This window comes from Malaclemys terrapin, chromosome 1, assembly GCF_027887155.1.
Source record: "Malaclemys terrapin pileata isolate rMalTer1 chromosome 1, rMalTer1.hap1, whole genome shotgun sequence".
Lineage (NCBI taxonomy): Eukaryota > Metazoa > Chordata > Testudines > Emydidae > Malaclemys > Malaclemys terrapin.
In genome coordinates, this window is record NC_071505.1 from 15,562,728 (window position 1) to 15,634,816 (window position 72,089).

Below are 72,089 nucleotides of genomic sequence, written 5' to 3' on the forward strand. Positions count from 1 at the left end.
GCCAATTGCGAGTTCATCATTTAGCAGCAAGGTATTCGCTGGGAAATATCCCACCCTCTGACTTCACCACCTCAACCAAGCTTCACAATCATCATCGCTGTGTACCAGTATTAAATTGTTTGTTTAAAACTTATACTGTGTGTGTGTGTATATAATATTGTCTTTTGTCTGGTGAAAAAAATGTCCCTGGAACCTAACCCCACACTATTTACATTAATTCTTATGAGGAAATTGGATTCACTTAACATCGTTTCGCTTAAAGTCACATTTTTCAGGAACATAACTACAATGTTAAGCACAGGGCAGTTCAGCAAAGTTACGAATGTGTGTGTGATTTGTTCCATCAAGCTAGATGAGCAATAATGGTAGGAGGTATGAAATACATTTGGCTCGGAAACCAATTTAATTACTTGGAAGACCGAAGTGAACACAGTTGAACAATTTTAAAAAAGATATTCTACAATTAAAAGTCACTTAACTGATTCAAGCTCTGTACAGGCATGCAAGATTTCAGAAGCTCAATGCAACCTCTGAGATCTATAATGGAATGACCATCAGGCGTTTTACTATACAATTCCTCACAGGTGCGACTATATAAAATAGACAAAGTATGGCTGGCTGCTCATTCATTTCAATAGGCTGTTGTAATTGATTGATTATTACTAAGGAACATGTTTTCACAGGAAATATTTTCTAAGGCTAAACAATGTTTGATGAGGTGTGATACAGTAGAACCTCAGAGTTACAAACACCTCGGGAATGGAGGTTGTTCGTAACTCTGAACATTTGTTCTTTCAAAAGTTTACAACTGACCATTGACTTAATACAGCTTTGAAATGTCTACACAGAAGAAAAATGCTGCTTTTAACCATCTTAATTTAAATGAAACAAGATAGAAACAGTTTCCTTACCTTGTCAAAAATTTGTTTTAAACTTTCCCTTTATTTTTTACAAGTTTACATTTAACATGGTACTGTTCTTTACAGTATTTACTTTTTGAGGGGGTGGGGGGGGGGAGCGGGGTCTCTGCTGCCTGATTGCATACTTTCAGTTCCAAATGAGGTGTGTGGTTGACCAGTCAGTTCATAACTCTGGTGTTCTACTGTAATAAGTTATGAAAACATGTTGTAGCAGCTACTTTTGCATTACAAATACTGGTTTCTCTTTCCTATGTGTTGTTTCCATAGAAGCGGAGCTTAACCTTTTAAGTGAAGATTATAAAGACACCTAATTCAATTAAAATTAGACTTCAAGTATATCAGCACTTAATTCTTATGAGATTTCATATAGCCATTTTTCTGATTGGCAGTCAAAATAGTTCAAAATTCAGATAGTTGGGGAAATCTTATTGCTATGGTTTTTTTCATAAGCTTCCCCGCAAATGCCATTTTTTTTATACAAGGCTGTTAAAATGTTAATAAAAATCTTTGAATTACCAGGCACCCCCTTCTGAAATATGGGCATCTAGTACATAACACAGAAGACACATGTTCAATTAAAGTAATTTATTGTGGGTTTTTCTTTTCTGAACTGACAAAGAGGGTTTTCCCAGAGATTGGTAACACAACACAACGTTATACACCATTTCACAACTAGCCCCTTGTTGTTTTATTAAGAACATAGTAATTTAAAAATATCTAAATATTTACATATTAATAAAACATATATACATAAGATTGAGATGCTTTACCTAAACATGGAATGATTTTTCTAATAAACCCTATAAAAAGATTGCTGAAGAAAGTCTGAACAGTAGTCACAGTAAGTAAACACAAAATGCAATTTTTTAAAATTTACAAAATGTTGATTCCATCAGTTAAGGGTTGTGACATGTACCTGGCAGATTTGCTGCACAGGCTGTAGATTGCCACAGCCCTGCTCAGAAATCCAGACCATGGGGGAAGCAGTCACATCAGCCTTTGAAGGAAATGCTCTTTAAGGTCTGCAGTGCACATTCGATATAGTCCACAGTTTTAAAGAGAACATCACCACCTTTCATAGTACATGTTTTTTTAAACAGGAGGGGAAAGATAAAAAGCCTGATTTTCAACAGTGCTGAGACTCAGGGGCTCCTGTTGGCTTCAGTGTTATTTGCGGGCAGTTCAGCAGTTGTGACAATCAGGCCGCCGGTCTTTATGCTAGTTAATGATCGTGACAAATATTTGTAAAAAGCAGCAAAAAACTTTAAATATTTTGAAAACAGGCCCACTCTCTGTAATAGCACTTCTGTTAAAACACTCGATAAAAAAGACCAAATAGTTTCAAGGAGAAAGCATCGTGATGGGCTGAAAATATACAAAGGAAAACGAAACACGATGGCAAAGGCTACTGCACTCTGTAGCGTTCCAGGAAACACACACTATTAGTTAACTGGCTGGTGATCAATATAGCTGTGGGATAAGATACTTTCTATATTTTTTCTCTCTATTTTTTTTTAAAGTGAATTTAGTGCTGGTGAAGGTGCAGAGTTAAAGGTGCAGAGGGCAGCAGGAGATGTCGCATAAGAAGCAGCAGTGCAACTTTCCCCACCCTGCCACATCAGTAAGCCTCAGTCCTGACCTGAAGGGACCACTTATAGGGTGAGAGGGTAATTCAATCTCTTGGTCAATTCACTCATCCTAACTGCTGAGACTCTCAATAGAGTGCTAGTAATGATGGTGGTTTGTATAGGTGGACCTATGTCCATAGGTCCATATATGTCCACAAGGGCAGTGGTTTTCAAACCGTGGTGTGTGGACCAGCAGAGGTCCATGAACCCTTTCCCTGATGGTCTACAAAATAAAATGTTTTGAGAACCAGGCAGTGGGGGATTCTGAGAGGCTGCGGAGGAGGTGGGGCAGGATGATTTTATGAAGTGAAAATGCTGGAGAACCACTGCACCAGAACTCCAACTCATTTCACAAATACATTCTGTATACCATCCACTAGGAAACAGACATTATCAGCATGTACCCTGCTTTATGGCCAAATACAGTGTGTGTCATGTTATTTAGACAGTGTAGGACAGGCAGTTTGTACCATCTCTCTTCAAACATAGTCAAATAGTGAGCAAAAAGGAAAAGTGAGTCTTCTGAACAAAAGAGGACTAACCAATCCCCCTAACCAAACATTCTTATTAGCTTCCTGGGCCCATGAAAGGGGGAGATTCCATCCCCACTCCCTGAACTGTTTATTTTACTTCTGTGTAATTGAAGATGAAATACAGTTAGCATGCATACAGTCACGTGGGAAAATACAATCAGGAAGAAAAACAAAGGCAAGGGAATTTATTCAGTTGCAGTGGATACCACACTAATTAGACAATGTACTGGATATTGAAAAAAAACCATCTCTAATTATGATGGAAAATCTTGAAACAATTTGGTGGCTTTATTATCCCATGTTTCATTAAAATAGGTGAAACAACTCAAACTTGAAGGGAAAACTGCACGGAACATCCCCCACCTTGAAGTATGCTGAAATGCTTACACAGATCTTGCAGGAATGTCATTCAAACTGAAGGATGTTTATATCTGCTAATGAAACACTGACGCAGAAAGTAAAATTTAAGCAGAAAAATCTGGTTTTGAGTCGACCAGCTTATCTGTTGTGATCTCAAGAATGCTACCTGAAGAAAGAGAGGATTTAAATAAATTAGAAAAAATAAATTATACCAGTTCAGTCATTTCCTAAAATTGTGTTCCAAATTAACCTACACGAGTTAAATATTTAGAGACTCAAATGTAATACTTGTGAGGTTGCTGAATTATGTGTGTTTAGATGGCCAGTGTTGGGTATCAGTTTAGTTGTCTAAAAAAAGATCCTATTATATATTGAATTTGTGAATAGAGGTTTTGATAGCAAAATGCAGAACACATGAAGTGAGGTGTAAAGTGTTAGAATATCGTACAAACCACACTACAGTGCTTATATCTTTGAAGTTATATGGCTTTAAAGAGGTGAACAAAGCACCGCATGAATTTTAAGCCTACAGCATATACTTTGGGTTATTCTTTGGAAAACTTGAAAAATCATGATACTGTAAATGCATATGGCAGAATAAAAACCAGAGATAAGTTGCATGATTATATCACATCTTTTTTAAAACCACATTAAAATATATTTCTAAACAGAACAATGGAAGACGGACAGAAGAATTACAACTATAGAAGTAAGAACACAGAGCATATAGGAGACAGACATCAATCAGTGTAAGAGGCAAATACAACAAGATGAAAAGGGAGGACTTGTAGAATCATGCACTGAAAGGATAAAGATTTATATTACAATAAAGCATTTATATTTAAGGTTTTGAAGAGGTTTCTAAGGTATCATTTTCTTCCCATTGTATTCCAAGAGAAAAGGAGGCAGGCCATACAGGATTGGCTCCTAGTTATTTTCTTATCAACTGTTTCTTTAGCAAGAGATCTTTTCACAAAGCTGTATCTCCCTGGGATCCAAAGACTGCCATTTGTACTCCTATTAGTGGTCTCAAATTCTTTCACAACTTGAAATTCACTCCAGTGCAGAGGGACTATGCAAACCCTTCAGCACTGCTTAAATTTCTCGCTTGGGGCTTAAAGAGGACCTTGTAGCATCCCTGGACATACACACCCTTAGTGTGTAATGTTTCGGCTAAAGATACATAACCACCAGTGCTGAGGTTGGATTAGATTTGTTCCCGTTTGATATTTTAGGAAAGTGAGTCAGACTGGCGTTAATCCTCACTAATTCCAAATACGCAGTGTAAATCACATGCCAGGATCCGAACTCTTTTGTTATAGCCATCATTCCTTAAGTAGGAAAGTTGAAGATCCTAATGGGGTGCCATATATTCACTCTGCTAAATGTTTATCCAACATCTACCTTGGTCTCCACACCACCAATCAGGGTAACTGGCTGCCTGGTCTCCCTCAAGACAGGTCCCTACAGTTTGGATTTTGGCAGGTCCTAGGCAGTCTTTTGCCTACACTGAAGTGAATATGGGATTGTAACTCTACCAATACTTTCTAAGGGACCCTAATCAAAGTTTGAAACAAAACCCAAGTTTTTAATAAGTTAAAATTTAACAGCCATAATTCTTCCAGTTCACTTTAAAGGTCTCCCAATTCACTGAATCCTTTAAGCAGAAGGAATAATTAGCATCAAAGATACTTTTTAACCACGACACGATTTGTGCTCCTAAACACAGAAATATGGCTAGGCAAAAAATCCTTCCTTGGTTTTAGAATTTAAAAATAATGAAAAATAATGAAACCTTTGGATGTCATATGATTTCCTGTGTTAAGCTAAGTAGTCCAGGATTTCCTTAACTGTAAACACAAAGGCTGAGGGATCTAAACCCCTTTGTATACTGGGATTCCTCAGCCTGTATCCCCAGTGTTCAGATTTAATTTTTTCCGCAGGGAAAAAGGAAGGGGTAAATGGGCACCTCTGAGTCAACCCTCTATGCAGCTTAAAAGATTTTTTCATGTTTATCCAAACTTTATTCAATTCACTTGCTCTGGACTCTCTTGCTTCTCAATTTTGTCCAGTTCTTGGATACCCAGATAATAAGTGTTTTAAATATACACACCATAAATCGATTCAGCATCCCATTCTTGCTCCCAGTCCCACTTCCTGCTGTACTCCCTTCAAGTAATCCCATTCAAACTCTGTGTCAAAGGCTGTCTCTACATCATGGAAGACTAACATAATCCGTTTGCCCTTGACCATTACTGATTTATTATTTATCGTATGGTACTGCCTGAGGGCCCTCTCACCCCCAGAGATCAAGGCCCCATTGTGCAGGGCACTGAACACACACACACAATACAGGAGTGCCCCTTCCCCAGAGAGCTTGCAATTTAAACACACAAGCCAGCTGAATAGATCACATCTGAAACTCTCCTTAAATGATCCACCAGTGACATCCCTGCAAAAACCAGCTATTGGTACAAGGGAATCTAATCTACAGGTGAGGATCGCTATAAAGGTTATATCTACCTCCTTTACCAGCCTCCTTGATGGAAGGCGTCTATTTTGGCTCCTTACGTCAGTAACCTTTATTATAATTACCATAATTATATTGTCTGTAGATCACTTAAAATGATTTAGTCCCAAGAATGGTAGAATATTAACTATTGATACATTCTATAAAGAGTCACTTGTACATATAGAATAATGTGTGTAATTCAAATGCTTGGCTGAAAGCCTTTGGAGTTCACCTTTTTTCCACACACACAATCTGAAAAAGAAAATGACTATTGCACTGTCAATTTAGGCATCCTCCCACAGATTCCAGGGAGATCTATATACTGCAAGACAAATATTAAGCCTTAGAATTGTGCACACATGCATATTCAAGGGTTTATGGGCACACATTCAAAAATACACGCTGGAAATCTTGCAGAAAAGAGAACAGGATTCCCAGGATGGAAATCTTGTCTCTACTAATGTGGCTGTCTCAATGCATCACATTCATTTTCACCAATAATGTAAGATGTGAAATACTAAAGAAACTACATTAGGCTCCAATAAAATAATTCTGGTACTGAATAAAATTACGAGAGCAATGAAAAGATAACACTGCATAATAACGTAACATTTATTAGGGTTCTCCTTTACTAGAATTGCTTCCATCCCTGATAACAGACACAAACAGGATGTCACTTGAAAGAGACCTTTAAAACCAGAGCTTCCTGCATCTGTTATCAAATTAGTACCATGAAATGCTCAATGGGTAGCTAAGAAAGCAGCACTGCAGCTCCTATCAGTTAGCATGTGCTCCCAGCCCCCCCTGAACAAGATTATAGCTGCTTCACTGGTCCTACTCCTGAGTAACTCCACATAGTCTGACAACAGGATTTCAACCACCAGTGCCTCACTGCTAGCAGCTCATGCTCCAACCCATAGCACCTCAGCACTGAGTATGTCTGAAGACCCATCACAAGCCTTATGTAAGAGTAACTGGGAAGATAGTCTGCTGGGACACATGTTGCAATACTGCTCTCATGACCACCACAGAGCGTTTGTAGGGTACATTACAGCACTGTGGGGAGCTGCTGTCAAAGTACTACCCTGGATATAGCAATCTGCTAGCAGTAAACAGCCTACACTTATTCTTTACAGATGTTGCGTGACTAATTTCCAAGGAATCTTTTTCATTAGTATTCATTATATTGTATTGATCTGAGAGAGAAACTGTAAACCCAACGTCCTGATCATTCAAGATTTTTATCACATTTTTCTCGGGTCTAGAGATATTAAACTGCAACTTGGTGACATTTTAAATGCAGGTAATTACCATCTATATAGTCAAGATTTTCAAAAGTGATTAGTTATTCCGGATGCTGAACTTGGAACACATGATTTTCAGAGGTTATGTGCTCAGCACTTTCTAATAATCAGGTCCTGGTAGGGTATCTCAAGTTCAGCACTCAAAAAAAAAAAAAAAAAAAAATCTTAGCCTACCTACTTAAATTCCAACTAGAAGTTTCAATTGCCCATGGAAATATTCATCAGTTCCTGCCCTAGACTGTTGCACAGTACTAAAGTTTGCTGTTAAACAACTGCCATGTTTGACTCGAGGGTGGGTGCATTTTGAGGGAACGGGGGTGGGGGGAAGAGAGGGGTTAAAAGTGATCTTCCATATCAGATAAAGAGCTTTGCAATCCCTTTGTAAACCCAATATATTATTGCTAGTAGTATACCAATGCAGAACTGAAACACACTATGATACAAATTACTGTGCCAGTCCTTGGAAGTGATGTGGTGTCAAGAATTTTGAAAGTACCCAGAAATATCATGAATGAGCACAAGTTGCCATCTTGAGTCATGACGATCACTTACTGGTTTGTGTCATTTAGCCATTACTGTCAAACTGGAGGTTTTATGAATAGGAAATCAAGGGGAAAATAGTGAAATTCTGATGCACGTTCTCTCTCTCTCTTTTTTTTTTTTTTAAACACAAGGCATTCAAAACTTAGACATCTGGGCCTTGTGTGCAGATTATCCAAACTGTATATGCCAGGAATCGGCAACCTTTGGCACGCGGCCCACCAGGGAAAGCCCCTGGTGGGCCGGGCTGGTTTGTTTACCTGTAGCGTCCGCAGGGTCGTTCGATCGCAGCACCCACTGGCCGCGGTTCACCGTTCCAGGTCAATGGGGGCTGCGGGAAGCGGCGCGGGCCGAGGGATGTGCTGGCTGCTGCTTCCTGCAGCCCCCATTGGCCTGGGATGGCGGATCACGGCCAGTGGGAGCTGCGATCAGCCGAACCTGCGGACGCAGCAGGTAAACAAATCGGCTTTCCCTGGCAGGCTGCATGCCAAAGGTTGCCGATCCCTGGTATATGACATACCTAGAATACTGAAATCTGCTTTATGCTAAATAAATAAAGAATTGGTACTTGATAAAAAACTTAATGCATTTTACCTGTTTGCAGTAGAGAAATGTCCAGTTTCTCATCGCAGTCAGTCGTCTCTGCTGATTACAAATATAAACAAGAAATCTCATTACTTTTACTGAATACAGGAATAGGATTAAAAAGCTACATACTGTAGAGTGCTTTTGCCATTCTCTATCTACTCTTCTCAGCTGCAATTTGCTAGCATCCAGTTAAACAGTCACTGCTTGTGCGAAAACGTCATATAATAAAAATACAAACTTAGGAAAGGTAGTCTGGGTATTAATCCGTGGTTATGCTGGGCATTGGATTGGAGTAATACACTACTCCCTTGAAGAACTCAAACTCCTGCTGATATAGGACGCTTACAATAATTTTGTAACTTTTACTTAACAACTGCCATCCCAGATCAGACCAGTGGTAACACTGAGGCTGGTATTCAGTCTCCAATGGTGGCCAGTATCAGATGCTTCACAGGAAGGTGCAAGAATCCCAAAATGTGACCATTATGTAACAGCCTGCCCAAAAGGGATTTTTCCCCCTAATCCTACTCAGTTTGGGCCAGATTTACAGAAGGATTTAGGCACCTAAAAATGCAGACTGGAACCTAGCTGGGTAGATTAGGCATCTAATTCATATTGAAAGTCAATTGGAGTTAGGTGTCAAATTCACTTGTGCACTTTTGTAAAACCCAGTAGGTCCTTATCAGCATCTTTAGGCACCTAAATCCCTTTGTAAATCTGGCCCTTAGTTGCTGGCTTATGTCCTGAAGAATGAGAATTTACAAGACTGATCAAAAGCCCACTGAAGCCAAAGAGAGTCTTCTCAGTGACTTCAGTGGGCTAAGGATCAGGCTCTATACCCCCATCTAATGTAACTTCAGATGTTCTCATTACACACACAAATTTCTACATCTTTTTTTGAACACTGCTAAGATTTTGATCTCTAGTGGCAAGAAGAGTAAACAGGAGTACCAATACACCATCTCTGTACTACTATTTCATGCATCACTCCTTATATATTGACATTTATATTTTTTTCAAAGAGGATCATGGTCATAAAGCAATGGGTACATTCCCACTGTAATGTGCCCCCGTCTTCGCAGATGTCAAAAACCGGCCAAAGTAATACAGATATATTGTACAACCAAATTCAGTGCACGTCCTTAACTGGGTTGTTTGTGCTGATTACCCTTAACAGTGTTGTCAAACAGCACCAAACTCATTGAAAACAAGGATTAGTTTATTTTTTAAATAGCTGAAGGTCTTAAAGCACTATGACCTGCTCAGAGCCAACATTAAACAGCCTTTTTCAGAGCCCTCATCCAGTGAGCTCCCTTGGCTCCCAACAGAAGATGTTTCAGATGATTATTGGGGAAGCAGGTCAAGCTAAGTTCAAGTTCACAAATAAGCAATAAACACCTTGACCCTCCAAATGCTGAGGCAGATCACCCTTCCACATTCCATTCTAAACAGGAAAATGTGGTTTGCTTTCAAACACCACGCCCATCAGCCATGAGCCAAATCGTACTTGTCTCGACTTCAATGGGCCTACCTGCATGACAGGGCAAGCAAGATTGGAATTTTGAAACTCTCTTGTATTCTTTGTTTAGAAAGAGTTTGGTAACTGTGGTAAACACTCCTGTAGCCACGTCCTTCAGACCTTTTTCCAAAATCATTTTGCTGCTGCGGAATGTGCCTGTCTGGCAAATGTGCACCTGCTATTTTGCTGCTTGCACAGAAGCATGTACGTGCAGGAATGAAGAGGTTAATAGAGAGGTTGCCCTTATTAGTTTTGCTGTCGTTATTCTCCTGAATCTAGATAAAATACTGGCCAGGAAAGCATAATGTTACTCCTGTGATTCCCATCCAACATAATATCTGCCCTTGTGTCTGCTGCTAAACATAAATCAGCACTAGCAAGAATCTGCTATCTCACAAGACACATATGCCTTGTGTATTAATTACATCACGAAGAGAGGACCAGAGAAAGCTGAGGACTGAGAGGAGGGGCAAAGACACAAACAGAGGGGAAAAGAATACCACAAGAGACATAGGAAGATGTGGTAATGATGGAGTGGAGGTCTCAACACATGGGTGAGACAGCACAGTCCAGCAAGGATTTAATATAAGTTTTTCTCCTCTCGCCCCCAGCATTTTCCATTGTAATCAGGCAGTGTTTAAAATAAACAATAGTACAATGATGCAACTACTATCATCATGTCAGGTGACTACTTCACACCAATCAGACCTGAAAAGACTGAGCACATTTCATAGTGCTGCTTCATTTTCCTTTATTATGTATGGTATTTAAAGGCTTTTGAGTTACACACAGTAAAATCATATTGCATGAAGAATTCTTACTCACTCTGTGCTTTAGGAGCATTTAGTCATACTGTACCAGCATTCCTGTCTATATGGAGGCTTTTAGCAACATACTGCCATTAAAGAATAATGGCTCATATCCTTTTCAAGACTTGAAAAGGATGAGAGGACTTATCACAAGAAATGTGTGGCTCATGCCCCATTTTTTATTATTGGAGACAGAGTGGAATAGCCAGAAGGTTTGGATACTAGTTTTGGATGCAGAGATGATGACAACAGCAGGGCTGTTTCCTGCTGAGACTAGCCCATTCATGGCCCTCCTTAAATCACTGTGCCAACGGCTGTGTCTCTGGATGTGTCGTCGCTGGCTGGTCCACTGGCCACCTACCCATATTCCCCTTTTGTAGCATGGCAAGACTACACAATGGGAGCTACTGCTAGTCAGGGCAGCTGTAAATCACAATGCAATTTGCATTGTAATTTATCCTGTTCTAAAAAGGGAAATGTATACATCTGATTTTTCCTCAACTTCATGTCCCTGGCCATACTCCCTCCCTCCCCAGCAGTTGCAGGGAGCTGAGCCTAGACGTTGTGGAAGGGATAGAATTGGCAGTATGATCCGGTGCTCCAGAATGCATACAAACATGTGGATTTTTTTTGGCTGTGCCAATTGCATGAAGTGGGACCAACAGTCAAAGGTGAAGAATATTCTCATGCTAGTTTATTTTAATTATAACATCTATTTGTAGCGTTAACCTCACAGTCTTTTTTCCTCCCTTGTGACAGCCAACTTGTGAAATTTTGAAAAGACTGAACAAGGCCAATAAAAATTTAATGGCAATGACAGCTTTATTCTCAGATCTAGTAAATTAAAAGAAAAAACCCAAGTCTCAGATCTAAGGCAATAATCTAATGGAACGGAGAAAAATCCAAAGCAAAATAAGACTATTTCCAGTTATGAAAAAATGTTATTGCTGATGCTAACCTTAAATTAATTTCTATTTGTATTAGGATAACAACCTTTCAAACCCTACCCAGGGGAAGTTTTTTCTAGAGAGCGAGCAGGGTTTTTTTAAAAGCAGTTTGTTGATTAGCCTTCCCAGTCAGAGACTATTCTGTACCTAATTCTAGGAAATGAGACAAATATGATAAATAAGGTTGAAGCTGGACAACATCTAGGATCCTGTGATCAGAATATCATTTAATTTGAAAATACTCAAGAGGGTAAATACTAAAGAAAGCAGCACTAAAGGCAGATCCTCCCCATTCATTTGCTGGAGTTCTCAAGCTATTACTGCCACAGATGGCTAGGGGAATACACTGGCGTTTACACCATTAGCTTATCAAATTATCAAACCACAGGATTCAGCACGGAAGATTACTCATGAACATAATTTGTCATCATTTGGACATGCAAATAGCTACTTGGCCTAAATAGAAAACCCAGTCAGAGGGTGGACTGAATGCATCAGAGGACTGGTAATGGAATAGAGAGCCTTTCCCTTCCAAGTCAGCAGTTCAAATTCAGCCCAACTCAGTAGGGGCTAAACAGCTTTTGGTGGCATTTGTGAAAAACAACAGTAGTCTCAAGCCTGTCCACACACAGTTTGTGCACCAGCTTAGCTAGAAATTGAATTAGTGAAATTCGTGCAACCCACCAGTGTGGACACACATATCAGTTTAACAAAGTCTTAAACCAGTTTAGCTTAACTCAATTGCAAATAAGATCTTTAGGTACCTTGAAACTTAGGGTACGTCTCCATGGGGAGTTATTCCAGAATCAGAGCACCCATACATGGAGTTAATCAGGAACAGCTGTTCTTTAATTACACACACTACCTTAATTTGAATCAATTTTTCTATGTAGACAACCCCTCAGGCCTGATCTACACTGTTTCTGCACTGATCTTACTATTTCAGTAAAGGGTGTGATTTTGTATGGAAACAGTTACATGGGTGGGCACAGTTATACCAATAAAAAAGGTGCCTTACAATTTGTTCCTATACATGTATACAGCTATAACTATAGGGTTGCACTAGTGTAACTAAATCTGTTTCTATACCAATATAGTTAAAGTACTACAAAAATTGTGTAGACCAGAGCTTAAACTGCAAACTAGAAGTTGCATAAATCAATTTAAAAAATCAGGTGGGTGAGGTAATATCTTTTATTGGACCAATTTCTGTTGGTGAAAGAACACATGTTGCAAGAAACCAGGGTTTCCTGAACTCCCATTTCTGGCCTTCAAACAACACCCGTAGCCACATTAAGCTTACCACCCACAGTCATATCTCCACTGCTGTGATGATCAATACTTCCCACAACATGCCTTTCAAGATCCATGGTCTGACACATGACTATCACAAGGTGGTGTACTTCAGCCAGTGCATCAAATGCACAAACAACAACTACGTGGGTGAATCTAGATAATCACTACACTCTTGAATGAGCTCACAGAGAAAAATGATAAAAGACAAAAACACCCTATCCCTGCAGGGGTGAACACTTCGTACAAAATGATCGCTCTATATCTGACCTCTCAGTCCTCGTCCTCGAAGGAAAGCTGCACAACACCTTCAAAAGACAAGCCTGGGAGCTTAAATTCATAACTCTCCTAGACACCAAAAATCATGGACTCAACAGAGACACTGTCTCATGACAACAGTTTGTAACCCACTCTCTCTCCTTTGTCCTATGCTGCAAAGATCTTAATTGCCAACTTCATTTTGAATGGTTTCTTGCAACTTGTGTAAACTCCTTATGTTTAACAATCGGTTCCACCTTATATTTAACTGTGACACTCCGATTACCTTGCCCAGTACTGAAGAATAGCTCTGTGGAACTCGAAAGCTTGTCTCTTTCACCAACGGAAGTTGGTCCAATAAAAGATATTACCTCATTCACCTTGTCATTCTAATATCCTGGGGCCAACATGGCTACACCACCATAGTAAATTTAAAAATCACACATTTAAGTAAACTGGTGCAACTGAGGCACACTGAAGTCAATGGGAACTAGTCACCTAAATACCTTTCTGGCTATGGGCCTGAGAATTCAGACCAGACTCCAGTTTGGGTTCTACTTTCAAAGCAGCCCCACGCAAGTCATTGCCTTTGTTACTAGGTTAGCAGTCTATATTCTTACTCCTGGAGAGTCTAGACTGCTAACCTTGGTCTCTCCAAGGTAGGTGGAGCGTGCGGGAAGCTTGCATGGCCAGCACCAGCCGCGTATCTGTGCTCTCTAATAATGAATTTCAGTCTCTGGGTCTGACAAATAGACCAGCACCTTTCCCAGGCACTACATTCATTATGCAAAGTTTTAAAGTAAGAATAAAGAGAACTGGTTTGAAAACATGAAGCAGCATTTTGGAAGCTAGAAAGAAATTAGCCCCAAGGTGCTACAGCTCTGCTCTGAGAACTCTTTTGTTAGCGTGTTCTGCTAGGAAAATTATTACATGGTTCTGTGATGATGTCAAAACTGAGGACGAAGTAAATAATGAAGGAAAAAAAGCAACCACATACAGAAGGTGAAATCCTGGCTTCACTGAAGTCAATGGGAGTTTTGCCATTAACTTGAAAGGGACCGAATTTCACCTCCCGGCCTAGCTCTCCTCTCACTTACTCCACTTCTACTCCATTGACGTCAGTGGAATTATTCCTGATTTACAAGTGTAAAGATCTATACTCAGATTTTAGTTTTAGTACCAGTATATGTCAATTACGGGTGTAATTAAAAAAAAAAAAAAGTTTTACCAGCACAACTCCTAGTAGGGACGCAGTTATACCAGTATATATTATTCCCCTCTCCATATGGGAATAGCTAAACTTGTATAAAGCTTTGTTATACCAATATAACTGTATCCACACTGGGGAGATAGTGCCACTTCAACTATACTGGTACAACTTGTGTATAGACAACGCCTAAGTGAGAGGACAACCAGATCCAGAGAGATTGGGATGTAGGTGAAGGGCCAGTAGAAAAAACATACATTCAAATATAAGAAACAATATAAAATAGAGTCTTTACAACAATTCAGCTTCTATATACTAATTGGAAAATGGGACTATGGGTTACTGTATTTCTTTTCATTGTCCACCCACGCACTGGGTTGATCAGTTCTTGTCTCTGGACAGGCATAGTTAGTACCCCACCTAGTTTAGTATACTAGGCTCAGTTTCACTCATCTTTTCATAGGAAGCCTCTTACTGCTAAGGCTGAGATGCAGCATTCTCCAGTTCGGCTCCCCAATATTGGGTAAAGAGCATAGGTGGGAGTGGTTCCTGGTAGCCCCTCTTTAAAAGAAAACCCATAAAGTCATTGTTAACTCCCACAGTAGAGCTGCAGCGCTAGCTAACATCCTGGAGAGGCACACCACAAAAAGCAAACAAGAATGTTGGAAAAATATTCAAAACAAACTAAATCAAATTAGGTCAATGGAAAAAGTGACAAAGCGTCCTGTGGCACCTTATAGACTAACACAAGTATTGGAGCATGAGCTTTCGTGGGGCTTATGCTCCAATACTTCTGTTAGTCTATAAGGTGCCACAGGACTCTTTGTCGCTTTTTACAGATCCAGACTAACACGGCTACCCCTCTGATAGGTCAATGGAGTTCTCCACAAAAGTTCTTCTGCATCTCTGCAGATACCCCAAGGACCCCCAGTCTCTCTCCCTGCTTGCCTCCTCCACTGCACATATGAATCTTCATGTCATTGATGACCTGCACCATAGTGCCATTCTTCCAGTCAAGGAGGACTAGGTAGCCTTCTGAAGCCTTCATCAATGGCAGAAAAGGATGCTGCTGTGCGATGACAAGCAATCCGATGATTCTCACTAGCAAGCTCACCTCATAACCTCATATTCAAGGGCAGAGTTGGCTTGATAGTCTAGGGGATTTGGTAAACTCACTTTTTTTTTTTTTTTTTTTTTTTTTTTTTTAAGAGGGGGATTATTGCTAGCAAACAATCTGCCCTTCTTTCCCCCTTTTTGTTTCTATATCTCCCCCTCCTTTCTTTTACTCTCTTACACTTTTCTGTGCATTTCCCATTAGTGTTGACAGAACTGTGCAATAGAAGAATGCCTCAGCTTTTGCACAGTTACCTCAGATACTTGTCTAACCGAATGCTACAGACAAAGCTCAGGACTGAAAATGTTGGCTCTTTGGTGCATGGATCCAGCAAACGGCAACAGTTCATTCATCTGCCATGGTCTATCTCATACTCTTTGGCCAGCTGAATATTCAGCCTTTGGAATTCACAATGGATTATTTTTTTTAAAAAGGCTATACATAAACACACACAAGTTCAATAGGTTAGAATAACTCCAGTTGGCCCAGAAGCCTAGAGCTTTACATTGTCAGATTGGACACCTGGATTCAGTGCTTCATCTAGCTCTTTTTTCCTTAAACCAACAGAAACAATGCGCTTATTTGCAGTGCGGAGCAGTAAGAAAAAATAAAGGAAGCAAGCTAAGAAAAGTGGCTGTAAGGAAGGGTTATTGGTGTGATGCAAATGATGTGCCTCACACAATGGGGGTCAGGTGCTACTGGGGAGAGGACGGTTGGAGGACTGGGAATACTTGCATATGGAGACTGAAGAAAATGCTGGGGAGAGAAGTAAGAGAGAACCAACATAAGAAGAGAGTCCCCAGCAGGAAAGGGGGCACCGCACTTAGAAAGGAGACTGGTAAAAGTGTATAAAATAATTACACATACATCACTATAATGGGGAGAAACTGTTTTCAGCTTTCTAGGAATTCTACCATGGATTCTGAAACTATAAATTCTTATTTCAACTGGAATTGACAGCACATGGGCAGTGCGTTGCACCGACATGCCATTAATTATAAGATCAGAGCCTAAGTATGTCGTCACTGCAGAGTTAAGTCAGGTAATCGTCAACTGAGTGAGCCTAACCTGTGTGTGGGCAGCCACTCGGCAAAGCCAAAACTACTGTGTCCCCACTAGTGCTGCACTTACCCACGTGTGTCGCTAGGACTTCCGGGGACATATCCTATGCAGTGGCGGATTAGCCACTGGGCCAATGAGGCCCGTGCCCACGAGCCCTGGCCAATTGGGCGCCCCCGTGCCCTGACCCGCTCTGCCAGGCACTTCTGCTGGCGAGCAGGGTAGTGGCATGGAGGCTTGCCCCACTCCGTCCACCCGGACCTCCTGCCAGGGAGTGGGGAAAGCTCGCGCTCTCCGACCCCGCTTCCCGGCAGAAGCGCCGGGCAGGCAGAGGGGGGCAAGCCCCCGTGCCCCAAATCCCAGTGCTGGGTGGGAGGCGGGGCAAGCCCCACACCCCACCCCCATTTTCCCGGCAGGAGCGCCGGTGGGATGGGGGACTGCAGGTGGAAAGGGTGGGGAAGGGCCCCCACTTGCTCTGACCTACGGCCCCACAAAACAGTAATCCGCCTCTGATCCTATGATTCTTTGGGCTCCAGTAAACTGAGCTCTATGATTCTCTCTCAGTGAATTGTGGAAGAACTTGTCTGCCCCTTTGGGCGCATGGGGGGAAATTGTGGGAAGGCACTGGAGGATTCTCAGCATTTGAGTAATTTAGCCTGTGTCCTCACTGAGGAGTGGGCAGGTTACCAGCCCAAGTGAAAGCAGCCCCTAACCTCTAGTAGTCTATAGCCCCAGCTGGGAAGCTAGCCTGGGCTTAAAGCACTGCTAAACTCAAGTGAGATGGTTGTGTGTATGGTGGACAGGAAGGGCTTCGAGGCAACACCTGAGAAAGAGCCTGACTTAACTCTACAGTGAAGACATACCTTAAGACTATTACCATTCAAAACATATCAAACACCACATTTTGCATTCTAGCGGCAACATGCCAAAAGTGTATTGGCTTCATTTTCAGAGGTACTGATCCCTCACAACTACAATTAAAGTCAAGGGGAGCTGTGAGTGCTCAGTTCACCTCTGAAAAAAATCAGGCTCTATGACTTTAGTCTTATGCTAAGTTGTTATTTCTGACATTTTCATGCTTACCTGAGCCTCTTTTTAACCGTCTTCTTGCCAGTTTAATTTGATCCTGCAGAATCTGTACCCAGTCTCTGGGGCCAGGAAGTTTATCCACGTGGTTAGCAGTGCAATATTTTTCTGTAAAGACTAAAATAAAAGGTAGCATTTTTTTTAAAGTGTCTTGTCAAAACTGAGAAGGGGAAAACAAGGAAGAGGAGGAGGATTAAAAATAAAAACAACAATAACAAAAACTGAAGTTAAAGTGGCCAAAACTAGGAGGGCAAGACCAGAGGGCAATTCAATGTTCTATGTGTTTATCTTTAAATATATTATTTTGTGTCTAGATACTATATTGATTAGCTGCCTATAAAAACCTGAGAGAGAGAATGTCTACATCTCATTTATGTCACATACAGAAAATCTGTATTAAAATAATGGTGAACTTTGAACTAAGCCTCACAAGTGGTGGATATTTATAACTGCCTGTTCACCATATGCATTTTGGCAGTAGCGGAGAAAGGCAGGTCTCCTCCTGGTCCTTCTGGTCTCATGATCTTGTCTGTCAGGCTGCTAGCAAACAGGAGATATGAAGAAGTCCTAAATCTTCAGTGGGCATTTATCATATTGGCAAAACAGAAGAGGACACTGAGCTTTTATAAACACATATAAAAACAACTGCTTTAAAGGGGACAATGTCAATCAGGTCCAAAATTTAGATTTTGTAAAAAACAAGCTTTTACAGAGCTTAAAATACTAGATATATTTTCAAAATTTGTTTGTTTTTCATTGGAATTATAACAGATAAAACATTCCCCTGCTGTGTCTGCAACCCTAACACATTGCAACATTGAAAGCAAGAAATGAAACTGACTGTAAACAAAAGTGAAACTGACTAATTGTTTTCACTGTCCACCTGAGAGAAGTGCCAAAAGTAAATCAGAACATAAATAGTCTAAGTATTACTATGATTAACAATCCTATTGCAGTAGTGGCCAGAGGTCTCAAAATCTGGAGCACCATTATGTTAGGGCAATATACAGGAAGACTTGGTCTCTGGCTCAAAGTGCTTATAATCCAAGAGGACTTCATATATCCAAGTGATATATGAAAGATTTTTTTATATTTTTTGTGTGTGTGTGTGTGTGTGTGTGTGTGTGTGTGTGTGTGTGTGTGTGTATATATATATATATATATATATATATATATATATATATATATACACACACACACACACACACAGTGTGTATATATATTATACACACACAGTCTTCAAAATATTAATAAATAAGTATAAAGGGTTAAAAAATAATGTATTTTTAAAATTCTTTCAGTTTTAATAATGTAAGGCACTATTCACAATATACAGGTGTTTGTTTACAATCTATGGCCTCAATCCCGCAGTCTGATCAATGAGGGCATGGGGTAGCCCATCTGGAGTACCACAGATGTCAACAGGGTCTCACATAGGTGCGGTGGTCAGCTTTGCATGAACTGAAAGCTTATTGGGTCAGGGACTGTCTTTTTGTTCTGTGTTTGTACAGTGCCTGGAACAATGGGGTCTTGATCCATGACTGTGATCCCTAGGTGCTACAATAATAAAGTAATAATAATCAACTGATTACAATAACAGAGTCTATGATGTGAAAGATTACATTGTCCTTTGAAACAGACATCAACTTATATTCTAGTAAATTAAAAAAAAGTTGATAGTAGTTTCAGCTTCTATTCCTCTGCCAATTTTTGTGATTTTACAATCACATTTGCTTATTTTTAAACAAGATTTCTCTCTCTATGTTGTGTGAAAGACACACAAACAACAGGAGGAAATGACTACTCAGGGAAAACAGTGAAACTGTCGCTACACAAAGTGTGCGCAAAGTAGAAAGAGAGCGTTTCTCCTCTAATCATTTTCAGTTATAGGAATCTTATATATAATTTGTAATGATAGTAGGTAAAATGTTTTCAGACAGAAGGACGATTTTCAAGTTGACAGTGTCCCCTTAAGTTCTCAGCTAATTTCTCCAATGAATGTAGTTTTTTCTCCATTTCTGTATCCACGTCATGGAAAAGGGACAAAAAACATCACTAAACTATCTGAGAGTTTGGTAGCGTAATGTCTTAATGATAATGCAAACAACATGATGTTGTTCTCATGGAGATTTCATACTGGCTCAGTCATTACTTGGAATAAATGAACCCACAGTGTCTTAGAGCACAGCTCCTCAGGGGAAAAATAGTGCTATCGGAGCCAGGCTGAGTAAAGTTCCACACTGTGTCAACCCTTGGCAACTTGTTGCATTAGCCCCTAGGAAAGAACTCCCCTAATGAAACATGACAAAGGTCATGCACTGTCATTTGGTTGATACTTTAAATGCAGTGAATGCAATCCTCTTATTATAGCAGTGCCTAGTAGTACCACCACAGACACATTTCTATTTCCATTACAAATTCTATTTTTGAGGGTTTTTAATTGAAATGTGGTCATTTTTGTTTAACTGTTTGTGATTGCTGCTTTCTACAGTAGGGCGAGTTTTGCTATTTCAATGGTGCTGCCCCACCTACTGGAAATATCTGTCCCCTGCTACCTTTCCTCCATGTCAGCGGATTTAAAAATTCATATTGAAATCTTCCGGTTTTCTCTAGTTTATGACAAACTTGCCCTTTAAAGCTTTTTGTGACTTGTATGAAGGATACCATGTAAAAAATAAATTTTCCTTGTATGCCAATGTTTATCAGCAATACAGTATTCTGTATGATGGGTCCTACTGATATCATCCAATGGACCTTTCGGTGCTAATATATCGTCAATGCATTGGTACAAAACCATCAACAAGATGTGAATGGAGGCACTGAGTCAATGAACATTACATAGAAATTGCCATTCCAGATCAGTGGTCCATCTAGTCCAGGATTCTGTCTCTTGCAGAGGCCAGTACCAGATTCTTCCGAAGAGAGTGTCTAAGAAACCCCTCACTGGAAAAATTATGAAATAACCAATTTTTTTCCTGAGTTAGGCAATCTAAAATCAACCTTCTAATATAAACCTGGTTCTGAACCTGGTTGTGGTTGCAGTCAATACCAGAGATTCTATCAGGACTGTGTCACGGTCACAATCACAGAATCAGAGAAGAGTAGGACTGGAAGGGACCTCAAGTGGTCATCTAGTCCAGTCCCCTGCACCCAAGGCAAGACTATGTAATAACTAGACCATTGCTGACAGGTGTTTGTCTAACTTGTTATTAAAAACCTCCAATGACAGAGAATCCACAACCTCCATAGGCAATTTGTTCCAGTGCTTAACTACCCTGACAGTTAGGAAGTTTTTCCTAATGTCCAACCTAAAACTCCCTTGCTGCAATTTAAGCTCATTGCTTCTTGTCCTATCCTCAGAGAGCAAGGGGGATAAAAATTTGTTACAAGGAGAAAGCAGAAAAATTATGTACTTGAAAACTCTTATTATGTCCCTCCTTAGTCTTCTCTTCTCCACACTAAACAAACCTACTTTTTTCAATCTTTCCTGATAGCTCATGTCTTTTTAGACCTTCAATCATTTTTGTTGCTCTCCTCTGGACTTTCTCCAGTATGTCCACAACTTTCCTGAAATGTGGCACCCAGAACTGGACACAATACTCCAGTACAGGCCTTATCAGTGCAGAGTAGAGTGGAAGAATTTACTTACCGTGTCTTGCTTGCAACACTCCTGCTAATACATCCCAGAATTATATTTGCTTTTTTTGCAACAGTGTTTCACTGCTGACTCATATTTGGCTTGCCATCCACAATAACCTCTAGAGCCCTTTCTGCAGTACTCCTTCCTAGGCAGTCATTTCCCATTTTGTATGTGCAACTGATTGTTCCTTCCTAAGTAGAGTACTTTGCATTTTTTCTTATTGAATTTCATTCTATTTACTTCAGACCATTTCTTCAGTTTGTCCAGATCATTTAAAATTTTGATCCTATCCTTCAAAGCACTTGCAACCCTTCCCAGCTTGCTATTGTTCGCAAATTTTATAAGTGTACTCTTTATGCCATTATCTAAATCAATGATGAAGATACTGAACAGAACCAGACCCAGGACCGATCCCTGCAGGACCTCACCCGATATGCCCTTCCAACTTGACTGTGAACCACTGATTTACATTCTGGGAATGGTTTGTCAACCATTAATGCACCCACCTAATAGTATCTCCATCCAGGCTGCATCTCCCTAGTTTGTTTATGAGACGGTCATGCGAGACAGTATCAAAAGCCTTACTGAAGTCAAGATATAACATCTACTGCTTCCCCCCATTCACAAAGTTTGTTACCCTGTCAAAAGAAAGCTATTAGGTTGGTTTGACATGTTTTTCTTCACAAATCCATGCTGACTGTTACTTATCACCTTATTATCGTCTAGATGTTTGCAAACTGATTACTTAATTATTTGCTCCATTATCTTTCAAGGTAGTGAAGTTAAGATGACTGGTCTGTAATTCCCCCAGTTGTCCTTATTTCCCTTTTTATAGATTGGCACTATATTTGCCCTCTTCCAGTCCTCTGGAATCTCTCCTGTCATCCATGAGCTTTCAAAGAGAATCGCTAATGGCTCAGATATCTCCTCAGTCAGATCCTTGAGTATTCTAGAATGTATTTCATCAGGCCCTGGTGACGTGACAACATCTAACTTGTCCTTTTCATATTTTAGCCCTCAAATTCTACCTCATTTTCCCTGGCATTCACTATGTTTGACTTCCAATCGCTACTATACTTTTTGGTGAAAACTGAAACAAAAAAAAAGTCATTCAACACTTCTGCCATTTCTACATTTTCCGTTTTTGTCTGTTCCCCCTCAGTGAGTAATGGGCCTACCCTGTCCTTGGTCTTCCTCTTGTTTCTAATGTATTTGTAGAATGTTTTCTTGTTACTCCTTAGGTCTACAGCTAGTTTGAACTTGTTTGGTGCCCTGGCCTTTCTAATTTTGTCCCTACATACTTGTGTTATTTGTTTATATTCATCCTTTGTAATTTGACCTAGTTGCCATTTTTTGTAGGATTCTTTTTTGAGTTTCAGATCATTGAAGATCTCCTGGCTAAACCAGGGTGGTCTCTTGCCAGACTTCCTGTCTTTCCTACACAGTGGGATAGTTTGCTCATGTGCCCTTTATAATGTCTCTGAAAAACTGCCAACTCGCTCGGACTATTTTTCCCTTCAGAATTGTTTCCCATGGGATCTTACCTGCCAACTCTCCGAGTTTGCTCAAGTCTGCCTTTTTGAAATCCATTATTTTTATTGTGCTGTTTTCCCTCCTACCATTCCTTAGAATCATTAACTCTATCATTTCATGATCTAGGGTTACCATATGTCCGTTTTTCCCAGACATGTCCGGCTTTTTGGTAATCAAACCCCCGTCTGGGGGGGAACTGCCAAAAAGCCAAACATGTCCGGGAAAAATACCGCCGGCCAGGCACTTCCCCTCCCGCAGCTGCTGTGCTCCCTACCTTGATTCTTCTGCTCTGTTTAAAGCCGAGCTGCCCCAGCGCTACCGGCTACGGGCAGCCCCCTTGCCTCCGGACCCTGAGCCGCCGGCCGGGCACTTCCCCTCCCGGGCTCTGGCTGCTGTGCTCCTCCCCTGACTCTTCGGCACTGTTTAAGAGCCGAGCTGCCTGAGCGCTACCGGCTTCGGGCAGCCCCCTTGCCTCCAGACCCTGCGCCCCCGGAGCCCAGGAGGGGAAGTGCCCGGCTGGGGGCGCAGGGTCTGGAGGCAAGGGGGCTGCCCGAAGCCGGTAGCGCTCGGGCAGCTCGGTGCTTACAGAGCCCAGGAGTTCAGGGAGCACAGCAGCCACCGGAGCCCGGGAGGGGAAGTGCCCGGCTGGGGGCGCAGGGTCCGGAGGCATAGGGGCTGCCCGAAGCCCAAGCGCTACCGGCTTCACAGTTTGCCAGGCAGCCTCCAGACCCTGTGCCCCTGGCTGGGCGCTTCCCCTCCTGGGCTCTTCCCTTCCCGGGCTCCAGATGCGCTGGGGAAGTGCCGGCCAGGGGCGCAGGGTCTGGTGGCTGCCCGGCAAACCGTGAAGCCGGTAGCGCTCGGGCAGCCCTTTTTGTGTGGCTGGGAGGGCGGAGGGGGAATGCGGGGCGCTCAGGGGAGGGGGCGGAGTTAGGGCGGGGCCAGGGCCCCGTGGAGTGTCTTTTATTTTTTATTTTTTTTAAATATGGTAACCCTACATGATCACTTTCACCCAAGCTGCCTTCCACTTTCAAATTCTCAACCAGTTTCTCTCTATTTGTCAAAATAAAATCTAGAACAGCCTCTCCCCTAGCTGCTTTCTGCACCTTCTGAAATAAAAAAATGTCTTCGATTCATCCCAAGAACTTGTTGGATAATCTGTGCCCTGCTGTATTATTTTCCCAACAGATGTCTGGGTAGCTGAAGTCCCCCATCACCACCAAGTCCTGTGCTTTGGAAGATTTTGTTAATTGTTTAAAAAAAGCTTCATCCAGCTTCTGCCTGGTTAGGTGGTCTGTAGTAGATCCCTACCATGACATTACCCTTGTTTTTTACCCCTTTTATCCTTACCCAGAAACTTTCAACAAGTCTGTCTCCTATTTCCATCTCAACCTCAGTTCAAATGCATACATCTTTGATATACAAGGCAACACCTCCTTCCTTTTCCCCTGCCTGTCCTTCCTGAGCAAGCTGTACCCTTCTATGCCAATATTCCTGTCATGTGTATTATCCCACCAACTCTCTGTGAAGCAACTGTCATAGTCGTGTTTATTCACTAGCATTTCTAGTTCTTCTTGTTTATTCCCCATTCTTCTTGCATTAGATTATAGATATCTAAAACGCTGATTTGATTTCCCCTCTCTGTTTCCTCTGGTCTCTCCCTTATCCCTGCTATAATGGCCCATGCTCCCCCTAGATTCCGACCCTTCTCCCAGCTCTCCATAGTCCATATATTCTTAACTTCTAGGTTAGCTCATGGCAACTCATAACTAGGAATGAATCGCATGTACTTTAAAAGCTCCAGATGGTACAAAATGCAGCAGCCTGTCCACTTAACACAGATCACTAGCTTTCCTTTCTGCACTAGCTCCCTGATTAAGTTGAATACAAAGCCTCTGTCCTAATACTCAAAGCCCTGGACCATAATTTCCTCTAACAGCTATATTCTACCGGTTATCTTGAAACTGTTGATCAACAGGGGAGACAACTCAGAGGTGGACAGAACATTCACAGGAGCTTGACCTATGGAACTCACTCCCACAAGACAAACAGGACCACAACCTCCCTGACATCAGCACTAGATACAAAACTCATTTCTTTTACTAGATTTTCTTCAATAAGATCTTCCTCACCTCACAGCCAGCCACAAACTACTAATCCAGTTATTCATAGACTAGATATGACACAGTCAGAAGAATGGCAAGTTTTTCCATTCTACCCTGCCGATGTACCTCAACCCTGATCTGGGAGAATCAAGACAGAAATATGGCAATCCAGGACCCAAGGTAAAACTCAGGAGAGTTCTCCCATTACTCTGCATCTCCATGGAGTGGCAGCAGGCTCTAATCTAATGAATGAGCAGTGCATTTCTCTAGTTGGAGCAATTGTTTCAGGCTATCTTCTGACTCAAAATGGATATCAAGTATTCTCTGGTCACATTTTCAAGTTTTTCTTTACATCCATGAAGGCCAGAAAAAAATTAAAGTTGAGATTCTCATCTCATCACAGGCCTTCAGGGGCTGAGGACCTAGGCATAAGCCTCTAGCTTAATCTGGTCTGGAGGGACCACTTCAGAAATTATGGAAAAATTATAAAAAGAATGCACATTTTTCTGACCTAAACGCCAGGGATTCTAACTTCCTGGCATTACTCAATGACTAGAACATATTCTCAGCAAAGGATGGAGAGACATATATATAGGAAACAAAGCAGAAACATACCTTTTATTGCACCCACAATATTTTGGTCTAGTCCTTTTCGGTTATCATTGAGTCCTCTTTTCCTCTTGCCATTGGGTAAAGAGTTAGCCAAGGTCTTGTCATCAAAAAATGCACACACCAGCTTTCTAAACAGCAGGCTTCCTGAGCGAGTATAGTTTGACAATATAGAGTCCAGCTGAGATTTGGGCATAAAGACATCAAAGCCTTCAGCAAGTTGCACTTCTGGCTACCAAAGGAAAACAAATATTGTAATTAAAATAGTGTTCACACACGTTATTTTACATTGTCACTTAGTGATCACATCCATGAAGCTTATCCAGGGGTTATGATAAAAAACGGTTACTCACCTTCTCATAACTGTTGTTCTTCAAGATGTGTTGCTTATATCCATTCCAATCAGGTGTGCGCGCGCCGTGTGCACAGTCGTAGGAAAGTTTTTCCCCTAGCAGCACCCGTTGGGTTGGCTGTGGAGCCCCCTAGAGTGGTGCCTTCATGGCGCTCAATATACGACTCGGCGCCTCCTCAGTTCCTTCTTGCCGGTTACTCAGACAGAGGGGAAGGCGGTGGGTTTGGAATGGATATGAACAACACATCCCGAAGAACAGTTACGAGAAGGTGAGTAACCGTTTTTTCTTCAAGTGATTGCTCATATCAATTCCAATTAGGTGACCAGGCGGTGGGGTCGGAGTTATGGAATCGCAGATTGGAGCACCACTCTGACAAAAGCTGCATCATCTCTGGGCATGCTGGACGATGGCATAATGAGAGGTACCATATGTACTGAGGACCAAGGTGCTGCCCTGCAGATTTCTTGGATCAGGACCTGGGCCAGGAATGCCACCAACGAGGCCTGTGTCCATGGGGGACTGTGCCGTAAGTGCCTGGGCTAGTGTCTTGGCCAGCTCATAGCACGTGCGGATGCAGGACACGATCCAGGAAGATATTCTTTGAGATGAGACCGGTAGGCCTTTCATGCAGTCAGCCACTGCTATGAACAACTGGTTCGATTTCCTGAATGGCTTAGTGCATTCAATATAGAAGGCTAACGCTTGCCAAACATCCAAGGAGTGCAGCCTCTGCTCACAGCTCCTGGTATGAGGCTTCAGATAAAAAACAGGCAAGAATATGTCTTGGCTGGTATGGAAGTGTGATACTACCTTAGGCAGAAAGGCCAGGTGAGGTCTGAGCTGCACCATGTTCTTGTGGAAAACTGTATAAGGTGGGTTGGAGGTAAGGGCCTTAACTCAGATACTCTTCTTGCTGATGTGATGGCAATTAAGAAGGCTACCTTCCACAATAGGTAGAGAAGGGAGCATGTCGCCAGCGGCTTGAATGGGGACCCCATTAATTTGGAGAGGACCAAATTAAGATCCCACGCAGGAACAGGCTGTCTAATCTGGGGATGTAGCTGATCCAGAGCTCAGACCCTTGAGGAACCGTCCAACCATGGGGTTAGCAAAGACGGCGCGTCCAGAGGCTCCGGGGTGGAAAGCCGAGATAGCCCCTAGGTGTACCTTTACAGATGACACTCCCAGGCCTGGCTATTTCAGGTGCAGAACATACTCCAAAATAAGAGGTAATGGCATCTGAAGTGGGGGCGTATGACGCTGATCACACCAGCAAGTGAACCTCTTCCACTTCACCTGATATGTAGCCCTCATGGAGGGCTTTCTGCTGCCGAGTAAGACCTCCCTTACCTGCTCCAAGCACAGGAGCCCCATAGGGTTCAGCCATGAAGCTTCCAGGCCATGAGGTGGAGGGACCGGAGGTCTGGGTGATGAAGATGACCATGGTCCTGAGTGATCAAGTCGGGGAGGAGCGGCAACGTGATCAGAGTGTCGACTGACAGATCCAGAAGCGTGGTGTACCAGTGTTGTTGAGGCCACGCTGGCGCCACCAGAATGATCTCTGCCCCGTCTCTGCAGACCTGGAGCAGGACCTTGTGCACGATACTGATTGGGGGAAAGGCGTAGAGCAGACGGCCTCCCCAGGGTAGCAGGAATGTGTCTGCAATTGAGCCTGGGCTGCTTTTCTGAAAGGAGAAAAACACTGGGCACTTCCTGTTGCTCCGAGTGGCGAACAGGTTGTCCTGGGGAAACCCCCACCTCAGAAAGATGGAGTGAAATCCAGCTGGATGGACCACGCGTGGCTGTGGAAGGACCAGCTGAGGTGGTCCGCCAGTACGTTCTGGGCTCCTGGCAGATATAATGCTTCCAGGTGAATGGAGTGGGCTATACAGAATTCCCAGAGTCTGAGAGCCTCCTGACAGAGGGGTGAGGACCAGGTTCCACCCTGCTAGTTGATGTAAAACATTGCAGTGGTGTTCGTCATGACTGCCACGTGGCTGGCCTTGAAGATGAGACTGAAAGGTCTGGCATGCGAATCACACTGCTCTGAGCTCCGTGATATTGATATGGACAGAGAGCTCGTCCTGTTACCAGAGGCCCTGCGTTCGGAGATATCCCAAATGTACGTTCCACCCTAGAGCTGATGCGTATGTAACTAGAGACAAGGACAGCTGAGGGCTGCTGAAGGGGACTCCTTTACAGACTATTCGAGTCGAGCCACCACTGGAGTGACTCTAGCACCGGCTGTGGCGCCATGACCACTAGTCCCAGGCTGTCGTGCTCTGAGCAGTATGTTGAAGCGAGCCATGTCTGTAGAGATCTGAGTCTCAGCCTGGTATGTCGGGCCACGTACATGCAGGCTGCCATGTTACCGAGAAGACCGAGGCAATTCCTTGCTGGAGTGGTCGGTACTCTCTCATGCATCGAATGATGCTTGCTGTGGTTTGGAATTGGGACTCCAGCTGGCTTGCTCTTGCCTGGACCGAGTCCAACACTGCTCTGATAAACTCGATCCTTTGGGTCGGAGACAAGGTAGATTTGTTCACATTGCGGAGGAGACCTGGTCTCTTGAATGTGGATGGAGCCAGACAGACTGCGACTCCACCTGTTCTCTGGTGTGCCCCCCGAGCAGCCAATCTTCGAGGTAAGGCTGCTACCACTGACATGCACTTGGTGAACACTCGTGGGGTTGTTGACAGGCCGAAGGGAAGGACCGTGGACTGATAATGTTTTTGGTCAATCGTGAACCTTAAAAAGTATCTGTGAGTAGGGTGAATCGCTATGTGAAAGTACACGTCTTGCATGTCGAGGGCGGTGAACCAGTCTCCCAGATCCAGAGAAGGGATAATTGCATTGAGGAAAACAATGCAGAACTTCAACTTTACCATGAACTTGTTGAGTCCTTGCAGGTCTAGAATGAATCTGAGACCCCTTTGGCTTTGGGGATTAGGAAGTAGCGGGAATAGAATCCCTTGCTCCTGAGCTCCTCAGGAACCTCCTCCACCGCTCCTATGGCAAGGAGCGCCTGCACCTCCTGGATAAGGAGTTGCTCATGAGAAGGATCCCTGAAGAGAAATGGGGGGGAACTGGATCCTGCTGCGCTGATGAGGGTTGTGGTCTAAGTGCTGCCTCCATAAGGAGCTGTTTCAATCTAAAGTCCCGCTCCTTCTTGGTTCGGGGGTGAAAGCCCTTACAAATCCTGCACTTTTCTCACTGATGTGCTTCCCCCAGACACTTTAAACAAGCGTCATGAGGGTCGCCCATTGGCATGGGCTTGTTTCAGGCCTTGCAGGGCTCGAACCTCTGGGACTTAGGCATGTAAGTCCCCCAAAGAGAACACCGTCGGGGTGGAGGGTAAACTCCCCAGCCCAACAGCTAACTACTAACTAGAACTACAATAACTAAGAACTAAACAACTACAAAATACAGTCTGAAAGAGAAGCTAGGGAAACATAGAGAATTTGCAAAGCAGTTCTAATGACCGTCACTGGCGGTAAGAAGGAACTGAGGAGGAACCGGGTCGGCAGGGTCATATATTGAGCGCCATGAAGGTTCCACTCCCGGGGGTTCCACAGCCAACCCGACAGGTGCTGCTAGGGGAAAAGCTTTCCCACGACTGTGCACACGGTGCGCACACACCTATTTGGAATCTATATGAGCAATCACTCTAAGAACAGTTTATTTTACTGAAATAAAAGTAACCAGTGAACGAGCACATTAAAAGGCAAGTCAAATAATTATACAGATTGTCATCTTTATGTACCATTGCAGCTACTCAACACTTACTATGCTACTTCTTTGTACACAGCAAAAAACTAAACAAAACAAAACCCCAAAGGGCAAGGATACCTTGCAATATGCAATTACAGGTAGGGCCCAGAAGGTCACCACCAGAACAATTTCATTTGGACAAGGCCAAATGTCCTTTTAAAATAGTGTTTATATGACCCTTTAGTGGATCTGATTCACTCCCATGAGCACAGGGAGTACAATCTGCATCTTTCTGCACTAATGGAGCAGTTCACCCATGGGGCACCCAGGGAGGACAGGTGGTTGTATGGCAACCATCTTCCAGTAGGGTACTGGCTTTAAGTTCTATTCAAAGCTCCACAGGAAGTCAAGTCAGTAGGACCTCGCAATGCAAGGACAACTCGTGTGTGTGAAAGATGGCAGAAACTGAGTAAATGATTGCTCCCAAATCCTGTGTTGGCTTGTGAATCACTCTCTTTTATGTTATCATGTATCATGAGTGCATCCTTAGGATAGGATATTAAATTGACAGCTTATTATAGCAAAAAAATTGTGGTAAATCATAAATTAAATGACACCGTCAGAAGAAAAGAGGGAAAATATCACTGCCTTGTATTTCCTACACAGCTAGACTCTCTTATTAAGCACTTTTAGGTCCAACATTTTCCAAAGGTCTCTGAGAGGGTCCCCACCTCACAATACACACTGGGCATGAACAATGTATATTTTTGTGCAATTACACATTTTTGGCGGGTTTGCTCAAGCAACATTTTGTTTTTGTTTTATTAATGCAAACGTCCACCTGCAAATACTATGGATATGTTTTCAAAGACGCATACACAGGCGTAAGTGTTAGCGTGTACAGCGCTATGCTGCAGGAGAGCTTCTCTCACCAACATAGCTACTGCCTCTTGTTGGGGGGTGGTTTAATTACGTTGAGAGAGTTCTCTCCCAATGGCACAGAACGGCTACAGAAGAGATCTTACAGCAGCGCAGCTGCATCGGTACAGCTATGCCACTGTAAGCTTTCTAGTGTAGACACAGCCTTAGAAATCTAAGGCCGTGTCTACACTTACAAGCTTACAGCAGCACAGCTGTACTGATGCAGCTGTGCCGCTGTAAGAACACTCGTGTAGCCGTGTTATGCCGATGGGAGAGAGCTCTCCTGTCGACATAATAAAACCAGCTCAACAATCAGCAGTAGCTATAGCACTGTGCGCACAAGCGCTTATGCCAGAAAAACTTATGTCGCTAGGAGGGGTGATTTTTTTTCAAACCCAGGAGTGACAAAAGTTTTGCCAACATTAGTGCTAGTGTAGATATGGTCTAATAAGATCCCAGTGTTGCAAGGAGGAAATGCCATAAACAAATCTAATTAATACTGCTGTGAATTACTGGTGAAAAACACCTATGCATCGGGGAGGTGGGAGGGGGAGAACAGAGTCAATGTAATGTTAGTTTAGGTTTTCCTAAATAAATTAATCAATTTGTACCTCAGCCACATAAATTGAAGGTAAAATGCTGATTTATGACTGCATTCCTTTAGTAGCAAATTATTCTTCAATCAAAGGCAATCAGTACTTAATTGAGCTTTCATGGACAACTTTGAATGTGATTTATCAAATGGAATAGCTCTTGTTGGCAGATAATAATTAGATATAATTAAATACAAAGAACCAGTGGGTAACTATTAACGTACAGTGTAACAAATTATCTGCATTAATAGTAAAGCAAAGACAAGAAAGTTTAACTATCATTATATTTAAAAAGGGCTAATCAGATTCATGGGCCAGATTCTGAGCTCTGATCCACTGACGTGACTCTGGGGTACCTCAACTGAAACCTTAACATTGGTTTCAATGACGTTATCCTTGATTTACAACTGAAGTGGAATGGGGATCGCTTTCTAGGCAAAGATGTAGTGAAAGTAATATTGGCATTGGTTAGTAATTGTATAAATCAGTACATACAAGGTGCAATTTGTACAATTTTCCAATGAGAGTATTTATTTACTGTACTATCAAAACTCCCTTTCAGTTTTCCTAGGCGCTCAGACACAATGGTTGTAAGTGCAATAGAAATGCCTATAAATAAATAGAAGGAAAAGATAAAACAATGTCCTCATTCATTCTTTTTAAAAAGTGATATTATTTAATACATTCAAAATGTTTAGAGATTTCATTTTATTTCCACTGGTAAATATATCCACTCCCAAACCTCAACTTTCTTCTTTTGAAAATAAAACCCATATGGTTTAAATAATAATAAAAACATCTTGCTTATTTTCAGAACTGTCCTAAGCTGCTTTGATGGTGGGGAGGGTTCAGATGCTGGAAACATACTGAACCAACAAGTGCGGCAAATAGTGCACGTCAGTTCCAAACAATGGAAGCAAGTTGAGGCCCAATTTTTAAGCCAAGCTTCCATTTTCAGGGTGCAAAACTGCCATCTACAAGGAACTGCAGCCAGAATGAATCACCAAGAACTAGCGTGAATGAAACGAACCCACAAAACTATGGATGAAATTCCATTGCACACACAAAGCTTCCTGAAAAACTGGAGATCCAACCTAAAAATCAAGCCACAGGCATAGAAGTCTTATAAATGTAAATTACATATCTGAGGCAGAAGTTATCCAATATCTACTATCGCTTCAAACCTTTCTAACCACAATACTACAACAGAAGAACCTTTGAAAAGCATTGAACTAGTTGCTATATATCATTACACAGACTCTCTTGCATGACACTGTAATCTAATTAGTGGTGTAGCTTGCATCTATATAACTGAATTATCATGAATGCTCTTTTTTATTATTAGTTTGCACTTCTAGAAAGGTACAACATTATCTACAGGATTCTTTTCATTTACGCTCATTGATACAAAATTTAATTATGTTCTTCTAGCTCACTGTACTTAGGAAATTGGAAACTGCCTTCTCAAAATTAAAAATATATTAAAGAAATTAATGATCAGCTTATTCATCAGTGAACTTTTCAGACATCACCCATCTGATCATTAAACAAAGCCAATCAACCACCCCTATGGCCACCAGATAGACACTTAATTAATCAATGCCACCTGCAACCTTCCATACGCTAATAGCTGCTAATTCTAATCCTGCAACTGGATCTGCCTGGGCAGCCTCTTGCACTCATACAGAGCCCCACTGACTTCAACAGCAGGATCAAGGCCTTTACCTGGATACAACAGGGATGAAAGTTAAATACCCCAATCTTGCAAAGATTTACGCACATACACCTCCACCTCGATATAACGCTGTCCTCAGGAGCCAAAAAATCTTACCGCGTTATAGGTGAAACCGCGTTATAGCGAACTTGCTTTGATCCGCCGGAGTGCGCAGCCCTGCCCCCCCTGGAGCACTGCTTTACCGCATTATATCCGAATTTGTGTTATATCGGGTCGCATTATATCGGGGTAGAGGTGTACTTAAACTTTATTCATGCGAGCAGTCCCTCTGAAGCCAATAGAATTACTCAAGTGTGTAAAATTAAGTAAATAAATACTTTTTTCAGGGGCAAAGCTTAGGTGTGGAATAATGACATTAGTCAAGAAAGGCTAGGGTTGTGAATTCCTTACACAGCTCCTTGCAGGGGCTCCTGGACTTACTTTGGCCCTGGGTAGCATGGCAGATGGGGACAGCAAGTTTATTTTGCAGGGGCAAACAGAGCTCCCGATCCCTACAGAGCATCTACAGAGTGGTTTCTATGGGGTCAGGGAAAGAGAATATAAGGCTTTGGAAGCAGCACTCCCCTTTCATGACTCCAAATCCAAATTCCCACTTTTTTTTGTGGTAGAGGAAACAATATAGCCTCAAGTAGACTTCAACATTGATCCCTAAGTTATAGTGCGGTAAAGTTCTCTGGCATTTTATGCAACTGAAATATCAACTTACATCTGAGGAAGATGATTCAAGAATGATACCAAATCCTGAAACATGGGTCTCTGGCTTTGGAGTATGTTCAGCTGCTTGCAGGCTGGATCTTTCAGAGTTTGCTGACAGTTTCTTTTCCTTCTCTACAGTGCTGGGCTTCTTATTCACAGTAATGGGCTCAAGAGTCTTTTGGGGCAATTTTTTCTTTTTATTTCTCTTTCTTGATATTGTTGACTTCTGTGCACAGATCAGGGGAATCGGAGGCTGCTGTCTGTTTTGGGTGCCAACTGAAGGGAAAAAAAGCTGTGAATATATTTATAGAAACACGTACACCACTGCAGGTTAAACATAGTTATTAACTTGCTGTATTCATCGTCTGGCTAAGCAGCACTATTTACAATACAGTTTGTGCATATGAAGCATTTATATTTTCTCAGGTTTGCATAATTAACCCTGAATATTGAAAAAAGGACTTGAACAATGATTACAGTTGTGTGAAATTGTATATCCTCTGACATTATCGACGATCTTATGGTCTTTCAACATCTTTTACTGACATAAATAAGAAAACTCTAGATGCATTAGCAATCATGCTCTTTTCTGAAGAAAATTGGCTCAAAAAGATCATTTAAAAAACTATTTTATCAAGAATTAGTAAAAAATATTTAACAGTTTAATTTCTACATTCTGGGAAACCAGTTACCTGTTTGGGTTTTTTTGAAGCCTAATGGGTCTTATTTTTCACATATATTAATATTTTATATTTATACAGCATCTTTCAAGGACACATAAGTGCTTTACAAATTAAGGCCCTACTCCTGCAATCAGATCTGTCTGGATTGACTTTGTGCAGATGTAAAGGTCCAGCCACATGGATCAGATTGTAGAATCAGGGCTAAATAATCAGTATCAAGCAGCTCAGGGCTTGTCTACACTTGAAACGCAGCACTTCCGTGTATACACTACTTATTCCAATGGGAGGGGTTCTCCCATCTCATAGACTTTAAGGCCAGAAGGGACCATTGTGATCATCTAGTCTGACTTCCTGCACATCACAGGGCACAGAACCTCACACACTCTCTCTTGTAATAGACCCAAACCTCTGGCTGACTTTCTGAAGACTTCAGATCATGATTTAACGACTTTAAGTTACAGAGAATCCACCATTTCCTGTAGTTCAAACCAACAAGTGACCCCTGCTGCATGCTGCAAAGGAAGGTGAAACCCCACCCCAGCATCTCTGCCAATCTGACCTGGGGGGAAAATCCTTCCCAACTCCAAATATAGTGATCAGTTAGACCCCGGGAGCACGTCGGTGAGCCAGCCACACACCTGGGAAAGAATTCTCTAGAGTAACCCAGAGCCCTCCCCATCTAGTGTCCCATCTCCAGCCACTGGAGATACTTGCTATTAGCAGCCGCAGATGGGCCACATGCCATCGTAGGCAATCTCATATTACCATCCCCTCCATAGACTTATCAAACTCAGTCTGGAAAGTTGTTTGTTTTTTTGCCCCCACTGCTTCCCTTGGAAGACTGTCCCAGAACTTCACTCCTTTGATGGTTAGAAACCATAGTCTAATTTCAAGCCTAAACTTGTTGATGACCAGTTTATATCCATTTGTTCTTGGGTCAACATTGGCCCTTAACAGAAACAACTCCTCTCCCTCCCTGGTGTTTATCCCTCTGATGTCTTTATAGAGAACAATTATGTCTCCTGTCAGCATAGGTAATCCACCTCCCTGAGAGGTGGTAGCTAGGTTGAAAGAAGAATTCTTCCATTGATCTAGCACTGTCTACACTGGGGGTTAGATTAGCTTAACTACATCGCTCAAGGGTATGGATTTTTCACACTCCATAGCGACTGTAGCTGGGTCAAAGTAATTTTTTAACGTAGAGCCTTATTTTTTTCCATGGGCAATTGAAAGCCCCATTGAAAATGCTACAGCTTCCAGGGAACAGCAAACTGCCATCCTCTGCAAAGGTTTCTTAATAGGAACCCCATTCATAGTGGAATTTACTTAATGGATTTTGGAGAGGTTTCTGGCAACGATTACAAGGGCTGCAATTTGTACTTTGTCATTTAAATAGGAAGGTGCTTAACTATCAGAATAAATCATTACGCTTTCGTGTACACATTTTTATTTTAGGTGCTAATTCTTTTTTTTAAATAACAAAAGTGTCAAACAAGTGTCTGCATACCACAAACTATAAACTATTTCCCAAAGCTTTTCATCAAGAGGTCCATTAAATTACGAACTTATTTACATTACAGATACACAGCATGGAAAGAGAAACACTCCTATTATCTTGGATTCCAGTTTTCATTGCAGAAGGTCTAGTCCTGCGTTTTTTTATCCACAAGTCATCCTTACTGATGCAAATAATCCCCCTGAAGTAAATGTAACTACTTGTGTAAAGGGATTTCTTATGTGCGTAGAGGACCCTCACACTCCTTTGAAACCCAAACATATTTACTCAGGGTAGCTGACATTACAATACTTGTCTCATCTATCCTTAGCTCATAGTAACATTATTTCAAGTATCATACTGTATGCATACAATCACCTTCTTTGTCCTTTCAACTTCCACCATATTTCAATTAAAAGAACCCCGCCACACACAATTCTAACTGAGGGCTGTCATAGTTCAGATAACTGCTCCTGTGTTTCCCCCTCATGGTTCACCAAGGGCACCCACTTTCAGACTTCTGGCTTCCCAGCTGTCACCTCTCTTGGGCGGAGATCTGCATTTCTCCTCCTCCTGACTGGGTATTTCCAGGCTCCACGGTTCCCTGCCTCCATTGTGAATTCTCCAGCACGACAGATAGCCTAAACAGGCCCACTTTGCCTTCTTCTCAGAGATTATGAACAGCATAACTCCTCAGAGATGGGAAACCCGTTTAAATCCCTTCTCCCCATCAGGCAGAGTGGGGAACTGAACCAGGGTCTCCCACATCCCAGATGAATATCCCAAGCATTGAGCTAAAAGTTACAAAGGAGCTGAGGCTCCTCCTCCTTCTCCCTTTGTTCCCAGGCCATGTTATGTGGAGTTAGGTAGCTGCCTAACTTATTCCCATAAGAAATAACTTGGGATGCCTAAGAGGGGTTCCCATTAGTGGATCACAAGCAGAGAGAGAGGCTTTTCTGCAGCCCAGATTTAGGCACATATCTCCGTGAGAGAGTCTGGGTTTAGGACACCCTATGATTGGCATCTCCCCACTTAGCATGCTGGCTTTTGTGAACTGCAGTCTAAGGTGCCCATCTCTCCCCATTTGTTGTACAGAGAGCCTAGGTGCCTAACTCAGGCTTTGTGGATCAAACTGTTGCTCTAGTGATTTTCTAGGCATCTAAAAGTTAGGCATTGCGATGCTTAGCATAGCAACACCTAAGTCTCTTTGTGGATCCAAACCTTAGGTGCCTAAGGGCCTTAATGGGCTCCTATGGCACCTAGACACTTTTGAAAAATTGATCCCAAGAAGCAGAGACTTGAATCCTGGTCTCCCAAGTGAGATTCCTTAACTACTGGACCATTCTTCGTAGTGAAAGCACACTGGAAATATCCTGACTAAAGATATCAGACACAGATTAAAGGAGTGTGAGAAAGAGAGAGATCATGGTACCTGCTTGAATCTGCATTAGCTTTCTCATGGTCTTCAGCTCTTGGAGAATGGCCTGCAAAGTTGACTGGCAATTACAAGTACAACAGTTTGGTCCAACTGATGAACTGACCCCTGGAAGTTCTCCTGGAGAAGAAATGAAATAAAATAATGATACAATCAAAAGAGCTGGACAGGATTTTGAAGCTAGCAATGTATGCTATCGTGAAATTGGACCCAAGGAAAGCACTGCCAATAATTACCAAAACATTCATTTTTGGGAGGAGGGGGTCACTGGGTTTTATCCGGCTACCAGTATATATGCTTACATACTCGGGGGGACATGATGTTATAGGGGTTGGTGAGGACTGCACAAAAGCGTGAACACAATGCGCTCTCACAGCAGGGCTCTCTATTGTCAGGCTAGTTCATCTCAGATAACAATAGCTCCAAATCTCATTATAAACATACTCACTTTATCATGCACAAAAAACCCCATCTCCTAGAATAGTCCTACAAAGAATGGGTAGCCGTCTGTGTAATAAAGGTTTATATTATGCATTAAATATCCAATTCTAAAATTGGATGTTACCTACCCATGTTGCTTTATAACATGAAGAACTCAAATGAAAATCAGATCCTCTGGTCACAGAATCACAGAAATTACTGATGGGAAAGAACCATCAGCAAGAAAACCTAGATAATCTGCTCCATCCTTCTGCCAGTACTGGTTTGTTTCCTACAGCACGTTTTCTCATGCTGTGTCCCAGGAGACAACGTTCGCACAACTCCCCTTGGGAGACTATTCAACAATTCAATAGACTGCTTTGTCCAGAATTTCCTACTGATATTTCAGCCTAATTTTCCTTTTTTTAATTTCATTCTTTTACTTCTGGGTCTACCCCCCTGAAAAAACCTTAACTCTTCCTCAGTCTCCAGACTGTTTTCATCTTTCACATACTTGGAGGTCTTGAAAAAGGGTGGCTCCCACAAGCTCAGAGAGCTGTTACCTTCCTCTGCTATCTGTATCTTGTGCTGCAGAATCTGAAGTTTTTGTTATCAAAGAATTACGTTTCTAGCCTTTAAAGGTGCAAAGAAAACCTCCAAAATACAAATAGAATGTCAACTGCTGCAAAGGTATCTGTCTGAACCTGTAACCAGACATGAACTGCCTCTATTCATTTCAATGGCCATTAATACTGAAGACTTATTTAAATGGGTAACTATTTTATTGTTTTGCAAAGCACAAAAGAAGAGGGATGATCCTATTATGAAGATCTGAACAACCTAATACAAGTCATTTAATTTTTGTATCACACAGGTGTGCGGACCTTTGGAGAGTACATTGTTTATTTTTTCTCCAACCTGACTAGTCGAGTTATCACGTGCCCTTTGGTTATCATTTAGCAAACTCTAACGATACGTCTCCACTGGATAGCTTACAGTGGTATAGCTGTACTGATGCAGATGTGCTGCTGTAAGATCTCTCATGTAGTTGCTCTAAGCCGACGGGAAAGACCACTCCTGTTGACATAATTAAACCACCCGCAATGAGCGACGGTAGCTATGTCAGCAAGAGAAGCTCCCCTGCCGACATACCGCTGTCCACACTGGCACTTATGTCAGTGCAACTTATGTTGCTCAGGGGAATGTCTTTTTTTCACACCCCTGAGCAACAAGTTTTGCCAAGTGGAAGTACAGACAAGTAATTAACTCATTTAATCTTCTCTCAGAAGTCCCTCCAGCCTCAATTACTTTTGTTGCTCTTCTCAGAACTCCCTCCTATTTGTTAATAACTTTCCAGTTTCAGCTTGTACCTTCTGGATCAGATCCTCAGCTAGCGTAAACTGGCACAGCTCCACTGGCTTCAATGGAGTCATGCTAATTTATAGTGAATGAGCATCTTCCACATTTCATCCAATCCCTGGAAAACCAGCCTGATGTGGCCCACCATGTTTTACTCCTCTCTTCCTTCACGTCTCTCCTAAGAGTGTCTTCTTCCAAAAGTCCTATAAGCACTAATCCTTCCCACAGAGAAGTATTGGCAAACTAAACAACTGAAACTCCCACTGTCCCACCAAAAAAATCAAAATAAAGACTGAGAATCAAAGATTAATGAAAAATTTAATTCTTCAATCACACTGCTTTGTGTGACATCCCCATAGATCAGACTGGGGAAAAAATAAGTAGTGGTAATTCTCCCAAGAGCCTCCCCGTTTGTGGTACCAAAGTGAAATGTCATTCACAGTAGATTGCACAGAACTTCACAATATGACCCTTCCTCTCCCTTCTTACATATTTTGATTGCCATCGGCAAAGTAATTAAGAATGCTACCATTTAAAATTCTCTCCCTGGGAATTTACTGTTAACACCACATGGGGATGAATGGGGCATCTCACACTTCCGAGACCTGCTGTTTCAGGTGCTCTGGGAATTTAGCAAACACAACTGCACCAGTTACACTTGAGTCATGTTTCATGGTTTTGTTTGCAGTCTTAAAGATAGCAACTTGCTTTTTCTTTTTTCAAATAAAAAAAGTGATTCCAAAGATTAGGAAGGCAGTCTCAATTAAAAAATAACAAAACTAACAACAAAAAGGGATTTACTGATCTGGCACAAGCCCAAGTTTGACCCCATCCCTCATCCTTCCTTTGTACATTGCCTATTCAGACTTATGCCTGGTTTACACTACCCGGTTAGGGCGACGTAAACTGCCTTGCGTCGACCTAGCTGTGGAAGTGTCTTCACTTAAACCTGGCTCCTGCCGATGTAAGTGCCTCTGTACACCAGAGGTCGGCAACCTTTGGGAAGTCGTGTGCCAAGTCTTCATTAATGTAAGGTTTCGCGTGCCAGACTGGCAGCGCGGGTGGCAGACGGAACCCCAGGCTGGAAGCGGGCTGAGCTGGGCCAGCGGCCGGGACCCCAGCTGACAAGGGGCCAGCGGCCGGAACCCCAGAGCGGAAGCGGGCTGAGCGGCTCATCCCGCTGCTGGTCTGGGGTTCCGTCATCCAGGCCAGCAGCAGGCTGAGCGGTGCCACAAAAATCAGCCTGCGTGCCGCCTTTGGCACACATGCCGCAGGTTGCCAATCCCTGCTGTACACCAATTTAGTAACACTACCTTCCTGAGTGGGAGTGTCAAAGTCGATGTAATTAGGTCAATGCAATGTCAGTGCAGACTCTGTGTTACTTATGTCGACTGTTACTGGCTTTCAGGAGCTGTCCCACAATGGCCCACACTGACAATACAATTGATACAAGTGCTCCTAACGAGGAAGCATACCACCGACATAAGGAGCCAACTGTGCGCACACACACTAGCAATTTAATAACTGTGGTGGCTGTATGCCGACATAAGTTAGGTCGATATAATTTTGTAATGTAGACATGGCTTTAAGGTTCTTTGAGGGGAGGAATGGGACTTTGTCTTCCCAATTGTTCACAATGTGCTTAGCACAGTGTTAGAGCTACACAAACACCACATAAGGAAGGTTTTTATTTTTAGTGTTGTGGCAGATCACTCAGGGTATGCCTACACTTAAATAGCTAGAGTGGCACACAGCCACTGTAGTGCTTTGGGGCTTGTCTACACTTGAAATGCTATAGAAGCACAGCTGAACCGCTGCAGCTGAGCTTCAGTGTAGACACTGCCTATGTCAGTGTAGGTAATCCACCTCCCCGAGAGGCAGTGGCTAGGTCGATGGAAGAATTCTTCTGTCATTCTAAAGTGGTCTACATGGGGGCGTCGATGTAGCTATGTCTCTCAGGGGTGTGGATTTTTCACATCCCTGAGACATACCTACGCCTATATAAGTTCCCACTGTAGACCAGCCCTCCTAGTCCCTGAAGAGACTTCCACCAACACCCAATTGAACGACAAAACTTTTATTGTTCACAGGTGCTTAAACCCTCCCCTCCCCCCCCTCCCCCAGACAAAAGTTTTGCCACGGCAAGTGGCAGTGAAAACAGCTCGTTGTCGGCATGAGCACTCTCCTGTCGACAATGCAAACCCCACTCGTAGGGGGTGGAATTATTTTGTCGGCAAAAGTGCCAACAAACAGCATTTACACTGCCCGACTTTTAGTGACACGGCCGTGTCGCTAGAAGCTGTGTAGTGTAGACAAAGCCTTAATGTCAGTAGGAGATTAGGTTCAAGGCAGCTTCCAAATGTGTACGTGCTTGGTATAAAAATTCAGCAGCAAAACCACCGCTCCCCGCCGCCTCTAGTAAGGCAAACAGCTATACTGGGGGTCCACAAAAGGTGATTCAGTTATATTATCAACAATAACGAAAAAATCCCAGTCACCCCTCCCTCTGGGCTTCTCGAGCAGGGCCGGCTTTAGGCCAATTCCACCAATTCCCTCGAATCGGGCCCTGCGCTTAAGAGGGCCCCGCGCCCAGTGGCAGGGTCGCCCAGAGTGGGGGGCAAGTGGCAGAGAATCCCTTCCCTGGCTAGAGGCACCTTTTTAATTTTTACTCACCCGGCGGTGCTCCAGGTCTTTGGCAGCGGGTCCTTCACTCGCTCCGGGTCTTTGGTGGCACTTTGGCGGCGGGTCCTTCAGTGCCGCCGAAGACCTGGAGCGAGTGAAGGACCCGCTGCCAAAGACTAGGAGCGCGGCCCGGTGAGTACAAGCCCCACGTGTTTTTTTTAACGTGGTTTTTTTTTTTTTTTTAGTCATCCCTGTCGGGGCCCCGTCGAAACTGTTCGAATTGGGCCCCGCACTTCCTAAAGCCGGCCCTGTTCTCGAGGTCATCCTATCTACTCTATCTTCTTTGAACAATAAGCGCCATGGGACAGGCCCAGTCTTATTTTCTCGCTTGTAGGGCATCCAGCAAATTGCAGGAGCTTAGCAAATAATAAATAATATTTGAAAGAGTAGATATTTTCAGATTGTGCATATTTGTCTCTAGAACGTAGAAACTTTGACTAAGCAAATACTACCAAGTAAATACCTGTTCATCTTTCCTATTACAAATATAATACATTCCTAATGAAGGCACAGAGGCTCTGACTGAAAACCAAAGGGTCTGTTTTCCCATTGAGGCATGTGGGATTTACATTATAATTCCCATTAGCATTGATAGAAATTACCCATGTAAATCTACCATATGTATTGTAAATGGGAAAGGAGACCACCAGTATTTCAAATCTAAGCAGACTTCTGCCAACTTCATACATATTCATGAAGAGTTTTTATTTTTCTTCCATCATATCTCTTCCAATCAGTTACAATAGCAGAGTAAGAAACATCTTGTAGAATGGTCTCAATCATTGTTCCAAGCACTACCTTTATCATTTTTAGAGGACAAAAGCAACTCTTTTCTACTTGTTATAAATCAATTTTTAATTTTAAAAAGAGAGCAGACTTTTTATTTTTATGGAGGAGTCTTTAAAGACCCATCTCCCTCCATTCTGGAAGCAAGCCAGCATGTGAATTTGATAGTGGCTTGCATGACGGAAGAGACACAAATACATCGCTTGGTGGTTCTCTCTGCATAATCAGCAAGTACCCCAGGACGGTTCTCTACAAATGGATCCGCTGACAGTAAATCATGTTGGTGTAACAACATTACTACACTAACAAATTTATTCTTGAAAAACACTTCGTACAATTCATCAAAAACAATTTGAGCGGAACCAAAAAGCAATTAAGATGGCACATTGCTGCCAGATCCTCTAAAGAATCAGAGAAATAAAAAATAATAAAAAAAAAAATCTCAAAAAATAATTTTGGCCCAGATTCTGTAAACACTTCACTTACATGCATGAGCGTTTGCAGGACTGGGATGTTAAGCCAGATCCCTGTGCCAGACAGACCTCCACTAAAATCAGTGGGGCACTAAATGAGCACAGGAATGTGCCCATCCTGGCCAGCTTGTAGGATTAGTGCCTTAAGGGCTGACCAAAGCAAAGCTCCCAGTGGCTTCAGTGGTGCAGGATCAGACCCTTGCTTTGTAATTATCATTATTTCTTTCCTTTGGTTACAATAATCCCTGCACCCCCTTCACCTTCTTCCATGCTTGTCTGTGCTGTCTTCTACACTTGGAACTCCCACCCTATCCCCTTGCGCAGGGCACTCATCTGCCAATCATTCAAATCTCTCCTTAAAAAACAAAACCCTGTGAGGCCCATAAATCCTAAATTACTGTATCTCTAAAATATACTGTCACACTAAAACAAACAAATCCACAAAACCTAAGTTACTTTAACACCATCCTCTGGATCTCCCACTTCATGTGAGTCCAATCATTGTCTATACAGGAATATAGTCAATCCAGGAGGACTGAAACCTAAGCTTCTGAGTGCAGGGATAGTACTTTCTCTTGTACAGCATAGGGAATAACAACAGTAATCATTTTTGCATCTGCTACAAATGATGAATACATGCGTGTCCTTATAAGACACACAACAGATATCGTTCTATGGCAATTATTTTTATATATATGTGCATTTGCCCTGTGTTGAAAAAACTGGCATTTTAGAGCACAGCTACAATGGTATTTCATATCTGGATGTAAAAAGTAATTTAAGTCCAATTCTGCCACCTTTACTCACGCAGAGTTGGATTTTACTCACAAGCAGTCCTCTGACTTCATTGTGCTATTCAGTGTGAATATGAGGGACAAAATCTGGCCCTTAAGGCACTATGAATTCAGTAACAATGGTTTTAATAAGTACAGAAATAAAGTCTATAGAATAAAATATTAATATTATGCCCCACCACTAGGAATCCACTTTAAAACTTAAGGCCTATGGGAGTAGCATGCACCAGGCCCACACCCACAGTCTTTCAAAATGATAACTATAATAATGTATTTATAACTACTATAATTATCTGAACACAGGTAGATATTTAGTATAGTAAAAAATAGTATTTGTAATATCTAATCTAGATCATACCATTGGATCCTCCAGTTCTTGTTTCATTTTGGAAGCTTTTAGACCGAGTCCCATATTGCCCTGAAAAATGGCTAGCTTGAGGTGATACTTCATTCCATGCACCATTCTGAGAAGGATGGAGGCTCGCCTGGGAGTCTGCAAGGGCAGTCAGGCGCTGGGCCCATGCTATATCTAAATCCTGGGGTTCTTCCTTCAGTTTTTCTCCTTCTTTGCCAACTCGCTGATAAATTCTTCCAGTGCTGTCATTCAGTAATCTTCTCATCCCTGTAATTTGTTTTTTAATTTCCCGGCTTTCGTCTCCTAATGAAAACAGAGCCACAGTTATCTCTGTAAATTAGCAAAAATGGTAATGGGTAGAGATTAGTGATTTTAGATGCCAATAAGAGTTTCTAGCTGCTGGACTACAAAACAACAAATAAATAAAAATAAAAGACATACTCGAGTGGTAGTTATGTATTGTGCCATACTTTAATACAGCAGTAATTGGGATATCCATGGTTAAAAAACCCTCTCATCTTGGCTTTCCTAATACTGTTTTTAAAGCTCTTACATATACCATACCATGGTTTTTACAGCTCTTACGTATACCATACCATGGTGTTTGCTGTTTTCTGCTGAAGGAAACAACAATGGGTACAGCTGTTTCAAATACACTATCATTTTATGAGCCTAATCCTATTCAGACATTGACATCAATGGGAGTTTCATCTGAGTTAAAGGGTGCAGGGTCAGACTGTAAAGAGAGGAGCTAGATACCTATTAAGGGATAGACCCAGCTCCCGTTGAAATCAACAACATAGCTCCCATTGACTTTAACTGGAAAAGGATCAGTCCCTTGGTCCTCAAAATTTCATCATTATGGGATACATAGAAATAAATTAAAGAACAGCTAATATCTGTACAACCTTATATAGCCAAACTTCTGGATGCCTTAAAATGCAGATTATATGAGAAAAAAGAAAATATATACAAGAAAAATGTAACTGTTTCAAATAAATTCAGCACATTTAAATAATAACAATTACATACTTAATGCTCTCAGCACCGTTTAAGAATTAATTTTATGTATGAAACTACTGATTGCACAATGAATATATATGTTTTGGGCAGATAGTAGCTATTTTTCTCATTAAAGTAGACATTACATTTTATTAGTAATAAGGAAATATTCATAACTACTTCTGAAATAAGAAGCTTCTATTTTTTACTGGTAATAGAAAAAAAAATCGAACGTCATAAGCAAGAGGAATAATGAAGATCAAGAAACTGATCAAATCAATCCTCCTCTTAGAATACATTTAAGACGGTGCTACTTGGCATCATCTGTTCTTTAGAAAAGATTTCAAATTTCCATTCTTACATACCACCCCAAAATAAGACATTTTTAAGGAAAAATAACTGTACAAAACAGATTTTGGGAAGAAATGTATAATGGCTCCAATTCAGCAAGGTCCTTAAACACATGCACAACTTCAGGAATGTGAATAGCCAGTCTCATCAACTTCAATGAGACTATTCATGAAAATTAGGCTGTTGTGATGCCTAAAATACTTGATAACAGTGCTGTGTTCTCAACTGCCTAACATCATGTTGACCAACATGGTCTCATTGTACTCCCCCGTCTGTATCCATTTGCTGTCTCTTGTCTTACAGATTGTAAGATCTTTGGGGTCGGACTGTCTTCTTGTTGTGTCTGTACAACATATTCTGGGGGGAATTCTGCGCCACTGCTCAATGCAGAATTTTGCAGAAATTAATGTTGTGCACGCAGAATTTCCTTTCCCCCACAGAAATGGGCAGCAGTGCTGCTAGCCACCACTAGAGGCTGCTGGACTTGGAAGAGCCCACCTTGCACACAAAGACACTGCTGGGGGGAGGGAGAGGGAGCCAGAGGGTTCCTGGCAGCTGCAGTTCCCAGCGTGCCCTGAGGGAAGGAGAGGACGGCATGCAGGAAACTCTGTGCAAGTCTGCGACTGAGCATCAGGCTGTTTCTCCCTCTTGGATCCCAGGGCTCTGGAGAGGGGAGGGGGACAGGTGTCTGGGCTCAGGGGGCCCCACAGCTGGGCTCTGGGGAGAAGGGGGTTCAGGTGTATTGGTTGAGGGGTAGCAACAGGTGGGCTCTGGGAAGGAGGGGTTGGGGGTCTCTCGTCCGCTGGCTGGGATTGGAACGTGGCAGAGAAACAGGAACTGGGTTGTCATAGGGGTTTCTTTAACTCTCCACTCCTGGGAAAATTTTTGTGTGTGTCTGTATTGTTACAGACGTACTTGCTGATAGGTATTTTGAAATAAATTACCAAAATAATTGACATTGGCATGATTATGTAGTGTTATTTTGACAAATAAAATTTGCAGAATTTTAAAATTTTTGGCACAGAAATTTTAATTTTTTGGCGCAGATTGCCCCCAGGAGTAACAACACTTAGCGCAATGGGGTCCTGGTCCAGGACTGCGGCTCCTAGGTGATACAACAATACAAATAATAGCAGCTATGTGCTTTGGTACTTTGCAGAACTGGAGCCTACTTTTTTTTTTTTTTTAAACTAATACACAATATGGGTCTGTAATTGTGCATCCTGCAACCCCAGTGTGCCCATGGGGCCAGCTATGTTGAAGGAGAGCTTTGGTCTTGAGTGGAAAATAAACATGGGAGGACAGCTGCAAAATCTATCTCCAGAGAATCACTGCATCTCCCATCTGACTTAGCTTCAACATTGCCAGGGCTGGCTCTGCTCCACTGCGGAGCTGTGCGTAAAAGTGGCAAAATCTAGCCCTATTTTAATATATGACAAGCATTGGTCAAGAGAAATGCTCATAACCAAGGTGTATGACAAAACATACTTACTATTTCTTGTTCAACTATAACTCTTCTATGCCAAAGCGTAACTAATTTGTAATTTTCAAGTGGCCTAACTTCAAGCTGTCTTAATAAAGCTCAGATACTACTTATTCTGAGGAATGGATGTGCTCTCTTTAAAATAATGTTAAACTGTTTCCTTAATGAGTGAGAATTTGTGTACAGAATTTACAGTACTGCTTTGAAAATCATCAAAATACTTCATATTAAAACAGGTACAAACTGAATTCTCCCCCCGACAAATGCATGTGTGCTTCTAGGTGCTAAATATTTAACTGTATTAAGTAACAGTGTATTTATAGCAACTTGAATTAATGAAACACCACTGGTAATGTTGTAATGTAATGCCTAAACCCCTACTTCACCAGTATGTTTTCACTATTTTTCTTTATTGTTATACTTTACCTGTATGTAGTATGTTGTCTAAATGCAGGTCATTGTGTACTTTTCATATAGATTAGTTTCATGGGCTATCTTTATCACAGTGGTACATAGAACTACCTAATTTTGCTACCCCATGTTGTGAAAAAAATTATGATTATACTGTAGTAGCTAAGAAATGGTATGTGATCATGAAATGAAAATCTCTATTGAAATACATGTATAGGCTCAAGAGGGAAGAGTTAAAATTACACCTTCATCCTTTGCTTTGGCATTTCCTGACTGAGTGCATAAATTAAACAAATAACCTTAATGTTCCCTTAGCACAGTTTGTTAATTTAACTTCCAATTTTTTATTTTAAATAAAAAGTAGGAAATATTTTAAGAATATAGTCAGTTTTACCTTTTACTTTACATAGCTTCAAAGTTTTGCTGAATTACAAATAATCGCATGAGAGCATTCAAGTTCTTCCATTCAGAACATCACCAGAATGCTGCCTTCCTGGACAAAGGCCAGCAAAACTCAGCTGCCGTATTTGAAGAATTTATACAGACCAATTCAAAGCACTTCAGGGGACCAGGGAGTTTAAAGCACACAACTACACACATGTGCATACCCAGTGCATCCTTTCTTATGTGCATCGCTAATGAGCCAGCCAAAACTCTCATACTCAGGCTATATGATTTACAAACACTTGGTCAAAAGAAAGTGAATTTCTCCTGGCACAAAAACATGCAACCCTCCTCTGCAAGGACTATTTCCATACCAAAACACAACTTTCAAACTTCAGCTGTTTCTGCTGTAATCCTCTTCAGAAGTCACCAAATTATGGTTTTGAAATACAGGCAATTATGAAGGCCAGTCAGTAGAAAAGGTGGGAATAGGATTGCCAACCTCATGCCTCCCTGCTCTGTGCACATTTCCCTAGATTAAGGAAGTATTTTGGCTGAGAAAATAGAGGCAGGAGGGGGATCCTTTTTATCAGATGATAGGTTTTCCAAAACAACTGAAAAGTTGTCCTGGCTGTTTTGTAGCTATCTGCGATTAGTCATTTCACTTTATAGCTAAATTATGCACATCTGGTATAGCAACATTCCCTCATTGTTCACTTTGGCCCCAGTCCTGCAAGCCCCTGAGCCCACGTGGAACCCCAGTGAAGTTAAAAAGGTCCACATGGATGCAGACATCCATCTCAGCAGAGCAATTTAGAGGATCAGGTTCTTAGGGTCAGATCCTCCATCAGTGGGAGTTCTGCTATTGACTTCAATAGGAGCAGGAGATAGCCCTGGATGAGCTTAGCAAAGGAGGGGGGGGGGGCGAAGCACCCTTTACTGTGTGTGCTTGGTATAAGAGTTTCAAAAGCTTATTATCAGTCAGATCAAAAACATTTTCCCCTGGAGCAAGGCTACTGTCCTTTCATGCTACATTACAACTATTAAACTATAGCTAGATGTTTCATCTGGAGGGCTGTTCAATATATAGCTAAATAAATAGGGTTGCATGAATTTTTTAAAATGAAAAGTGTTCTTCAAATCCACCCCTCACTAGGAATGCTAGGAACCATTAAGAAAAGGATAGATAATAAGGCCGAAAATACCACATTGCCTCTATATAAATCCATGGTACGTCCACAACTTGAATACTGTGTGAAGATGTGGTCGTCCCGTCTAAAATAAGATGTATTTGAATTGGAAAAGGTTCAGAAAAGGGCAACAAAAATGGTTAGGGGTATGGAACAGCTTCCATATGAGGAGAGATTAATAAGACTGGGACTTTCAGCTTGGAAAAGAGACGACTAAGGGGAGGATATAATTGAGGTCTATAAAATTATGACTGGTGTGGAGAAAGTAAATAAGGAAGTGTTATTTACTCCTTCTCATAACACAAGAACTAGGGGGTCACCAAATGAAATTAAGAGGCAGCAGGTTTCAAACAAACAAAAGGAAGTATTTCTTCATACAACACACAGTCAGTCTGTGGAACTCTTTGCCAGAGGATGTTGTGAAGGCCAAAACTAACAGGGTTCAAAAAAGAACTGGGTAAGTTCACGTAGGATAGGTCCATCAATGGCTATTGGCCAGGATGGGCAAGGATGGTGTCCCTAGCCTCTGTTTGCCAAAAGCTGGGAATGGGAGAGAGGGGATGGATCACTTGATGATTACCTGTTCTGTTCATTCCCTCTGGGGCACCTGGCATTGGCCACTGTTGGAAGACACGATACTGGGCTAGATGGACCTTTGGTCTGACCCAGTAGGGCCGTTCTTATGTTATTTGAAAACACAGCTATATACAAGAAACCCTTTTGCAAGTTTAACGATAGTAATTGCTGACAAAAAAAAAAAAACATACCTGGATATAATTCTATTAAAACTAACAAGTAACTTCATAGACTTACGTAAAGTCAACTTTTTCTGTATGAATAAATTGTGGAGGATATTATTCCTGGAACAGAATATATTCTTGGAATTACTGAGTAATTTATGCACTGTTCCACCATTCCAAGTACACATTATTTATTTTATCATGACAAAATAAAGTTATTAATCTGCTGACTTCCATTTTAACAATGTGAAATGCTGTAAAATGCACAGACACCTGCATTACAGTACATTTCAGTTCCACTTTATATCAGCCATAAACATCTCTGTTTTGGACACCTCTTCAAAACAAATGCACACAGCATACTGTATGTGGCATTCGATTTTATGAAACTATAAAAGTTCTTCACTGTTAATTACATAGACAAATGTCTCATCACACATTTGGCTACCAGGATAATAATTAGTTTTCCACATTAACCTTTCAAAGACAGAGCATGAATTTCAAGTAAAAAGCACTGTAAAAAGACTCAGATAGGAGGTACCTTACATTATACTTCAACATGTTTGTGCAGATAATAAAATACAAAGACTGAAGAAAACAAATTATGTATGCAATCAACATTTTAAAAGCCATTGTGTCTATATGTAACAGTACTGTCTGCATGATACAGTGGTACAATCCTCTCAAGGACTTGCATGCTCATCTCTGAGCTAACATTTTTGTGCTAAAACAGACATGCTGTCAGTATCTGCCAGACAGTTATGGGGCTTTACTGATTCAAACATCAGACCCAGAGCCTGAGCCTGACAACCTTTACTCATGAATTTAATGGGCCTATTCAGGATCAGAGATACTGCATTTGCTTTCAAATCCAACTCTCACTGATGTCAACTGAAAGACTCATATTGACTTCACTGGGAGGCGGATCAGGCCTTTAATGAGGGGATGTCTTGAGTATCTTCAAGTCTTGCTGAAGTCCATGGGTTAAGACACAGCTCTTTTCTGCAGAGGCTCAGAGCCTCTCAAGATCAGACTCTAGATAAGACAGGAGTGGAAATGTAAAAGGAAGAGTACACGGCCACAAAAATGATGAGCGGCTCAGTGATAACTAGTTCTATCAAGCTGTAGTTAAAGCAGACTATATATTACATGTCTGTTTTCTTTACACATTTTTGACTGTTGATTTAATTTAATTTTGCGATGGCAGTATTAGCAGCCAGGCTACAGAGGTGAAAGGACATTACATTAAGACATTACATTAATCCTCTGTCCCACCCAGGGCAGAAGCAACACCAAACAAATAGCAGCTTCCTGGAAATTGAATTTCTGTTATCCAGATGTCAAAGATGTAATACCCCAATTACACAAACTATTGCCAGTGAAGCATGCTAGTGAATATGCAATGTAAATGGGGTGAACAGAGAGCTGCAAAACTGCCCAGTCAGCATCTGGCTCTGAGAGTGAGTGATAATTAGCGCTCTGTGTAGACTCTAATAAACATTTATGTCTGAAACTACAACTTTTAGCAATGTTAAGAAAGGATATATTGGCAATCTGTAAAATAAAAAGGTCTTGAAGAGAATGTCATATTAAACAATGGCATACAGCTCTTTGCACTGCCCCCTAATTGCAACTGGCTAAACTGTGTTGCTCATAAATTAATTGACACAAGAACATACCTAAAAAAACTGATTGTGTTTCTTTGGTCTCCCCATTAACATCATTGCTGTAGTCAGAGATCTTATATACCTCATGATGATAATCTGGAATGAAAAAGGATAAAAAAAATTAGAGCTCAAGTGATCTGGAAAAAATGAACGCTGAACACATTGCTACAGCTTTACTACATCATTTATCAATACATCTGCAGTTTATTCCATGTACATCAAATTAACCACAGAAAATGTGCTCTGTATCAGCACTTCCTAAAAAACTTTGCTCACACTGAAGAGAACTGAAATATTTCACAGATTTTAGGGACAAGTTATGCCTGGCGTAAATTACTATGTTCATTTTCATACTAAATTATTTCACCAGATGCCTATTATTTGGATTCTTGCCTTACAGATGGAATGCAAATATATAATGTAAATGAAAACGTTACCCTCTTATAGGCCAAGGGAAACTTTCACTCTACCTCAAAACAAAATTAGTGATATACATTATGGGATAAATTTTTAGCTCTGTGGCCTGATCCTGTGCCGCTGATGTCATTTGGCCATTGAATTCCTATGGGACCAGATTTGGGCGCTATATATGGATACTGACTCGTGGCAATTGATTTCCACAGCCATCATAAAAATATTGATTTTCTATTTCAAATGAAATGCAACTTGGATAAACAGTCTGAGCTCTGACCACAGGTGTGCATTTAGCAAAAACGACTACACTCTCTACATGTACACAAGAAGAGAATAGCATTTACAACAGGGAATACTGGGAGACAGCATGCCAGGATTCTATTTCTGACTCTGCTACTGACAAACCTGACAGTGACCGTGACCTTGTGACTGTGTGACCTTGGGAAAATCACTTTGGACTGAATAATAAGGTACTAAGCAGCTCTTGTGAGATGTTGCAAACATTCAATTCCTACTGACTTTAATGAGACTTGAGCATGTTCAGCCTCACCAGGACTGGGTTCTCAAATTCCATGTGTCTCAGTTTCTCCCTCTGTAAAGTGTTTTTATAACATTCACTTGCTTCATAAAGGTGTTCTGAGGCTTCCTTAATTAATGTGTGGGAAAGTGCTTTGAGATATTTGGAAACATGGCACAACAGAAACGAGGAGTATTATGTTCACTCCTTTTATGAGAAAGGCACCTGCCTCTCTGACAAAATAATCAGGTCCAGAATGTAAAGATCCCCTAATATACGGACTTTATTGTTACTTATTTTGTAAAGCACTACTACTGTGACTAACTCAAATAAAAAAAAAAAGACACTCTCCAGCAGCAAACCAACATCACACATAATACAGCAACATGACAGACAGACAGAAGGGCTGTAAGGGAAGGATGAGAACGGTAAACATAAGGAAGAACAGGTGAAGAAGTGAGTAATGATAGGTAAGTCAGAAGAAATGAGATTTGGTTTTTTTGGATGGGGCAGATAGATGGATGAAGGAGAATTAAGTTGCACTGCACATGGGACTAAAGATAAAGTTCCAGGCACAGAGGTGGGAAAAGCTAAGTCTCTTTTGTGAGAATTATAAAAAAGAGGATTTATCCGAATCTGATACATTATTCATTTTTTCCTATATTTTGATACCTCCTGGTGAAGATTGTCAAAATCTGGGCAAAAATGTGTAATAATGCTTAAGAACTATAGTGAGGGGCAGATTCACAATGCTTAGAGAAACAGATTGCATGCTGTCTCTCTAAAATTTTCCCTGTCTCCAGTTAGATATGGTACTCTTCACTGTTTCTTAACTGTTCTATGACCATTTCTGCATTTCACCCAGAGGTGGCTGCATTGGAGGTATACACAATTTTATGTATACAGTAGTCTGAATTAGTTCAATATGATGATAAAGTTCTTTGACAGGTTTCAGAGTAGCAGCCGTGTTAGTCTGTATCTGCAAAAAGAACAGGAGTACTTGTGGCACCTTAGAGACTAACAAATTTATTAGAGCATAAGCTTTCGTGGGCTACAGCCCACTTCTTCGGATGCATATAGAATGGAACATATATTGAGGAGATATATATACACACATACAGAGAGCATGAACAGATGGGAGTTGTCTTTGAGATTTCTTGGAATGAAAGAGGCTACAGTATACAGTAAACGTGACAATAGTTTACATAATATAAGTCAATATAACAGTGGGTGTCTCCCTTAGTCCTTTCTTCTACCTGCAATGTCATAGTTCAGGGCTTATGAAATCCCTATCAATTTCCTCACAGTAAACACTAAACTATGACACTACTGAATGACCCAAGCAGGAAGCACCGGCTGAGTAGCAGGGAGACACCTATTTATACATAATTATCTTGGTAATCAACTTGCATAGGAAATGGGGGGGAGGAGGGTAACATGAAAGTTGAATCTTACTTTGTTAAAATACAATTTTTATCTTCTCCATTCTCCCAGAATCAAAATACAACTTTTTCAGAAATTGTGTTTAGTGTGGCTGGTCTCTTTAAATTTCTATAACCAGAAGGGTTCTCAGACAAACCAAAAATAGCTAAGAATTCACTAGTGAAAATTAGTTATCTATGATTTAAAGTTAAAAGTATTATTCAAAAAATTATCAATCTACATTACAAATGACACCTTAAGACTGAATGTTTGTAAAATATTAATTTACTTTTGACTATTTGTGTTGTTCTTCACTTCTTACAGTTTATTCAACTTGGAAATACAAACAACTAATCAGTTTCATTTTCAGATCCTCATACTCTAGCACAATTCAGCAATGCTTATATTATAAGCAATGCAAGAGAATATAATTGTTAAAAAAAAAACTGTTTCCTTTGGAACGTTAAACCCCAGATATGGCCAGAAATGTATTTGCAAATGTTTGTTTTTACAAAACCTACGGTAGTTTTTTGGCCAATTTTGACCTGACAGTATTCCTTTAGATTAAAAAAAAAAGTTATGTCCAATGCTCAAGATTCTACAGTACTGTAATGTTAAAATTAAAATATTTAATTGTTCAATGTTTCCTCAAAGTGAGGTTATTTTTATTTTTAAATTCCTTTGCTTCCCGTTTGTTTTAATCTAACGTTGACTGAAGAGGGATGCCTAAATATACTAAGTGCAAAACCTTCACATTAAAAAAAAAAAAAAGTGTGACATTACACCAAAGAAGTCACTTGCCTTGAACTTAACATGCAGGACACACACAGCATTCCATGGAAATATTTCAGTTCAATACTTTAAAACACGGAAGTCAAATCAATGAGAGTAAAAGATCTAATCAGTTGGAGTACATACCCCCACCAAAATAAAACGCTAAGGCTGTAAAGTCCACCTGTGAAAATGACCACCAGCGACTGTATCTTATTTTTTAAAAGATCGAAATAGAGAGGTCTGTTTTTTTCCCCGACATAAAACCAAGTATTTTCTTAACCATCCCTTATAAAACACCCTCTTCTTTTCGTAAAGCAAACTAAACACACACCGAGCGAACAAGTTACATGCCAGGAATTCTTCCTTACCCATGTACAATTAATTAGCTGCGTTGATTATTTTTAAAGCAACCTCTATTAGGTTTTTCTCTGAAATATGCGTATGTACGCAATCAACAGGGGAAAAAAAACCCTCCACAGGAGTTGAATACCGAAAGGGTTCTCTGTTCCCCAAGTACCATTATTTTGATAATTTCTTGGCTCGCTTTTTTTGTTTGACTGGGTTTACACGGAAATTGCGATCCAACTTTATTTTGGATAACATCTACCTTGAAAACCATGCCCTCGCTGGGGAAGAGGGCTTTCAGAACAAATCCAAGGAGTTAAATAATAAACAACAGGAGGCAGAAAGGCACTGAAGGAGACAGAGGGAAGGGAGAAGCACACATTTCATAACATCCTGCTCGTCTCCTTTGATACACGTTGAGCCGAAAGTCCTTTTGAGAGACAAATACGCCAAAAGTCACACACCAAGCCGCCCCCCACCAGCACCGCTTTACCTTGGTTGATCAGTTTAAAGCTCTGGGATTTCCTGCTCCTCTTCCTCTCAGTAAACTCCATGGTGTGGGCAGGAGGAGGAAGAAAGGAAGGAGAAAGGGGATGGCACAGAGCGAGTTGGAGGCTGAACAGCCACCCAGCCGCAGGACCAAGGTCCGTCCCTTTAATCAGCAAAAATAAACCGGGGCTGGGAGATTTCAGTTCCAACTGCGGCTCGGCGGCGAGCTGGGACAAGTTGGCTCCGGGCTCCCGCCTTCCCCCCCGGATCCGACCCCAAACTTTGCGGGGGGCTGCTCGCCCGGCGCAGGGGAAGCCCTCGCTGTGTGCGGGGAGCCGGCCGGGCTGCCTCCGGGGAGCCGCCACCGCCGCCGCCGCCAAGGGAAGCGCTCCGCGGCTGGCGTGTGTCGCTACCTCAGCGGCGCCTGGGACCCCGCTGCCACCTGCTGGGGGAAGCCTGCGCGCACCACAGCGCGCCCCGTGGTGGCTGAGGGAGCCTGGCCCGCAGGCCGCCACCCCGAGGCCGGCCCGCAGCCCCACGCCACGCCGAGGCGGCGGCGGTGGCAGCGGGCCCCAAGGGAGCTGGGAGGGGGTGGGGGGACGAGCGGGACAGCGGTTTCAGCCTCATGGTCGCGAATGAAGGGGACGGCGAGGTGATTCTGCGCCTCCCCCTCCTCTGCCGGCCGGCCCGGGGGAAGGGGGGTTGGTCTCGGAGGGGGGTGGATCGGGGTCTGGTTATCGGAGGGGGAGGGGGACGCAGGGGCGGCGCCATTTTGTGCCCCCCGTCCCCAGTGCAGTCCCCTCCCGCGCACGGGCTGGCTCCCGCTACTGCCTCCGAGAGCCGCGGGCGCTCCCCGCCTGAGGCACGGGCTGGGGGCCCCGCAGGGCGCTTGGGGGCGAGCCAGCTCCTCTGGTCAGCCCGACCTGGGTGACCTCCAGGCAGGCGGGTGGCATTGCCCCCAGTCCCCCAGGGGCGGCATTTCCCCCAGCCGGGCCTGGAGCGAGCCAGGGCCACTTCTCTCCACTGCGGGGGGGGGGGGGGGGGGGGCTGCTTGCTGGGCACACCTGGGGCCAAATCCCACCCTCCTGCCCTGCCAACTTTGCTCGGGAGAGGGGGAGCGATGGCCTGCAGGGGAGCTCCCAAGGGGGTCAGATCCTGCCTCCCCCATGCCTGGGGCTCTGCTCAAGGAAGGATTTGTCATGTAAGCAAAGGTCAGGCCCTGGATCAGACAAAGGCAGCACCTTTCAGGCTAGCAGGATACTTGAAACCGGGCTTCAATTAAAAGCAAAGAAAAAAGGTGGATGATTCTGCCTGATTTTCGTTTAGGCCTGGTCTTCGCGCAGTGTTTGTACCAGAACAACTGTTTCGGTTAGGGGTGGGATTTTTAACTACTGCTACCAGTCCTGGTGTGGATACAACTATGCCAGTATAGAAGTGCCTTATGCTGACATAGCTGGATCCATACTGGGGGTTAAACCACTTTTAAGTGCATTAGACCTGGTTTACGCTACAGGATTAGGCTGACGTAAGCTGCCTTGCGTCAAACTAGCTGTGGAAGTGTTCTTCACTTAAATTTGGCTTCTGCTGATGTAAAGGCCTCTCTACACCCATTTATCAAAGGGGTAGCCGTGTTAGTCAGTATCCACAAAAACAACGAGGAGTCGTGTCGCACCTTAAAGACTAACAGATTTATTTGGGCATAAGCTTTCGTGGGTAAAAAACCCACTTCTTCAGATGCATGGAGTGAAAATTACAGATGCAGGCATACATATACTGACACATGAAGAGAAGGGAGTTACCTTACAAGTGGAGAACTAGTGGAGATCCACTTCCTGGACACTACAGTGCAAATAAGTAATGGTCACATAAACACCCTATACCAGAAACCTACTGACTGCTATACTTACCTACATACCTCCAGCTTCCATCCAGGAAAACATCACACGATCCATTGTCTACAGCCAAGCCCTTAGATACAACCAACTTGCTCCAATCCCTCAGACAGAGACAAACACCTACAAGATCTTTATCAAGCATTCTTAAAACTGATGAGGAAGTGAGGAAACAGATTGACAGAGCGAGACGGGTACCCAGAAGTCACCTACTACAGGACAGGCCCAACAAGGAAAATAACAGAACATCACCGGCCATCACATACAGCCCCCAGTTAAAACCTCTCCAGCACATCATCAATGATCTGTAACCTATCCTGGAAAATGATCCCTCACTCTCACAGACCGTTAGAGGCAGGCCAGTCCTCGCTTACAGACAGCCCCCCAACCTGAAGCAAATACTCAGCAGCAACTACACACCACAGAAACACTAACCCAGGAACCAATCCCTGTAACAAACCCTGTTGCCTACTCTGCCCCCATATCTACTCTAGCAACACCATCAGAGGACCCAACCACATGAGCCACCTCATCAGGGGCTCATTCACCTACACATCTACTAATGTGATATATGCCATCATGTGCCAGCAATGCCCCTCTGCCATGTACATTGGCCAAACCAGACAGTCTCTATGTAAAAGAATAAATGGACACAAATCAGACATCAGGAATGGTAACTTACAAAAACCAGAAGGAGAACACTTCAGTCTCCCTGGACATTCTATAACCGATTTAAAAGTAGCCATACTTCAACAAAAAAACATCAAAAACAGACTTCAAAGAGAAACTGCAGAGCTACAATTCATTTGCAAATTTAACACCATTAATTTGGGCTTGAAGAGGGACTGGGAGTGGCTGGCTCACCACAAAAACAATTTTCCCTCTCTTGGTATCAACACCTCCTCATCAATTATTGAGAGTGGACCATATCCACCCTGATTGATTTGCCCTGTCAACACTGTTTCTCCACCTGTAAGGTAACTCCCTTCTCTTCATGTGCCAGTATATTTATGCCTGCATCTGTAATTTTCACTCCATGCATCTGAAGAAGTGGGCGGTTTTTCCCACGAAAGCTTATGCCCAAATAAATCTGTTAGTCTTTAAGGTGCCACCGGACTTCTAGTTGTTTTTACACCCATTTAGTAACAGCACCTTCCGGAGCGGCATACAGACACAGTTGATGAGTCACAGAGTCACCTGGGTGATGCTCTGGAACTACTCCCTACGAAGCCAGTCAGGACTCTGAGGGAGCATGCCTCCTCTCTCTGGCATACTGTCTCCATAGCAAGAAGCTTACACAGCTTTGACCTTCCTGGGTCTGGCCTTGCATCCCCTTCCACACCGTGCGCTTCCCGCAGCAAGTCCGCCCAGGCGGGCCTGGTGAAGGCAGAGGGCCCTGCACCTCAACTCCGCAGTCAGCAGTGACTCTCAGCCAGCCTGTAAAACAGAAGGTTTATTAGTCGACAGGAACACAGCGTAGGGCAGAACTTGTTAGCACAGGAATTAGTGACTTTCAGCCAAGTCCATCTTGGGGGGAGTGGAGCCCAGAGTCAGCGCTCTGGCCCTCCTCCTGTGTCCCAAGTGAGCTGAGACTGACTTGCTTCCAGCTGCCTGGCCCCTGCCCTGTCTGTTGCTCCTCCTCTGGCCTTTGTCTCTCTTCCCGGACCAGAGTCACCTGGTCACATTCCCCTCCTGGATCTCAGGTTACGAAGGGGCAACCATAGCATCCATGCAGCAGCTGGAGCAGCCTCTGCAAAAGTCACACACAGCATTCATGCAAAACAGTAAGACTCACATAGGCTCACATACAACATAACAAGGGAAAATCCCTACTTCGTCACATGATGTAATTATGTCAACACGTTGGTTATGATGACTGTTACTGGCTTTCAGGAGCCGTCCCACAATGCCCCACACTGACAGTACAATCAATACAAACATTCTTGCTGAGGACACGCATTGTTGACACAAGCAGGGCCGGTGCTACCATTTAGGCCAACTAGGCGGTTGCCTAGGGCGCCAAGATTTGGGGGCGCCAAAGAGCGGCGCCCCCAATTTTTTTTTTTTTTTTTTTTTACAGCGGCCGCTGCACTGGGAGGGAGAGGGAGTCTGCACTGCCGGCAGGCAGCCCAGGGGTTCCCCTGGGTCAGCACGCCAACGGCAGCCCAGGAAAACCCTTGGGTCAGCGCGCCGCCGGCAGCCCAGGGGAACCCCTGGGTCAGAGCTGCCGCACAGATCCCCGGGCCGGGGGGCTGCCTCAGGGCGGGGGGGGGGGGAGCTGCTGCACGGCTCCCCGGGCCGGGGGAGAAGCTGCCGTGGGGCGGGGGGGCAGCTCAGGGCAGGGGGGGAGCTGCCGCGGGGGGGGGCGCCTCAGAGTGGAGTGGGGGCAGGGAGCTGCCACAGGGCTGGGGGGGGGGCGCAATGTGGAAGTTTCGCCTAGGGCGCGAAACTTCCTTTCACCGGTCCTGGACACAAGGAGTCAAGTATGTGCGCACACACAAGTGATTTAGTATCTGCAGTGGCTGTATGCCAACATAAGTTAGGTGGACGTAACTTTGTAGTGTAGACACCTCTACACTTACAGAGACAGGGTGGGTGAGGTAGTATCTTTTATTGGACCAACCTCTGATGGAGAGAGACAAGCTTTTGAGCTTACACAGAGCTCTTCTTCAGAAGAGAAGCTCTGCCTTGGTCTACACCAGTGGTTCTCAAACTTTTGTACTAGTGAACCCTTTCAAATAGCAAGCCTCTGAGTGCGACCCCCCCCCCCCGATAAATTAAAAACACTTTTTAATATATTTAACACCATTATAAATGTTGGATGCAAAGCAGGGTTTGGGGTGGAGGCTGACAGCTCATGACCCCCATGTAGTAACCTCACAACCCCTGAGGGGTTCCGACCCCCAGTTTGAGAACCCCTGGTCTACACTACGATGGCAGTGTTGGTATAACTACATCATTCAGCAGTGTGGAAAATCCACACCCTTGAGCGACACAGTTATACCAATCTAACTCCCAGTGCAGACAGCATTATGTTGATGGGAGGGCTTCTCCCTTCGACATAGGTACCGCCTTTCGGGGAGGTGGAGTACCTACACAGATGGGAGAAACTGTCCTACCAGCATAAGTAATGTCTTCACTAAGCGCTACAGCCCCCTGTGTAAGTTCAAAACTTGCTTCTTGCCAACAGAAGTTGGTCCAATAAAAGATATTACCTCACCTACTTTGTCTCTCTAATATTCTGGGACCAACATGGTTACAACACTGCATTTAACTACATAGGTATATGTTAAAGTAGTACAAGTAGTACAACTTCTGTGTGTAGGCAAACCCCATTTCTGAGTTTGCTGAAACTTAAAACTAAAAGCTAAATGCACATTTTTTCATATTTTTACAATGTGCATATTTAAATTACCCATCAGAATAATATCAAATTTTGGGGGGATGCAAACCAAGATCAAAAAAAGTTTTGCACAAACCTTTGTGAATTAAGGCTTACAAATTTCGTGCAGCTTAGTTTAACGTGAATACCCAAAGTAAGAGAAAGATAGAGTCTTCTCCTGTGAAGGAACATGTGTTGGCATAGCTGGCAATCTGTGTAATGAATTACAGGAGGCCCAGTTTAATATTTACATGTGTGACGGGTTGGATCACAGAAACCCCCTTGGGAGCTGTCACCTGATGTGCAAAGACTACCTCTGCTCCTGTTTTCCCTGCCAGCTCAGGACTCCAGCACCCTGTCTTGCTGAGCCAGACACTCCCATCTACCCAGACACAGACCCAGGGTCTGAATCACTTGCCCCAAAGCTGCAAGTTTACCTGAAAACAGCTCACAGAAGTGTGCTTGTCTTTAGCACTGAGATGCCCAACTCCCAATGGGGTCTAAACCCAAATAAATCCGTTTTACCCTGCATCACCCTCTATAACACTGATAGAGAGATATGCACAGTTACTTGGGGAAGCAAACATTAATACATACTCTGAGTAAATTACTAAATAAAAAGTAATTTTATTAAATACAGACAGTAGGATTTAAGTGGTTCCAAGTAGTAACAGACAGAACAAAGTAAGTTACCAAGCAAAATAAAATAAAACGTGCAAATCTATGTCTAATCAAACTGAATACAGATAATCTCACCCTCAGAGATGCTTCGGTAAGTTTTTTTCTCAGACTGGACACCTTCCAGGCCTGGGCACAATTCTTTCCCCTGGTACAGCTCTTGTTGCAGCTCAGGTGATAGCTAGGGGATTCTTCATGATGGCCCCTCCCTCTCCTTTGTTCTCTTCCACCCCTTTATATATCTTTTGCATAAGGCGGGAACCCTTTGTCCCTCTGGGTTTCCACCCCCCCGCACTGGAAAAGCACCAGGTTAAAGATGGATTCCAGTTCAGGTGACATGATCACATGTCACTGCAAGACTTCATTACTCACTTGCCAGCACACACATATACAGGAAGACTCACAGGTAAATACAGCCATCTGCAGACAATGGGAGTCATCAAGATTCCAAACCATCCTTAATGGCCCACACTTTACATAATTACAATAGGCCCTCAGAGTTCTGTTTTATATTTCTAGTTTTAGATACAAGAGTGGTACATTTCTACAAATAAGATGGTCACACTCAGTAGATTATGAGCTTTGTAATGATACCTTACAAGAGACCTTTTGCATGAAGCATATCCCAGTTACATTATATTTACTTATTACCATATTTTTTCTAAAACTATCCCAGTTACATTATATTCACTTATTATCATGTTTTTATAAAACCATATAGACTGCACAACGTCACAACATGATTGACAGTTGAAATTAATGCTTTAATTTATTCACCAGTTGACACCTTCACACATTGCAATTTTACATCTCATGCTGACTGCTAAAGTAGAAGGACTAAACTCTTTCCTGGTGTAACTTCTTTGCAGTCAATATGTTCGGGGTGCATTTAGGACAAGTGTATTGTTTGCAGAGAACAGCCTGGACACACAATCCTGGACCCAGAGACTCCCAAACTCTGGGGAAGGGCAGATCAGAATCTTGTGGGTCAGACCCATCCCCAGTCACTTGGTGAAATGACAACTAAAGGGGCACACTATAACTTGCCTACAAGTAGGGTTGCCACCTTTCTAATTGCTGGTAACCAGACCCCCAAGGTCGTGTCCCCTGCCCTATCTCTTTCCCCAAGGCCCTGCCCCTGTTGCTCGCTCCTCTCCCGCATTGCTTGCCTCCACCTCCACCTCCCCGCTCCTAACTCTGCTCCAGGGCTGGGACGGGATCTGCTGCAGCCTGACAAGGAGGCTACCTGCAGGTAGGAGGTAGCCTCGACTGAGCAGGGTCTGACATGGGTTAATGACCTAGCACCTCCCACTGCCCTGCGGTAACTAGGCTTTTGGTATCTGGTCAGTACCTCTGACCGGACACTGCCAAGTCCCATTTGCGACCAGACTTTCAGGTTGAAAACCAGGCACGTGGCAAATCTAAATGGTACCCAGGCTCAGAAGCCAAAAAACGGACTGTCCAGGTAAAAGCCGGATGGGTGACAACCCTACCTACTTGAAGGAAACAGTATCCCTGCTCCCATCAAAGTCCCTGGGAAAATTCCTGTTGATTTCAGTGGTACAGATCAAACCCATATTTAAGAGTAATGATCTGAAATGAATAAAAGAAAAACAACCTAAATATTACCATTATTATTTTTATTACAGTTGTGCCCAGAGACTCGAATCGGGTTCCTGTTATGCTAGGCGATGTACAAACATAAAGTAAAAGACAGTCCCAGGCTCAAATCACAATATCAAGAAATATGGCTAATGGGGAGATATAAATCTAGAATATTGGACTCCTAAGGGAAGTGATAGAAACCTCATAGTTTGGGCAGGAGTGTCATTTTATGTTACATTGCTTTGGGGACAATCCCAAAAGGCAATCAGTATGCTACCTTGGGGAATTTTCTAAACTTCAATGCTAGACTTTGTCAGAGAAAGTTGGACTTAAATACTATCTTAAATCCTACATCATATTTTGGGTGTGGATGCTGAAGCAGTGGTGGTAGGTTGATGTTGTATACTGTGTGCTAAATTAAATAGGCCAAAATAATACCCACTGTAACTTCACTGAAGTCAGGTCTACAGTGCAGTACCTTAATTTTGTTTGGAAAAATCAGGTTAACTGTTTAATAATTACTGCTGATTCTATTCTGCTAATCTGACAAAAGATTTAAAATATCTGGGACCGCTATGATTAGCACTCATCTTTAATGAGGACAATAGAGGAATTTTATGAAGCATAAGTCCCTCATTCACTGCTAATCTAATCACATGGTAGGATCCTGCAGTGGACCAAGGGATATGCTGTAGGCCAAAGAGATCTTTTCTAGGATTTCTGTATTCTATATCTTGTATTGTTCATGTCTGTGAAGCATTTGGGGATACAATTTGTGAAAGAGATATACAAGATAAAATTGTATTGGTGGTTGTCTTCCCTTTCTGTTCTTTCCCTTTGTTATATTTTTTCCCTTGAAGGGACACTGTCAATTTGAAATTTTCTGTCTGAAAATTGTGTAAACACTAGTTACAAGTAACACCTAAAGTTATTGTCACAGAAAGTTATCATAAACCGATTTCCTTTTTCAGTTTGTTGTAGAGTTCCCAACTCTGACTGAAACTATTACAGGAGATATTTTCCCCCAACATGACGTAATGTCACTTTCTTAAAATATCCTATTAAAAGCTCCCGGATTGCTTTCAGTAGTCACCGGGAAATCGATGCTGAATCCGGGAGACTCTAGGCCAATCCTGGAGGGTTGGCAACCCTAGTTTGTTGCCCTTGTGCATATAACAGAACTAGGGTACAGGCAGTTTCACTCTTTCCCCTGTATAGTCAGAACCTGATCCTGCAAACATAAACACCACACACGTCAATTTACTCATGTAAGTAGTCCCACTGACTTCACCTAGATAAGCCTTTACTGACTCATACACTTAGGCCCTGATTCTGCAATCTGTGCTGCATGGAAATGAATTAGAAACTAGAAAATTGGATAGACTTTTAGATCAAAGTCCTTTAGTTATTTATAGAACAGATATGACATGGGTAGCTACTGAGCACTTGTCCTTACTACACTGACAATGTGCCTCAGCCATGACCTGATGGGACCTCCTTGAGAGATCACAGGGTAGTTTGGTCTCCATGCATCTTCATTCCTGGGCCTATGGGTTGGGACTGGGTTTGTATTTTTATGCTCTGGACAACTAGGCCTCATCTACACTTAGAATGTATGTTGAAATAGCTATGGTGCGCACAGGGTCGGCTCGAGGCACCAGCGAAGGAAGCAGGTGCCTGGGGCGGCCAATGGAAAGGGTCGACATGTCTGGGTCTTCGGCAGCAATTTGGCGGCGGGTCCCTTAGTCCCTCTCAGAGGGAAGGACCCTCCGCCGAATTGCCGCCAAAGATTTTTTTTTTCCCGCTTCGCTGCTTGGGGCGGCAAAAAAGTTGGAGCTGGCCCTGGGCGTGCAGGTTGTGAAAAATCCACACCCTGGAGCACTGTAGCTATGCTATCCTAACTCCAGTGTAGACACAGCTAGCTCAACGGAAGAATGCTTCTGTTGACCTAGCTACCATCCTTCAGGGAGGTGGTTTTACCTACATTAATGGAAAAACCCCTTCTGTTGCTGGCCTAGTTATGGCACGTAACTAGAACTGGACTCAGACCATCAACTCATTTGTCACAGGCCACCATCAGATTATTCTAACTAGAGACCCACAGATAAAAGTCTTCTTTATTCTGTTACCATGGCTGCCATGTTCTACCCTACATACTCAGTACCTGCTCTTCTGCGGTGGGCAAGTGACTTTAATAAAGGGAACTGGATCAAAGGGGCAGAAAGCTTTTAATTTCACCTTTTAATTCAATTTAAATCTCAGGGCTGTATGAATATTACATTTTAAGAAAATATCGTTCCTCTTTGGTGGCAACATGGGAGTATTATTTATCCAGTTCTAGTCAGGGTTTATTTGGGAATGTTTTATTTCAAAATAACACTTGACATTTGTATATATTCACAAACAGTCAAAATTATTTGCTCAGTTAAAATATTCATTGAATAATTTGTTTTTTTTAAAAGTCATTAAATTAAAATAAAGCCAAGGCCATATCTCACAACAAGCTCCATGTGGAGGCAGGATCAGTGCCTAAATTGATCAGTTCTATCCCTGACCCAGTCTCTCTCCTTCCTAGTTATTATGTTCTGAGTTACTCTGCCTTCAAAACCAATTTCCTGAATCAATACCGGTCCTTCCGGGTCTGTTGAATCTTATGTCTGCACGCACACGCGCGCGCGTGCACGCGCACACACACACACACACACACAAACACTCACTCTCTCTCTCACACACACACACACCTGCAAATAGGGATAATGATACGGGTCTCCTTTGTAAAGGACTTTGAGATCAACTGATAAAAAGTGCTGTATAAGAGCTAGGTATTATTACTGCAGTACTAAATAATAATGCTTTCTACATCAGGATGTTCTAGACACTCAGTGTTTCTTTGTTCCAAGGCTTATCCTAAAAACAGGCATGTTCAGCTATTTAAAATATTTAGCTGTGTGCAAACAATTATTATGAAGGCAGGATAGCTCAGGGCAAACAGGAGGAAAGGAGAGTGATGGTACAGGAGCACTATGTGTGGTACAGGAGCACTATGTTCCCTTAGCCATTTAATTTAAAAATTGTACATTTAAAAAAAGCCTTGACTTACAAATCTCCAGACTCCGTTCAAAGTATTATATTCACATGTGTAAAGGAATCTGCCAGGCTTGTGCAAGCAGAAGTGGCTGTCAGTTGCAATATTAATATTACTTTTCTTGGAGATGGGAAAAGTTCACTGTGAAATGAAAGGCCAAGAGACAGTTGAAGAGGCCGATGAGTCCATAGGTGACTGGTTAGTGGGCTAGCAATTTCAATTTCAGCTCTTTGTTTTTAGTTGAATGTATTCGATTATTTATAAGCTGTGGTAACAATTTCTCCCTGGAGGTTTCCACTTTTCTAGACAGGTTCAGGCAGTCCTTTTTTTAATCTGTTCGCTTGCTAAGAGGACACACCCATGCTATGTTTACTCCTCGGGGAATTCTGCACCAAAAAAATAAAAATTCTACACACGATATTTTAAAATTCTGCATATTTTATTTGTCAAAATAACACAATGTAATCATGTCAGCCCCATGCGGCTGGGCTGCCATTATTTTTTCATGCAGAAATCACAAATTCTGCATGAAAAAAAAAAATTCTACAGAAGACATTAATTCTGTGCAAATTCTGCATTGTGCACTGGCGCAGAATTCCAGCAGGGATATATCTTGTCTCTCATTGCAAAGCATCCCTTACATAGAGCCTGAATGTTAAAACAGCTGGAGACTGGGCCACTGTGGATCTGGGCATCTGGATGCCATGAAGAAATGCTTCTGAAGTTTGTGGTAACCTGTTTTGTGGCCCTCCACAATTTCTTCCTGAAACACTCTTACAACAGTACTTGAAATCTTACTCTTCCACTGCTCTTATTCTCTTTTTCATTTCAGAAAGTATTTTGAAAATTGCTCCTTGTCTTGTTCATTCCCCAGGTTGTTCTCATATAACTAATATTACAAAATCAAAACCCCCCAAACCACCCAGGGCTACAAGGGGGTGTACTACTTCTTACAACTTTTGCTACCTAACATCTCTCTTTTCCTCAGTGAGGAAGAGCCATGAAAAGACAACTGACAAGCTTGTGTCATTCCCAGCTGCCCTACAGCCTTCTGAGCTAATATTCCACCTGTTCTCATCTAAAAGGGGCATTTCCCAAAACATTCAGTTGCTGTTTTAACAGCAGTACATTGTGTAACCTGTACTCTTGCAGCAGTCCCTTCAGCTTCCATTCCTCAAACACAGTCACAAGAATACACCCATAGTAGTCGTCAATCATTGCAGCTACACCCGGAAAAAATATCTGTCATCAGCTGCAGGCCCAATGGCACTTAGCAACACTAGCCACTCCAGACCCATCGGGTTATAGGAAGCTGTACAATGAACCTCCCCACATCCCCTAACAGCCACACTCATGTAAGTCCTGACTGAGGCTAGTAATGGAGACATTACTTCATACTATGCCTCCACAGCTCAATCCTATCATTGCTTCCAGCTTGCCATAGGGATCTGCTCCTTGATTATGTTTTGATCCTTTTCTATTTCTTGCACATTTGCACCAAAATCAATAGGACTTTGCAAACTAAAAGTAATGTGTGCTTTGGTTTGCTACTAATCCACTTATTTGGATCCTCTTACTGCTCCTTTGGGCTGCCCTGATCTTCTCTATCAGCCCACCCAGCTGCTCTGATCTGGTCTCTAAACTTCCACTGAGGCTATATTAGCATCCCTGTCAACTCACAAGGCCGCTCTGTCAACTCCTCCAATCTTCTCTTCCAATGAGAGACTCTGTACTAAAATATAATGCTTGTAACATAGAACACTGATGTAAGCTAAAATCATGAAAAGTTGCTACAGTGCCTGCTCAGAAGCTGTATTTCCCCAAATGTTGTTTAAAATTCAGACAACTGAAATGGTTTAGGCCACACTAGGAAATAACAGCCTGCTTTTCAGTTCTCAAAATAAAGCATTTTTGTCCCAGAGAGAATGTGGAAAGCCCCGCACCTATTTAGAAAAGAGATTATGTGAATTTCATACCTGTGGGAGATTGACAACCCTGGAGACCAATGTCCTTATTCATCAAGAAGATTTATGCAGCAGCAGTTTAAACTTCCTTGAACCTACCAACCACTAATATGGCTCTCTCTTGATGTGGAGAAGCTGCCTCTAGGGATGAAAGGATAGTTCAAGTCTCCATGACCCATTCATCCTTGACCCCTCTGCCGAAGCAGATGATAGTGTTAATGGGGGTGAGTTTTTTGGGTGACATGGACAGATTCAGTGGAAATTAACTGACAAAAACCAGACCTGAAAAAGAGCTCTGTATAAGCTCAAAAGCTAGTCTCTTTCACCAAGAAAAGTTGGTCCAATAAAAAACAAAATACCTCACCCATGTTGTCTCTCTAAAAACCAACTAGCAATCATTGGGAAACAACTTTCAATAATTACCATCCTGGGCTGCATTTGAATGAATGATCTGGGAATTAAAGGTACAATATCCCACTTAAAACCACTGAGCCATTCATCTTCAAAGACCATTCAAAAAAACCAAGCTGTAATCACTAGAAGTGCTTTCAGAGGGTTTTCTACAGTTTCATTGGAAAATATTTGGCATTTGGGTTACTGTAATAGACGGTGTATTCAACTATAATTTAAGTCAATTTAAAAAAAAATCCTAAAAATCAGGGTTTGCACTCACAGGCTCCCTGAATGTGTCATCTTTCTCTCTTGCCCCCCTCCCCAGGTCTATAGTTCTACCAGTTTTTTTAAAAAATATACCCTCATTTTTTATTCTTGGAGACCAGTCTGCATTTTCATTGATCAGCCCTTATCTGCCACTGCAGCTTTCCTTGAAAGAATTTCTATCAATAACGACAGCACCATGCTCCTGTTGCACTGAATGGTCACTGCTGGAAGCTATGCCTCCAGCTGTCACCGACACAACATATCACCAGCAAAGCGTGGAAACTTCATTGCCTGCAGATGCCCCACTTTGGGCTGTGTACTTGTTATATCACAACCAGGGCTGGGCTGGGTCAATAGTTGTAGGCTGGAAGCCAAGCTGTGGGGCTGACTCATGCAGGAAGTTTTTATATGTTTTGGATACATTTGTGCAGTATTGTCTATAATTATGTTTTCCCTTGAATTTCTTGTCTTGTGTATGTGTCAGAGGGATAATATTAGTATTGTAACTGTTCAGCATATAAATGGACTGGTATCTATGTGTATTCTAGCAATAACTTGATTTGCCTGGTGCTACTGAAGCAATAGAAACAATAAATGTATTGTGGCCAGGAAACCGGAGCTAACATCCACTTTCTTGCAAGAAGTTCTGTGAGCTTGCTTATGACCACAGGTGGTCAGGGCCTCCATTTTACTTGTCAATCAAAAGAGAGCACACTGTCCCCTGACATACTGGAGTACTGATTTAATAGAGACTCAGATGACAAGAGTGCCACTAATTGAATCACCAATACCATTTCCTAAAGCAACCAGGTTTTACTTAGAGATCTCCTGTCCCTCCTAAGTAACATGCATCTGAAGAAGTGGGTTTTTTACCCACGAAAGCTTATGCCCAGATAAATCTGTTAGTGTTTAAGGTGTCACCGGACTCCTCGTTGTTTCTAAGTAATAGTAATACTTAGCGCTTCATATATTTAGAACACTTTACAGACATTAATGAGTCCTCACAACACTCCTGTAAGTTTGGTAGGTGTTACATCTCTGTGATGTTACCCAGCACACAGTTTTTCTGGACCAATGAACATCTGTGTCCCCTCAGTTGTCCCACCAGGGGTGCCTTTTACACTCCTTTGTTGTTGGAGTTACCACTCTTGGTCTCCTCACACAGCTTCCAGCATGTAAGTTACTCCCAGTTATAGTATATGAGTGCCATGGCCAGCCACTCTTCAATCACTCTGCAGAGCAACACCAACAAATTCCCAGTCCCAGACTTTCCCCCAGAAACGCACATCTTGTACTGCCCAGCTCTCTCCTGGACAAAACAAGCTCATATAATGTCCCTCATTTTATTAATAGAAAATGATATGCACAAATCCTCTTATCCAAAATGGAGTTTTACACACACTGCAGTCCAAACACACTCGTTTAGATAAATTAGTAAAACAAGTTTATTAACTACAGATTTTAAGTCAGAATTGGTTACAAGAAAATAAAAGTAAAATGCAACTAATGCCTAACTTAACAAGCTAAGTGAATTCAAGGCAAAGTCTCTCTCACCACATGTTTTAGCAGTCTTACTGGCTGAATCACCTTCAGTCAGAATCCCTCCTTCAGTCCAATGCTGCTTCATTCACTTTACACCTTCCAAGTTCTGTAACAAGTGGGGGATCTTACAGACAACAGCTTCAACTACTTTGACAAGCTCGATGTATTCAAGTCAGCAAAGCCTGATGAAATACATCCTAGTCACGGGGAGCAGGTGTAATAGACCAGGGAAGGCTTAGTCTGCCCTGGCGCTGCTACCCACCTGCCGCAGGACACGTGGGCTACGGTGGCCCCGCCCCGTCCCTTCCTCGAGGCCCCCACTGCCTGCTGCTGCTGCCTGCCTGCCATGTCTCCTCCACTCCACCCAGCCTCTGGAGGTCCCCGCTGCTCACAGCATCCCTCCTCCTTGGGGACGGGGATGTGAGGAGGGACACAGAGAGTCAGCGGCGGGTGGGGGAGTGAGGAGGCTCAGCTGGGTGCTGGGGCCGGCGGTTGGTACGGCGGGGGCCGGCATTCGGGGGGCCAGACCAGCACTGGGGCCGGCCTGGTACTTGTGGGGGCCGGTGGCCCAGCGCTGTTGGTGGGGACCAGCGGCTCAACCAGGGGAGGGCCTTCAGAGGCAGTGGGGCTGGCAGCTTGGCGGCTTGGCTTGGTGCTGGGACCGGGCTGGCTCAGCGCAGTGCTGGGGCTGGCCAGGCACTGGCAGTGGGGGCCGGTGGCTTGGCCAGTGGCCAGCCTTCAGGGGTGGGGGGGTCAGCCTTCAGGGGTAGGGGAGCCGGTGGCTCATTCCGGCACTGGGGCCGGCCTGGCACTGGGAGGGGGTGGGGGTCAGGGAAGCCAGCTTGGCCTGGTGTCGCTGGGGATTATCCGGTCATGGGGGGCCCTCAGGGATCTCTTGGCAATAATCATTTTGTAAGCACCTAGGGAATAATAAGGTGTTGCGGGGGGGGAGGAGGAGGGGAGAGGGGTTCTGGTATGCGGGGGCGGGGCCTTGAGTGGAAGGGGCGGGGCTGGCAGGCTAGCCTCCCCAAAGCAGGGGTTCACCCGCCGCCCATGATCCTAGAGTACTTAATGAACTGGCTGACAAGATCTTTAGCCATTAGTGATTATCTGTGAGAACTCATGGAGGACAGGAGAGATCCCATTGGAAAAGGGCAAATATAATGCCTTTCTATAAAAAGTTGAAATAAGGATAACCCAGGGAATTATAGACCAGGCAGGGTAACTCCAGTTAATGGAGTAAATAATCAAGTAATCATTTTGTAAGCAGCTAGAGGATAATAAGGTGATAAATAACAGTCAACATGGATTTGTCAAGAACAAATCATGTGAAACCAACCTAATATCCTTTGAAAGGATAACAAGCCTTGTGGATGGGGGGGGGAGGGGGAACAGCTGATGTAGAGTTACCATATTCAAACATTTAAAAAAGAGGACACTCCATGGGGCCCCGGTCCCACCCCCGGCCCTGCCCCAACTCCGCCCCTGGCCCCGCCCCAACCCCGCCCCTTCTCCAACCCCTTCCCCAAAGTCCCTTTCCCAACTCTGCCCCCTCATCTGAGCACCCCGCATTCCCCCTCCTCCCTCCCGCTCTGATCTTGGTTGGGGGTTGCTAAGTGCTTCCCTGCTCCCCACTCGCCCTGCAGTCCCTGCACCCCCCACCTGCCCTGCACCCCTCTACCCCTGCAGCCTCTATGCCCCTGCCTGCCCTGCTCCTCCTCGCCCTGCAGCCTCTGCACACCCCCATCCCTGCAGCCTCTGTGCCCCCTGCTCCCCACTCACCCTGCAGCCCCTGCACCCCCCCGTCCCTGCAGCCCCTGCACCCCCCAACCCCTGCAGCCTCTGCACCCCCTGCCTGCCCTGCCCCTGCAGCCTCTATGCCCCTGCCTGCCCTGATCCTCCTCGCCCTGCAGCCTCTGCTCCCCCACTCACCCGGCAGAGGGAGAGCTGCGAGCTCCACGTGGACTCAAACACTGTTCTGTGCTGCTCTGCGGGGGAGCGGGGAGGGGGAGGGACTCTGACTGCTAGAGGCCCCAGTGG

At 42.9% G+C, this 72,089-nt stretch overlaps 1 protein-coding gene across 3 annotated transcripts; it reads right to left on the bottom strand.

Moving 5' to 3' along the window:
• Positions 1-1,490: 1,490 nt before the first annotated feature.
• On the bottom strand, positions 1,491-58,508 carry BEND7 (BEN domain containing 7). Of its 3 annotated transcripts, none has more exons than XM_054016733.1 (9): positions 58,431-58,508; positions 51,293-51,376; positions 44,056-44,355; positions 37,181-37,303; positions 33,581-33,846; positions 25,568-25,793; positions 17,675-17,794; positions 8,392-8,442; positions 1,491-3,607 (listed from the first exon to the last, which is right to left on the bottom strand). In XM_054016733.1, the coding sequence occupies exons 3-9, from the start codon at positions 44,315-44,317 to the stop codon at positions 3,546-3,548; spliced, it is 1,110 nt and encodes a 369-aa protein (XP_053872708.1). In that variant the 5' UTR covers positions 44,318-44,355; positions 51,293-51,376; positions 58,431-58,508; the 3' UTR covers positions 1,491-3,545. The 3 variants fall into 3 exon arrangements, with proteins under 3 accessions (XP_053872708.1, XP_053872699.1, XP_053872691.1); XM_054016724.1 differs by lacking the exon at positions 58,431-58,508 and adding an exon at positions 55,246-55,797 and having other exon boundaries at positions 8,392-8,439; XM_054016716.1 differs by lacking the exon at positions 58,431-58,508 and adding an exon at positions 55,246-55,797.
• Positions 58,509-72,089: the final 13,581 nt, after the last annotated feature.

Bases quoted from the DNA above. Each gene is read 5' to 3' on its own strand.
- BEND7 (XM_054016716.1), bottom strand. From the start codon at position 55,306: ATGGAGTTTACTGAGAGGAAGAGGAGCAGGAAATCCCAGAGCTTTAAA. The intron at 51,377-55,245 runs GTAAAGCGGTGC...TTTTCATTCCAG, and splicing joins CTTTAAACTGATCAACCAAG to ATTATCATCATGAGGTATAT. The intron at 25,794-33,580 runs GTAAGTTGATAT...TTCCTTTGGTAG, and splicing joins TTGAATCATCTTCCTCAGAT to CCAGAAGTGCAACTTGCTGA.